This window comes from Acanthisitta chloris, unplaced genomic scaffold, assembly GCF_000695815.1.
Source record: "Acanthisitta chloris isolate BGI_N310 unplaced genomic scaffold, ASM69581v1 scaffold15031, whole genome shotgun sequence".
NCBI lineage: Eukaryota > Metazoa > Chordata > Aves > Passeriformes > Acanthisittidae > Acanthisitta > Acanthisitta chloris.
The window spans coordinates 1-62,166 of record NW_008654461.1 but is presented as its reverse complement, the minus strand read 5'-3'; the positions used below and the strand labels follow the sequence as shown (position 1 = coordinate 62,166).

The 62,166-nt window shown below is 37.8% G+C and overlaps 1 protein-coding gene across 1 annotated transcript; it reads left to right on the top strand.

Moving 5' to 3' along the window:
• The first annotated feature begins 27,078 nt into the window (after positions 1-27,078).
• LOC103810625 (peptidyl-glycine alpha-amidating monooxygenase-like) lies at positions 27,079-61,011 on the top strand. Its single transcript, XM_009083534.1, has 11 exons — positions 27,079-27,167; positions 28,316-28,436; positions 35,418-35,475; positions 42,172-42,259; positions 49,072-49,157; positions 50,511-50,594; positions 58,167-58,215; positions 58,679-58,746; positions 60,351-60,431; positions 60,545-60,621; positions 60,904-61,011. Exons 1-11 carry the CDS (start codon positions 27,079-27,081, stop codon positions 61,009-61,011), a joined length of 909 nt encoding a protein of 302 aa, XP_009081782.1.
• Positions 61,012-62,166: the final 1,155 nt, after the last annotated feature.

Sequence of the window (62,166 nt, the reverse complement as noted above, 5' to 3'; positions counted from 1 at the left end):
GCTTGCCTCCTATCTTTTTTCTTCCCTGTACTGTGTCTGTTAGTGTACATGCACTTCAGCTGGGATGATGATTTAACTCCTATTTCTGGCATCTCACCCTGAGGCTCATCTCTAGGATGTTTGGTTTCTAGCCCTTCCCCTTTCAAACCTAGTTCCTCCTGATCAGCCCTGCTAACTTATTGTCTAGAGTTCTTTTGCCCCTGCTAGAGAGGTGAAGCCCATCTGACTCTAGTAGGCTTGGCAACACAGAATATGCCCCATGGTCAAAAAAGTCAAAATCTGCCTATAGCACCAATTGTTTTGCCACCTATTGATAAGGTGGGTTTTCCTACTGCTCTACTCATCCATCCCTGCTGCTGCAGGAACTGAGGCGAACACCACCACACTCTTGTCCCATTAACCAGTCTGCCCAGTTTATTGAAATACTTTTTAATTACCCTGATGCCTCTTTCATTAATATCATCACTGCCAACCTGGACTACTAGCAGTGGATAGGAATCAGAGGGCTGAGTGAACTCAGGGATTCTCTTGCTGATATCCCTTACCGAAGCCCTGGGTGGGCAGCACTTCCCTGTGGGATGGGTCAAGTCGGCATATAGGACCCTCAGTTCCCTTCAGAAGGGAGTCACCTAATACAACTACCTTTCTTTTTTTCCTTTGTAGCTGTGGTAGTAATGAGTCTTGAAGATGGGGTGCAAGCTGGAGACCCTCCAGATGGATCTTCCTTTTGACTGTCCTCTGCCTGACTCTCTTGAGTCAAAGGCTTCTTCCACATGTTTGTTCATGGGTTTGATTTTTGTTTTTTTCCTACCAGGTCTTTTAAATCTATGGTCTGATTTTGCATTCAAATAGTTCATTACAGAAACAGGGCTTCTGTTTGTTTTTCCACTGTAATCCTGTTAGGTCATTTATAGGGGCGCATGTTTGGGCATTCTATTGCGATCTTCTATTACAGTGGTGTCATTAATCATTGGTGTGTTTTCTCCATTCTGAGCAGAAAACAAGCAGGTTTATAGGGGAATGCTTTAAAGAAAGAAACATACTGGTTTCAAGTAATGCTATAATACTGCCCATGCAGACAGACATCACATAATTAGTGGGAGTTTTAAAAGGATATTGAAGAGAGAGAGAGATAGCTATCTTAAAGTTGGACTGAAGGAGGAGTTCTTAAAAGAGAAAAAAAGATTTGAGCAGGGTAAATTGGAAACTATTTATGTAACGAGAGAACAAGATTCCCTGAGTTAATGCTACTAATTTTTGATGATGTTAAGTCAACTCAATGCTGACAAGAGTAGTCTTGCTCTTGCTTTCCTTGGCCTTGCTCTCCTGGTGTTCTTCTCTCGCAACAGTAGACATAGGTGAGTTTGTTGAGTGGGTTGATGCAACAGAAACCTAGTCTTTAACAAAGCAGAGGGGTTTTTCAGCAAATTAGCAGGATGAACTTACTCCACATCGAGCTACACTAAGTCTGTCACAGCAGAGAAGACAGGATGACCTGCCATGCAGAGCATTAGCTTTGAGCATATTCCTTTATATGAGCTTAGCCATAAAGTGGAACCATACCCTGTAATCATGGTGGGGGTTTAGGGTTTTTTAAATCTATGTTCAAACACAACTGTGAAAGAGAAGAGTCAGTTGGCACAGGAGATTTTAGTTAATTGATTAAAAGGGACAGTTTCTGAATGTTTTACGTAATATTTTGGCAAGTTACTATTCAGATAGAAGTCTTAGATAAGTTTTTGACTTTGAACGAGGGAATTGTGTTCAATGCCTGATGCTTGGAATGTGCTGGTTTTAAATGGTGACCCCCTCCATTCCTCCCTTACCTCCCACCACACCCCATGGCTGGCCATATGTATAATTGTATGTGTTCTTTGTGTACATCTGCTTAGTGGGAATACGTGCTTAATCTTGCTATGGTTGAATGTGGGGGCACAGGGAACTGTGACCTTGCCTTTCTTGGTCTGTGTGATCTGGCCAGATTTTCTCCCAACAGGAAGCTTTAAGCTATTTTGCATAGTTATATGTGTAAAGCATGGAGCTTGCCTTTTTTTGCCACAGAAGTTAATTAGAATGAAGGAAGTGCATAACCTTCTAGAATCAATGAAGTTTACTCAATTGCATCCTATCTCTTATGACATTATTTGTACACATGTGTATGGAATGGGGAGATGAAGGCCGTGGGGTTTGCATTTTAGTCAATAGGAGGAAAATTGTTCCCTAATCTTGCTAAGATTTGCTTATAGAAAAGTACCTAATATTTTTGTTCTTGTCAAAATGAAATTACGTAGAGATAGGCACTAATTTATTTCTGTAAGATTGGGTCATTGAGTGTTACAAATGTAGAAAAATCCGTCAAAAACTATGCAACAGTTGTGTGTCCTTCTTTGTCTCCTTTGCATTATTCCAAAAATCATGTTTCAGCTGTGCACCTGAAAAACAAAACTTCCCCTCTGTAGCTGAATGAAAATGAAGAACAATATGCATAAATTTTATGTCTTTCTTCTAAGTGCTTTTCTTTTGTCTGAAATTGTGCACATATTTGTCTAAATATGTGTAATAATAATAATAAAACAAGCATAACTGGTGCTTAGAACTGGCATTTTCCTGAATGGATTTCTAAAGTTCAGGGATCTTATAAATACTTACAGTGAGTATTGGCTGTTAACCTGTATTCATTGCACTAGTGCATTGATTTCCAAAATTATGTTCTCTTGTTCTAAAAATATTGCCTTCTGATGTTGGGAATATTGTGACAGCCTGTAAATATTATAATTTTGAAATGGTTGGTAGCTTAGATGATCTTTAGGAGGAAAAAACTATTAAGGCAAATATATAACAAAAATAATAGTGTACAAGAAAAACATTTTTTTCTAGAGCTTGTGTTATCCTGAATTGGTTGATTTGTGTCTGTTGTGTTTATGTACAACATTTAATTCTGAAGAATTTTTTAAAAAGCAAAAGAATCCTTTGTCAGTATTTAGCTTGTTCTACATGGAGGAGGAATCGGACTTAACTGAATTTTTTTTGTTGATGTTTTGTTTTGTTTTTTTCTCCCTGGGGTTTTAATTTTGGGCTTCTTCATTTGTTCATGAAGACATGTATGGTTTGTGTTTTGTTTTTCAATTCCATGTCCTCCAAGTTGTAGTATTGTTGGGGTGGGTTTTCGTTCTCCTGAGTAAGGGTCAAAATTATGCAGACGCACAATTATTTTACTTTCTTGCTCTCAGTCTTTGAATGTTTAACCTGCAGTTTATCCTGCAGTTCTATCATGTGTTACCTCAGAGAGGTTATAGGTAAGGCTTTTTTCTTTTTTAAACAGTGCTATTATTTTCCATGAACTAGAATTAGTATCAAAGTATAATAATTTCACTTAAAGGTGCTTCTGGAATCGGAGCTGAAAATAAATTGACTTCAGTGAAAGCTGCATATTATACTGGTTTTCAGTTTTCTAAATGTAGATGTATAAGCTCTTTATGGTGAGAAAGAGTGAGAGTCAGAGGGAGCTTTATGTGCAGAACTGAAACAAACCATCTGTTTTCTACAGGAGTCAAAGTCTTGGAGCCCTCTGCAAGGTTTACATCTCTGACTTCCATTACTTTCTGAGCAGGTTCTGAAGTGTTCTTGTTTGAAGAGGTAGAATTAGGCTGATGAGTCTTTTTACTTGATGTTGTGTAAGGAGTCTCTTACCAGCTGTTTGTGTCCTTGCAAACGAAAAAGCTTTAGTGCATGAGAGACACTGGATCAATCACTGTTATTCCTCAAATGCTTCAGCTGCAGAGAAGTACTGCTAATAGGATAGTGAAGAAGGTCCAGACTCCAACAATGAAAACGGAACTCTTACAGTCAGTGTAATACTTTCAGAGTTTTTTGTGTTTTTTTCTTTAGCTAAAAAATTAGCATAACTTGAAGGTTTTGAGGGCTTTTGCTGTATTGATAAAAACATACATGAAAAGAGGACTGTAGTTTACTCCATAGTGATTTCTTTCAGAAATCCCTTTAGAAAAGTGGCATGTGTATTTGAAGGGCAGGAAAGGAGCAAGTTATTCAGAAAAGTAGTGTCATAGTGTTTATAGTCCATCAGAAGGATGTCACAGTACAAATTTCTTTGAAGTTTTTCTAGGGTACCCTAGGAAATCTAGGTTAGATCTGAAGCATTGTCAGGTACTCCACTTAGTAGTATGCCATCCCTCACTTTGCTGCTTGGAAGGACCCTTACAAGAAAAAGGAATCCTCAGAGGGTTCCCTGGCTCACAGCTCTTGAGTTTGGTCTCACTGCCAGCCCAGAGTAATCACTGCTGTAGGCAGACCTTTTGGATGTGATAACTGTTCAGTGTATGACCAGAGCATCGTCGGGTGCTTTTTTATGCTCCTTCCTAGCCCCCTGCCGTGCAAGTGAATTTACTAAATAATCCTGAAACAATTAAGCAGTTTGGCTGAGGCTAGATTTCCAAAACTCCTGAAAATAGCTGTTTGCTCTTCTACGTTGACCAGTGTTTACAGGGAGATAGAATGCTGATTCAGTTCCATCTTTTGTCTGAAGGTCACCTGCCATCCTCAAAGAAAAGCAGGAGAACCTAAACAGCTAAGCATGTCATCAATTCAGTCACAGACACAAAGGCATAAAGACACTTGGTTCCTAACTTGTCATTTCAGGAAGTCTTGTAAAGAAGACTGTCTGGTTTCATGCACGTTTGTGTCAAATAGAAAATCATGTAATCTGGGAGATGAGAGATGTAAGGTCACCGTGCCTGGGCCAATAAAAGAGTTGGAACCTGTTTCGTTCATCCCAAGAAAGTGATACATAGCAATTCCTTTTGTTTGGAAAACTTGAGTTTGTTTTTATGCAGAACATTTTTTCAATTCATCAGGCTAAAAAAAAAGAAAAATCTTAAAGCAATTCTGGTCATGAGAGCTAAAGAGGCTTTATAAATTATACTCTCAACTGGAATTAAGTATGCAGCATGTGTTTTATTTTATTTGTTGGTTACAGTAGCTCACTGTTAATACAAGTTACCATGTGAACTTTACAGGTGGTAAATGTTGTATTTCTGTTTGTCTCTGCAAGCAGTGCACTGTCACTACTCATGGACAACCTTTAGTTAGAAGAGCTTTTGTCTTTTAATGTTACAAAGCCGTGGAACTATTGGATGTATAATGGGTGGGTTTCCTACAGTACTTCAAACATAGAGCTTGTAAGTGAAGTGTATTTGACGTGGCAGTTAGTGTTACTTGGTGCTGAACATGAGCTACTTACAACCAACCAATCAACCAGCCAACCAACCTCTTCAGTGATTTCAGCTAGCTGTTAGAAAGAAGAAGATATGTTTGTTTTCTTGGAAGTGCCATACACAAACAAGCATTTCATTTGTTGTGGGTGAAGTACAACAGGGTGAGGGGAAAAAGAAATCTGTGATTTCTCATCTTGAATAGCAATAGTTACAGCTATCAGAGAAATACAATTTTGAAAATGTTCTAGTAAGATTGTTTTGAACAAGAAAACCACTTGACCTTACTTGATTATATATTTTTAAAGAGGTCTTTGTGAATCTAGTTTTTTCAAAAGCAAATTGTCAGATTTTAATTTCTTGTTTTATTTTGTGGGCATTGTTATTTGTTTTCTGATTCATAGTACAACATTATGACTGACAAAACTGGAGTTAGGGCTGCTGCTGAATACCTGGATTCCCACTGTGTTTGATAATGGATTTTTAGGACTACTTTGTTTCCTGTCTTTAAAACCAAAAAATGCTTAACAGGAAAGCAGACTTCAGATAAACACTTCATCTATATTCAAAGCAGCATCTTGGGAGAGCAGTTGCACTTGATGTCTTTTTGCTTAACTTTCTGAACCTGGATGGCAGGAAAGCACACAGTATAAATATTCTTCAGGGTCAATCTGTTGTCTGCAGTGCATGAGCAGTAGCTGCTAAAGCCCCCTGGAAAGCTGTCAGGCATTCTGTTTGGTACTGTCAGTGTTGTGGTACAGCTCATATTAACACAGCTTTGTTTTTTGATGCTGTTAGTTTTTTGGTTTTTTCCTTCCCCAGGGGTAGTACAGTGATCATCAAACTAAATTAGGCCTATTGGGTTGCTAGATAACTTAAAATATAAGCAGTTGGGTTTTTTGCAGCTTAATACAGAATCTGTTTTAATTCTCTTTAGCCAAAGTACAGTGCCAGGGCTGATATATAATGGAGCTCTTTTGTCATCTGATATGAAACACCTATGAAAGTACAGGATGAGTAATTAGAGAGTACATGAAATTTCTTGTTCCAAAAAAGGAATGCATAGGAAAATTTAAACATGGAAAAAGCAAGAAACTGTGTTAGAGCAAATTCTGCCTATTTTTACTATAAAATATTTGCAGTGTCCTCTATTCCTGTCTTCCCTTTTAAAACTTCAATGGCAGGTTCTTATGAAGTACTGAAATCTTTAAAGTTGTTTGAAAACAAATTTGAGATGGTAGCGGCTAATCATGATATTTTGGAATGTTCTTGTGTGGTGAGTATGTGCAAGGAAATGAGGGTTGCCTTCTGTCTAGCAGTTACATTAAAAATGTGTGAAAAGCACATGCACCTAAACAGTGTTAGGGTTTTTTCCATACCACCTTTATTCTGCCTATGTACTCTTCCTCTGCACAGGCCATCTCCTTTACTTCTGTAGAACTTAAGCTATGCTTGGAAATGTCTCCTTATTTAACTGCCTTTAAAAGGATCAGGGAGGCTGATTAAGGAATAAAGCAGTCTCTGTGTCAGTTCTGAGCCGTCTTGTTGCAGACATGGCAGCGACGCTGGTGTCTGCTGCTTCAAAACTGCTTCTTTCTGCTTGGTCCAGACAGCTTGCTATACTTCATTGCGTTGCCTGTAGGAATCAATAGCTGTGTGACACATAGTGAGCTTTTGTTGATGTATTTTGTACAGTTACAGCACTAATAAATAAAGCCTTTATCTCTGACTGAAATCCCATGCAACTACAGTGCAACTGTGCATCTCAGGCTCCTGGCAGCCTGTCACATCTGGTCTTGTGGTGCTGGTGGAGCTTCTGTGCGTGCTGCTGTGCAGGTACACAATAAACTTTATCACTCCTGTTGCTTCAGGTAGCTACCTAGAGGAGGCAAGCAGTGCATATGGTCCCAAACTGGGAGTTAAACTTCTGGATGCACTATGATGGGTCGTAGCACGTACTCAGGGTGTAGCACTGTTGAACTGAGTGGTAAGTATGGTTATATTTCTCCATGAGTGAATTTTTCTGCAGACTTCCTCAAGGAATAAATAAGGTGTATAAAATGTAAGGAAGTTCATTTTCCAGCAGGAGCTTTGTTCATTTATGTAGCTGTCTTCAGTCAAGCAATCTCTTCTGTTGCATTACAGAGGAGGGTTTAGGATGGATCTCTGCATAGCTTACCCTCCACCTCAAACTAAAAGCAGCATGTGTTAGGTTGCTCTTTGTAAAGCAATGACCCAGTTGATGCTTGCTTACTATAGATTTTCTTAAAATGCCATTAGATACAACTTTCATGATCTTGCAGTTCAGCTTATTTGTTTGCAGTTTAGGGTACCAAAACTTATCTCTGATGTTGGGGGTTTTGGGTTTTTTTTTCTTTTGTTTTGATTTGATTTGGTTTCGTTGGGGTTTTTTTTTGTTTGTTGGTTGGGGTTTAGGGTGTTTTTTGTTGGTGCTTGATTTTTATTATTATTTTGATTTTTTCCTTTGCTTTTATTGTTGTTTTGTTTTAGTGGCATTTTTTTTGCTAGCTTTTATTTAATATTTTTAAACTGGAAGTTTCAGTTTCGTATTTTTTAAGGAAATTTCACTATTACAACAGAATCCAACTATGTAAAATTCTATGAACTTTATTAATCTTTGTTTAATAGTGACATAATAGCATTTGCAGAATGCAATAAAGCTGGGTGGGAGTGTTGGTCTGCTGGGGGGCAGGAAGGCTCTGCAGAGGAATCTGGACAGGCTGAATAGATGGGCTGAGGCTAATTGGATGAGGTGCAACAAGGCCAAGTGTAGGGTCCTGCTGTTGACTCACAACAACCCCCTGCAGTCTCAGGAAAGAGTAGCTGGAAGGCTGCCCAGTAGAAAGGGACCTGGGGTTGCTGGTCAGTATTGGCTGAACATGAGCCAGCAGGGTGCCCAGATGGCCAAGAAGGCTAAGGGCATCCTGGTTTATATCAGCAATAGCATGGCCTGCAGGACCAGGGTAGTGGTCTTTCCCCTGTTCTTGGTACTGGTAAGGCCACACCTTGAATCCTGTGTCCATTTTTGGGCCTCTCACTACAAGAAAGACATTGAGGTGCTGGAGCGTGTCCAGAGAAGGGCAGCAGAGCTGGGGAAGAGTCTGGAGCACATATCCAATGAGGAGAGGCTGAGGGAGCTGGGCGTGTTGAGCCTGGAGAAGAGGACGCCCAGAGGGAACCTTAACACTCTCTACAACTATGTGGTTGTAGACAGGTGAGGGTTAGCCTCTTCTCCCAAGTAAGAAGTGGTAACACAAGAAGAAATGACCTCAGGTTGCACCTGCCGAGGTTTAGATGAGATTTTAGGAAAATTTCTCTGCCAAAAGGTTGGTCTGTCATTGGAACAGACTGTCCAAGGAAGTGATTGCTTCACTATCCCTGGTAGTACTTAAAAGATGTGCCTAGGGACATGGTTTTAGGTTAACAATTGGAATCAGTGATGTTAAGGCTTCTGTCTGCCACCACCTAGTATTTATGCCTCTCTGATGCCTGCACATGACTCTCTAAAGGAGATGCTGAGGCAATCCATGGGCTCAAGGATGGGCGCCATAATAACTGAGACTTAATGTGGGAAGTAAGAGACACAATAGAGGAGAAAATTACCAGGTCCTTTAGAAGATACTGGCCATTTTTTCACGTTTCCTTCAGTATTATCTTGCTAATGAATTACAGTTTTATTTCATCATGTAAACATCACACACAAACCCCTCCTAAATGTCTCTGTTACATAAGCGCATAAAAGAAGTCTATTATCGAATTTTCTCATGAGATTTCAACCAGTTGCCTCTACTTTCAAGTATTGTCTGAAATGTCAGTGTTAGCAAGTTTCTAATAAAGTGTTGTGGTTAAGTCTCATATCAAGTGGTAGATGTAGGATCGTTATTCATGATATAGCACACCATTTCTCCCTTGAAGGCTTTAGCTAGAAATGGCATTTATTCATGGCAGAGAATCGCTGTTCTCTGTATCCCTCACAAAAAATGTGGCTTTGCATAATTCATTGTATAGCTGTACAGAGGTGATTGTAAAAATTTTACCAGAGGAAAAGAAGTGCTTACTAGGCTGACATGAGTAGCTGTTAGAGTAGTCCAGCTTTGAGAAGAGAAAATTGACGTTGAGTTTTCAAGTCTAATTTTCAGATGAACCTGTATATCTAAAATCAGTACTCTGAGTTTCAGAGTATTTTAACAAACCGTTGGATGTCCGTTTGCAGTGTCAGTGTCCTAATCATTGGATACAAAGCGCAGTTTAGACCATGGAATTTCAGTGGTTAAGTTTCCATGTCCCAGTTTCCAACTTCCCCATCAGTATCTCTGGCTGATATTTGTATTTTCTCATCACAGAGCAATTCCAACTTTATTTTTCTTAGCTTAAAACATCCAAATTTAAGTGTCCTGTGGCGCTGGTGGGTCCTCTAGACAGAGGACAAGAATGTTGACCCTCAATCCCACTGAGGGTGCCACCCTCCTCGACAGGTGCCTTGCCAGCATGCACTGGCACTTTATGGATTGCCATACCAGATTGCGTTTTGATAAAAGGCAGATGTCCCTAATGTTACAAAGAATTTTACAGGGCAGGTGATTTGAAAGGCAGTCTAAAATGCAGGTTTGTCACCTGGATTTTTGTGACAGTAAGTTTTTATGGGTTTGCTTAAAAGCTAGGAAAGATAATTCTGCTTATGATGCAATGTTATAAAATATAACAGTTTTACAGATGCTACCAAAACCCTACCAAAAATGCTCTGAATAAGAGAAGTTTTCATATTATCTTTTCCTGCTGCTAAAGTCTGAATTGAAAGCTAAAAGTCCACTTCTGGAGGATAAGGAAGGACAGAAATACGAAGTTAAAGGATTTGAATGACTGAGGCTATTGTCTTTGATGAGACCAAAAACCATGTTTGGAAAAGAGCTGTATGTCATCAGAGCTACAGCCCTATCTTGTGGAAGAGTTGAAAAATATCCCTGGATAGAGAAGGGCAGCATAGGATGTGATTTGAACCTGAGGAAAAGACAAATCTGTTCTTGCTGGTCTGAAGGTTCTGCTATACGAGTTATGCCCTTGTAGCTAATACCTAAGATGTCTTGATTGTGGCTGAAAAATGCTGTTCCAATTATGCAGTATAATACAGAATTACTGTCCTTTTTTGTTATTTGGTCACCTTTGACTTGGAGCTTGATCTTCATCTCATTATACTATGTTGTTTAGTACCTTAATTTTAAGCTTGTATTTCCAGAAGGCAGTTTAGGTGAAAATGGTAGATTTATGATGTGCTTGTAACTGTGGAAATTAAAAATTTATATTCTAAGAGTTAGGGTAGGGAAGCACTGTACTCCAAGGTGAGTTTGGAGTATATAGTATGTTCCGTGCCAAGGGGTCATACTCTGTCTCTGTACGGACATTAGAGTATCAGAAGTGGAATTAATGTATAAAGCTGAATTCTTCCTTCTCTATCCATGATGGATGGATTTTCTAAAATCATTTTGTTGTAATTACTACCTTATTTTTATGTTGATCTACCTTTTAGTTAGTGAAATAACTTGTCTTATATTAAACTGTCAGTGTAATCCATAGGAAAAACAAGTTTTTCCCCACTTGAGACAGTAATAGCATTAAAAACTTTTAACTGTTATCAACAAATGAAGCAAGTACTGACTTTCTGGTGGTGTTCTTAGTCTGCAGGTAGCTGACTTGCTTCTCCATGATTGTAAACTGGGCAGGATTTGTTGTACAAAATTCTTGTCATATTTTTCACCAAAACACATTTAAAAGTTTGCTTGCCTTCTGTATTTTGTCAATGGTTAAGGAGAACTTATAAGGTGACAATAAAACATTCATGTCAATGATTGTTAATGCTGACCTAAACAAATATTTACCTTTGTTTTGTGGTTAGTTTTTTTGTTTGGTTGGTTTTGGTTCTTTTTCAGTTTGGGGTGTTGGTTTTTTCTTACTTTAATCTCAGATGTCTCTTTCTATCTGATTGCTTTCAATTACTTTCAACTACTGCATCTCTGAAATGTTCTGGGATTTGTTTTTGAGGGCTCAGCTTGTATAATTTATTACTAAGTAAAAATGTGTGCCTGAAACTAGAAGTAACTTACTCTAAAAATCTATATAATGTTTTTCTGAGCACTTGAAGCTGAGGATTTTTGAAAATTCTGTGATTATTTTTATTTTTTTCTTTTCCTGTAAAAAATCACGTTCTTCTCCCAGGAAGAAGAAAATTTAGGAAAACAAAATAACATATTTATAATTTACAGAGTAGCAGCAAAAAAAATTAGCGAGTTCAAAAGTATTTTTGTTCAAAAATCCATTTCGAAATATTTTGGTGCTTTTTCTATACAATATATGAATGACTTTTGTTTTTTCTCTTCTCTACCCACATCCCTCACCTCCTGGTTGCTTTCACCTTCTGTCAGAAAAATCAGTCAGAGTGGGGAGCTGGGAGTGGGAGATTTAGGACTTCTTGATAAAGAAACAGACAGTTTCATCTAGGAGGAACTAAAATTCTACTTTGAAAAGTTTTTTATGCAAGTAGGTGAGAGTTTGTTGTACTAATCATTGCTTTTCTTGAGAGATTCATAAAATACCAGATTGGAAGGGGGCTTCAAGTATCATCTGGTCCAGCCTTTCCTGGCAAGAGCATGGTCCAGACTTGCCCAACACTTTGTCAGTGTGTTCAACATTGAAAAATCCACCGCTTCTCAGGGGTGATTATTCCAAGGGCTAATTGGTCTCATTGTGAAAAATGTTCCACTTCTGTCCAGCTGGAGTCTCCCCAGGAGTAACTTGTACCCATTACCCCATACCTTTTCCTTGTGATTCCTTGTAAAAAGGAAGTCTCCTTCTTTGTAGCCTCCAGAACATGGTAATAAGGTCTCCCCTAAACCTTCTTTTCTCAAGGCTGAACATACTCGGCATCCCTTTGCCCATCCCAGTCCCTATGGTTCCTCCCACTCTGGGAGAATCCTGAAAATATCCTGAAACTATTGTTTCTTGTCTTGCTACTTATATTCTGTATATGCTTATTGACACAAAGGGCAGTCAGATACGTCCAGTTAGAAGAGTGGGCTTTTCTGGAGAAAGGAGAAATAGACAAATGAAGGTGCATCACAAAAATTCACTGTAGCCTGTAAACTGTGCTGTTTAGGCTATTTTTAACTCTGTTTCTTAAAATGAAATCTCTAAACAGAATAATATTAGGGGAACAGTGGTAGGGGTTTTGTTCTGGCCTGAGGTTAAAATGGTCTTTGAAAGGCTTGCTTCCTGCAATGTTCAGCTTCTTGCCATTTTCTGTCAGACTGTCCCATCTCATGCTCCTAATAGTGGAATGATTCCCAAGTCCATCCATTCTGGCTTACTTCGTAAGGAGCTATTACTTAAAAAATGCTTCACAGAGTAGTGTACTGGCATACTGGCAGTGACATGGTGCTTAAGGAAAGACAGTTTTGTCACGACAAGCCACCAATAAAATAGCCTTTTTTAGTTGCTACCTCTTCAGCAAATCAGAATTATCACTTATTAGCAGGTAGTTTAAGGGTTTTATTAGTTGACTAAACTTTGCTTTTAAATACCTGCCTACATATTTACCACTGTTGCATTGAGTGTGGAGAGCTGGAGGAAATCGCTTTCACTACCATTATAGGGTCTGCAAAAGTGTGGGCATAAGCAATCAGACAAATAGTGAGTGGGTCAAAGAACCTGTCCTTTTCCAGCTGTGATTAAACCACAACAAAATTGCAGACATTTTGTTACAGTTCTTGAATTATTTTCCTTTTCCTTCCCTGTAGTGGAATTCAACAGTCCAGAGGTCAGTGAGTTTCACACATACTCAGTTTAGAAAAAGTAATCAAGTTTTTTTCTGTTTGCCAAGGGAGATTTCTGGTACATCTTAAATTTACTCTAATTTTCAGTAAGGAGTAGTTTTAATTTGAAGAGTAAAAAATTCAGATTGGGTCCCAACATGCTCCAATTTCTCTTGCCAGGTATTTGCAGATCTTAGCAAGGTAACTTCTGTAGTAAAATGCAGAGTTTAATTTTTTTTCCTTTTTGATACTCAGGCTCAGAAGGGATTAAACCAGAGTTCTTAGGTTCTGTCCAAACTATATATTCTAGAAATGCTTTCCAGCTAGTTTGTTGAAATTAGTTAAGCTAAGGACTCTCTATATCTTAAGATTTTTCCTCATCTTTAAATGTCAGCCATCATGTAGGAGTCAGAAAATATAAAGATTGAGAATTGTGTAGAGTGGTATAGGAAGGGCAGTATAATGACTTATTTTATATCCACTTCTGTCAGAGTTTTGTGGAAAACAGCAATAAACCAGTATCAAGCAAAGCTATCACCTTTGCTTCTTTTATTATGGTTCTCATACATTCTGTGCAAGATTCTGTTCACAACCCTAAAAGACCTTTACCAGACATAAACTTAAAAAACCTGCAAATAAACTGAATATATATATGTATATAATGTTATATCCCAGCTACGATGTAGGAAGGAGATACTTGATTGAAAAGATGTGAGTGAAATGTACTGATGTGCTAGGGATGAGAACAGGTGATCTTGCAAATCTTTCTAACCAGACCTGGCAGCCCCATACAAGATAGGTCTTATTTTAATGTTTTTTTTAATTTTATTTTTTTGTGGCTTGTAGTTATCTCACAAATACCAAAACAGAATCAAGCTGACCTGAGATCTGGTTCTACCCAGTCCTGAGGATCTTTGTGTAACGGCATTTCATTGTTTTTATTGGTGCAATAAACTTGTGTGTGTGTATATACTAAAGTTGGACTGTAAATATATGTGAAATTAAGTCAGTTTTGAACATTGTTAAGCAGCAATGCACAGCTCTGTCTGTGCAATCTGGATTTGTTCTCCCTGCTTACTACAGTTCTGTACTCTCAAAGGTGTGCAGTTGTCTGTCATACAGCAAGATCTTTTTTCTTAATGTTTGCCCATTAGGAATTGAAATTTCATAGTTACGATAATTTTTTTATGGTTCATAATTTAAATGAATGGATGGGTGTGTGTCAACAGATTTGTTTGGGTTTTCTTTTGTGGTTTTTAGTTTTTGCGATAAGGAAACTATTACAGTTTGAAGGTTTGGAGTATTTTCTTACAGAGAACTTCTACAGTTTTTCTGTCTAATAGGTTTCAGATCTTTAAAAGATGAAATATATCTTTAATTTTGACACTTGCGAAGACCTTCTCTTATAGCACAGAAGATTTACTTTAGTAGTAGCCTCTTATTCCTTCTCTTGTTTTCAAAGGTGTCTAATTTCATTTCATTCAAGGATAGGTCTACTATCTAATCTGCGTGCTGTAATGCGGACAATAATGTGTTGGCTTTAGTTAAGGTAATCTAAAATTAAGGTCATTTGTAATATTTGAAATTACAGGCTCTGGGACATGAAAAAATGCATGACCCATGGCTGTTGACAAAAGTTCTGTTTATTTTTGTTGCTAGACAGCATTTTCAGAATTAATAAAGCCCCAGTGTTACTGACAAACAGAAGTAACTGGTATGTCAGTAACCTTTTAAAATTGCATGTGCTATTGATCTCACAAGTTTGTGATAACTAATCACTTAAATAGTTTAATTGCTTTAATAGTTTTACTATGCTGAGGAAGAAGGTACTGCAGGTTTTGCATACATCTTCCCTGTCTCTCAGACATACTTTTGACTGAACAATTAAAGGAAGTAAAACAAATGTGAAGTAAAGGTGTCCTTCCTCGTAAGTCAAACATTGCTGTTGCATGAGGCAAAACAGACTGCAGAGTTACTGGAAAGTCTTGCATTTAAAGGTTTTTCTGACCCTGCAGTTTGTAGAAAAGTGGGTTAAGCATCATTTGAATTACTTATGTTTTGAAAACAGGTAATTTTATATAAATACAAATTTGCACTTTTAAAAAAAATTCTAATGTCTAGAATGAGTACATTATCTGGCCCAACCTTGCACAGATCCAGTTTTGTATCCTTTTCCTTTACAACTATTATATTTTTGGAAGTAATATCATTTATTTGGGGATTGAATCTAAAATTCAGGGGGAGGATCCTATTATTTTTTATGTATCATCTTTCTAGTCCTGCTAGCATATAGCTGAATACCATTTTTCCAGGGAGGAAAACTTGATTCACTCTGCTTTGCAAATGGAAAAGCCTGGGAGTTGTCCTTCATACTCCAGGAAGCAGGGGTACAGAAGGTGCATTTCTACACAGAAATTTTATCAGAAGCCTGGGGCTAGAGATTGTAGAGGACAGGGAACATGTCCAGAGTAGTTTAAATATTAATCCTGATTGTTCATTTTCCTCTTCATGCTTGCTTCTGCTTTGGTTTGTTTTGCATTATGGAGATAGCAAAAACATCAAAACTAATTGTGGTTTAATGTGCTGGTGGGCAGCTCAGTGCCACCCAGCCCCTCTCTCACAGCTCCCCAGTGGGATGGGGAAGACAATCATAAGAAAATGAGAAAACTCATCCGTTGATATAAAGACAGTTTAATAGGGATAGCAAAAGCTGCATGAACAAGCAAAGCAAAATGAGGAATTGATTTCTTCTGTCGCATTGGCAGATGTTGAGTCACCTGCAGGAAAGCAGGGCTCCCTCATGCGTAATGGTTTCTTGGAAGACAAACACCATCACTGAAAATGCCACAGTCATCCTTTATATGGTATGGGATATCTCTTTGGTCAGTTAGGGTAAGCTGTTCTGTGTTCCCTCCCAGCATGCTCACTGGTGGAGTGGCACAGAAGCAGGGAAGGCCTTGGCTCTGGGTAATCACTGCTCAACAATAGCTGATAATCCCTGTGTTATCAACACTGTTTTGGTTACAAAGCCAAAGCATAGCTCCATGTAAGCTACTATGAAGAAAATTAACCTTATCCCAGCCAAAATCACCACCTCCCACCCCCAGTTCCTAACTGTTTATATCACGCTCAGGTCCCACATTATCAAGTACATCCTCATTATCCACACCCCACACACCCTCTGCTTCCTGTCTTTTGATCAGCATAATCTGTGGACCACCCCTGAAAAATGCTCGCTAATGTCCACTGAGTTCATTCAGTCCGTGGCTTTGGGCTCCATCTGTTATGGTGGTCACTCCAGACAAGATGATATGTTGTGTGGAGTTACTGGGTACCAAAGCCAGCTTCTGCCACTGGTTCAGGTAGTTCCTGTGCAATAGCACTTCCTAGAACAGACACCTCAAATCATGGGTTGCAGCAATTTAAAGGTGTCTCCACTAACAGTCTCCACTCCTTGTCCCGTTTGACCAGGCCGTAGGGTTTAACATTGCAATGCCCCTGTGCCCATGTGGGGTCCCTCTCATGGGACATGGACATAGTCCTTCAAGAAGTGATAGAATGTGAGACCTCTCCTGGGGTATAGTCCACCGGATCAGGCTGTTCCAGTGTGAGTTCCCTCCGGGGCCATGGGTCCTGCTTGGAAACCTGCTCCTACATGGGTGTTGTGAATCGGTGATTTAAGGTTGCTTACTGAACCTCTGTCAATGGTGTTAGCAAAAGTGGTATTAATAAGATGTAAAATCTGACTAGTTTGATAGTGAAGTTCACACTATTACTGTACAGCACAATCATTGGAACAGTAATTCAGTGTTACTATACTGGAAGGCTATGTGTGTTATCAATTGCTTAACAAAGATTTGCTGTTGGTAAAAAGGTCTCTCTGCCTCAAGGAGCAACCTGGAGAGGCAGCCCAGTTCCAGGGGAAATCATCGCCGTGCAGCCGCTCTGCCTAGCAGTGAAAGCTCAAAGGCTCACATAGGCTGTCATCTTTATGGAATAAAGTAGATGGCTCATAGTCAAATTGCATACAATGAGAAAAGTGTGCGTAATGCTCCTTGTGCCCATAACTTTGTTTGTTCCTTGACAAATGAGTCTTGGAAAAGCTGCATGCTGTTCATGTGTTAATTGCATGATCAGTGTTCCAAGTTCGTAAGCATCGATGCTTGCTGGGTCACTCTGCTCCTTTGTGGGTTTCCAGAGAACAGATAAAACTAGTTATTGGCTTGCTAATGGCAAGAACTTTACCTTCTCTGGAACCTGTACCAAGCAATAGCTTGTTTGGCTGAGGGGTTGAGCGCATCCATCACAATGGGTGCCTCTCCACAGGTCACAGCTTCTGCCCTGGTGTGGGCTCTCCACAGGCTATGTCTTCTTTGGAGTATATTCACCTGCTCTGGAGTCCCTTCTACTGACTTCTGCCATGAGGCTGTACATTTTGTGCAAAGTAATGGAGCATATTATGTTCTCAATATTTGTGTCTCGATTGCTTTTGGTTTGGTTTTGGTTTCTGGTTGGTTTTTTTCCTTTTTTCCCCAGTGTGCTTTGTTTTTCTTCCATTTTCTCCAGTGAATTACTCATTTTCCCATGTGTAATCATGCCTTCCCACAAAGAAACTTGGGCTTCTTCTTGGTTATCCGTTTATGTCCTGATATATTTTACTATACCCCACCTATATAGACACTTTATGGGAAAATGTAGTGCCAGTGTAATCACAGCTGTACTTACCTTTTAACTTTTTAACAATTCTACGTAATATAAAGATCTTTTCTGCTGAAATACTCATCTGTTTTATTGTGTTCAATTACCTTAGTATTAGTATTATTATATTTTGTGGTATTGAAAATCTGTGTCTCTAGAGATGCTGGATTTCCACCACTTTGTTGTTTGCTGAATTCCTTCTTTTACTTTCATGGATACTAGTTTTGAAAAAATATATTTAACTAGAAAAAAAATTTGGCAAAAAAAGAACAATATTAGTTGAGGATTCATTTACATGCTTTTAGTATGGATCTTATGTTGCTCAGTAGTTCATTAACACCAAATGGAATTAGATTAATTGACTTGGTTTTCATCTTTCACTCTCCTCATTATCTTTTCCTTAATTAAGAGGTGTTGTTATCCGTGCAATTTGGAACAAGGAAAGACTGCAACATTATTTTTGTAATGAACTCTTAACAAACTTCTGTTGAGTTATTTTCATTAATTGAAGTTTCTTATGATTGTTGTGAAGCCACACGGCGGTAAATCTCAGTTTAACTACATCATTTAGGCTGGATATGTGGGAAGATCTTCCACGTTTTTACCTGGAATGGCTTTTAAGAGGCATACAATTCAAGGGCGGGGAGGGGGGGGGGAGGAAGAGAGGTTTGCTTTTTTCTTTCTAGTAGCCATACCTTTTGCTACTTGGGTTTATTTAGGTGGGTTTTTCTGGGGGATTGGGGTAGCCTTGCACAGTATTTGGATTGACAGGTCATTCTAGCATCCTATTGAACAAACAGGAACTGTGGAAGTAATCACTGCAGCGTACTCGGAAGGATGATGTACCAAGCCAGGAAACATCATTTGCAGAACACCATGCATAAAGGTGCATTACAATTGCATGGCCAAGCAGAGCTAGGAAATTGCTAGCTTTAGAGGTTTTTCCCACCCCTGTTGCTGTCCTCACTCTTAGCTACACACTGCTGTTTCTTTCTTTTTTCCCAGTGCTTAGGTTCATCTAGTACCCTTGGCAACCAGTTTGACTCAGTAATCTGACCAAAACACTAGTCTAGGTTTAACACCTCTGCAGTGACTGTGGACAGGAAAACAGGAGAGAGGAACATCTTCATAAACATGAGGTTTAACAAGGCCAAGTGCTGGTCCTGCACTTTAGCTGTACAATCCCATGCAGCACTACAGGCTGGGGACAGAGTGGCTGGAGAGCAGCCAGGCAGAAAGGGACCTGGGAGTTTGGATAGATAGAAAGCTGAACATGAGCCAGCAGTGTGCTCAGGTGGCCAAGAAGGCCAGTGGCATCCTGGCCTGGATCAGGAACAGTGTGGTCAGCAGGACCAGGGAGGTGATTCTGCTCCTGTGCTGGGTGCTGGTGAGGCCACACCTTGAATCCTGTGCTCAGTTCTGGGCCCCTCAGTTCAGGAGGGATATTGAGGTGCTGGAGCGGGTCCAGAGAAGAGCAGCGAGGCTGGTGAAGGGACTCGAGCACAAGTGCTATGAGGAGAGGCTAAGGGAGTTGGGATTGTTTAGCCTTGAGAAGAGGAGGCTCAGGGGAGACCTTATCACCCTCTGCAACTACCTGACAGGAGGTTGGAGGTCAGGTGGGGGTTGGTCTCTTCTCCCAGGCAACCAGCAGTAGGACAACAGGGCACAGATTCAAGCTCTGCCAGTGCAGGTTTAGGTTAGATATTAGGAAGAGATGTTTTATGGAGAGAGTAGTCAGGCATTGGAATGTGCTGCCCGGGCAGGTGGTGGATTCACCATGCCTAGAGATTTTCAAGATGAGACTGGATGTGGCACTTAGTGCCATGGTCTAGTAATGGCAGTAGAGTTGGACTTGAAGATCTTTGAGGTCTCTTCCAACCTGGTTGATTCTATGATTCTATCCTATTTGGTGACAGTGAGCAACCTCCATGGCTCCACAGTCTCATCAGTGATATAGTAGGGCTGTACTCACAGGTACTCTGAGCAGCAGATGTACTCCATCACCTGTTGTCTGTACTCTTTGAGTTCAGCTCTTCACCTAACCACACCCTAATGGATTTTGGTTAGAATGTACCGGGGGAGGTAATACAAGTCAGGGGTCAGGATAAGGACAGGGAGATTTCTTGACAGCTGCTGTCATGAGCAAAAGATTAGATTTGGGGAAATTGATTTGTCTCAATGACTTTTTATTGGGAATCTGGAGTGGTCCACTCAACTGGAAGATGGCAAACATTGCCCCAGTTTTTAAGGAGGGCAAAAGGGTAACTACAGTCCTATCACTCTCACTTCAAGGACTGGTGACATTATGAAGAAGGTTATTCTGAAAGTTACTGAAAAACACCTGAAGGACAATGCAGTTATAGATCACAGCAAGCACAGCTTCATGAGGGGAAAGTCCTGCTGGACAAACTTGATTTTCTTTTTTGATCAGGTAACCCACCTAGATGATCAAGGGAAGCCACTTGATGTAATCATCTGTTTGGATTTCAGTAAAGCATTCAATACTGTCTCTCCTAGGATCTGTCTGGACAAAGTGTCTAGCACACAGCTGGATAAATACATCGTGTGGTGGCTGAGCAAGCATCAGGCACAGCATCACCAGCTGGTCGAGGGAGGTGACTGTCCCACTCTGCTCTGTGCTGGTGCAGCCTCACCTGAAATATTGTGTGCAGTTTTGGACACCACACAGTACAAGAAGTATATAAAGCCATTAGTTCTGGTGACCAGTGATAGGACTCAAGGAAATGGGATGAAGTTGTATCAGGAGAGCTTTAGGTTAGGTATGAGGAAAAGGTTCTTCACCCAGAGGGTGGCTGGGCACTGAAATAGCTCCCCAGAGAAGTGGTCACAGCACCAAGCCTGACAGAGTTCAAGAAGTGTTTGGACAATGTTCTCAGGCACATGGTGTGATTCTTGAGTGTGCCTTGTGTAAGGTCAGGAGTTGGACTTAATGATCATTTTCTAGCTCAGGATATCCTATTATTAGATTTATTGCCAATTAAACAGAGTAGGATATTTAGAAATAAGAACACATCTACAACCAACTTCCCCCCAGGCTCAGCTTCTCTCTAAACTCTTCTGTCTCTTACCCCTCAGCTCTGCAGGAGGATGGGGAATGGGCATTAGAGTCAGTTCATAATGCTTTCTTCCTGTTCCAGGGTGGAGTTTCTCCTGTGGGAGACAGTCCTTTGTGAGCTACTCCAGCATGGGTCCCCTTCTGGAGCTCAGTTCTTCAGGAACAGACTGCTCTAGTGTGGATCCTCATGGGCTGCAGCTCCTGCCAGTAGCCTGCTCCAGCATGGGCTTTTGGGGAGATGTAGCTTCCTTCAGGCTACATCCACCTGCTCCAGCATGGGGTCCTCCATGGGCTGCAGGTGAATCTCTGCTCCATCATGGACCTCCATGGGTTGCAGGGGCACAGCCTGCCTTACCATGGTTTGCACAGCAGTCTGCAGGGGAATCTCTGCTCCAGCACCTGAAGCACCTCATCCCTCTTCTTTGACCAAGGTGTCTGCACTGTTGTTTCTCTTAGTTATTCTCATTCTTCTCTCTCAGCTGCTGTGCGGTGTGTTTTACCCTTTCTTGAACATGTTATAGAAGGGGCACCACCAGCATTGCTCACTGGCTCAGCTTTGGGCAGCAGCAGGTCCATTTTAGAGCTGGTTGAAACTGGCCATGTCCCACATGGGGCAGTTCCTGGTGTCTTCTCACAGAAGAATTTGAATTCCCTCTTAGCGAAGGAACGTGTAATGAATTTAATTCATAGTTCATATGTAATGTGTAATTGAATTTAAGTACTTGAAATGATCTCTTATCTGCTTTATCCTTGGAGACTAATCCAAACTCTATAAAGCATTCTCCCTTTAATATTTTCTGTTTCTGCATAACAAAGGGAAAACAAAGGGCATTTCGGTGACCTTTTATTCTTATTACATTGTGCTACTGATAGTGATCTGGATATTAAATGAAAGCAGAGGCTTCTTATGTGTTTTCTCTTTTAAGCCAGTAATAAGTTCCATCCAGCTTGCTCATTTTTTCATTATATGAAATTAGCAGTTTGCTAAGATGTTGTCTTTCAATAAAATGTGTTGATCTTCCTTGACAAGAGAATCTTGCCTGTTTTGATACCTGGTCAAAGCAGAAGAATGACAAAGTGATTTATTGTGAATAAAAAGTTTCCAAATACTGTTAAAATGCAGCATGGGAGAACTGACATCTCTGTCTTGTCTTCAGACTTCTGAAAAATGTTTATGACTCCCAAAAGAAGAAGAGGAGGTTTTGCATTATGTTTTAATAGGGCATGTTTCAAGCAATTTCATGAGTTGATGTTTCAGGCTGTAAAATCTAATTTCTCCTAGAAGACTTCTAATGTTTTAGTAATGCAAGCACATTTGTATTAATATGAGCAGGAAATGATTTTGTTTAGTGTCCTGCTTGCATATTTCTGTTCTATCCAAAAAGAACAATTCCTCATTCTTAAGTAAGTTTATAGCTAATAGTTTGCAGTACAGTGACAGAGAAAAAGAGTAAAAATCTTCTCTTGAATTGTATATCTCATTTTGAAAAATCTTAGCTTGGAATTCAGAAATTAAGTTACCAGAATTTCTAAGAACATTGGGGTTTTTTTTATTTTGGTCTGAAACAAACTGGTATATATCTCTAGAGTGCATAGTATTAAATTTCCTTCTTTTTCCGGCTATTTCTTTGTCTCATGCCCTAGTGTGCTTTGTTTTGGGGAGTAGTATTTGTCATATTTACTTTGAGAAAGGGAAGAATGTAGGCTGCAGTCAGTTCATCATTTGTTGTCTCTGCCAGTTTTTCTTCTGCAGGGAGAGGAGTCATTCCCCGACTGCAGCATGGGGTTCCTCCCATGGGAGACAATTGTCCACAGATTTCTCCAATGTGGGTCCTTCCCATGGGCTGCAGTTCTTCACAAAGTGCACTAGCATGGGTCCCTTCCATGGGCTGCAGTCCTTCAGGAACCTACTGCTCCAGTGTCTCCCAGGGGAGACAATTGTCCACAGATTTCTCCAATGTGGGTCCTTCCCATGGGCTGCAGTTCTTCACAAAGTGCACTAGCATGGGTCCCTTCCATGGGCTGCAGTCCTTCAGGAACCTACTGCTCCAGTGTGCGTCCCTCACAGGTCATGAGTCCTGCCAGTAAACCTGCTCCAGCATGGGCCCCTCTCTCCATGGGGCCACAGGTGCTGCCAGGACTCTGCTCCAGTGTTGGCTTTCCACAGGGTCATAGCCTCCTTTGGGCATCCACCTGCTCTGGTGTGCTGTCCTTCCGGGGTGGCGGGTGGATATCTGCTCCATCGTGGGCCTCCATGGTCTGCGAGGACAGCGTGCTTCACCACTGGGTGCAGGGGAATCTTTGCTCTGGAACTTGAAGCACCTCCTCCCACACCTTTCTCTTTGACCTTCGCAGAACTGCTTCTCTCACATATTCTCACTCCGACTCTGGCTGCAATTGGTCTTGTGCAGTAACTTTTTCACCTTCTTAAATCTGTTGTCTCAGAGGTCACACTGTCACTGATGGACTCAGCCTTGGTCAGCAGTGTGTCTGTCTTGAGGCCAGCTGACACTGGCTCTGTTGGACGTGGGGACAGCTTCTGGCAGCTTGTCACAGAAGCCTCCCTGTAGCCCCCATCATACCAAAACCTTGCCATGGAAAACCAAGACGCCTTCTTTGCAGTAAGGGCACACTGCTGGCTCATGTTCATGTTTGTGTCGAAGAGGACTCCCAGGGCCTTTGCTGCTAAGCTGCTTCCCAGCTGGGCAGCCCCAGCCTGTTCCGGTGCCTGTTGTGCTGCCCCAGGTGCAGGACTTTGCACTTCCACTTACTCAGCTTCATGAGGTCCCTGTCAGCCCCTTTATCCAGCCTGTTCAGTCTCTCTGGATGGCAGACACCTCTCTGGTGTCACTTCTCCCAGTCTGGTGTGAGCTGCATTCATTATACATCTCTGTTTCTGACAGTTGGTCTCCCAACCCCTAGATACCTGTTTCGTGAGATGTTTTGTGTTTACCAAAAGGTTGTGTAATTTGACAGCTTGTTACCAAATGTTTTTTTCTGTCCATCTTTGACCAAAGTGTAAGTGGCTATATTTAGTGCATTAATGAATCCCTAAGCTGATTCCACAATATATTTATTATCCTGTGTTATTGGAAGCAAAGTGCTTCAACTTGGAGGCCTAGCTGCACTTCATTTGTTGAGTTGGCTATCATTTGTATGCCCTGTTATTGCCTAAGGTTAAAATTTTGCCTAAGACAAAATGTGGACTTTGCTCTAGCTGAAGACAGAACTCAAGTAATCCTTGCTCCTTTGCATTATTTAAATGCATAAGAAACATGAAAAGAGATTCAACTGTGAGAAGTTTTTATCTGTGATAGACTTGCATATTAATCTCCATGAATTTTGATTGTCTTCTAATTTCTTTTTTCTTTGAGGGTAGTGGTGATTGAAGGTGAGGTTTCTGCTTCTGGCTTGTTCATGTGGTGCTGTATATAAAATGTTCTAGTGACTAAACTGAAAATCAGAAATTACTATAATGTGCCTTATGAACTTGTAGTTAATAGAGAGCTTGCTTTTTCTGTAGTTGATTTTTGAAATTGATCATTTAATTGCTATTACTTTCAAAGGCACACTTTTAACTTGTATAACCTCATATGGATATATTGTTACTCTATTTTGCATTCTATTTTGAATTCCCACTTCTTGGCCACTCCCCCTTTCCCATTCAGTAAGGTGTCTCTGTGCTAGTCACTTTTGCATGGTTTTGTTTTTCTTTACTCCCTTGTTTTGTATAATTGCATTTTGCTATTTCTGGGTGAGGCATGTGGGATTAAATTGCCCGATCTAATTTTCAGCTCCCTTTCTCTCCTTTCACTCTAGTCTTTGTCATTAGTTGTGTCGTTTTTACTTCACTAATTCTATTCCCTTGGGGTCTGTTTCCTCAAATTTAGAGCATAACTGTGGTATCTTGATGTCCACATAATGAACCTAAGTAACTGTGTAATACTATTTTTGACTCTCTCATCCTCATTTTTTTCACTTGTTGTCTCATAGTTTCTGTATTGCATCATGCCTAAAATTACACTGAAATCTCTTCAGGCTAGTGCTGCCCTTTTCTTCCAAATGTAAAATTTGTGTTTGGAGGTATCTAATCTGAAGTACCAGGTGCATTAAGCGTTTAGCCATTTCATACTCATCCAGCTGATAAAACCTAGAAAGCCTTTGGGGATGAAATTGGACCATTTTTAAGTAGCATGAGGAAATCTTAGGCGTATGCTTATTTATTTCACTCCTGATAAAATTTCTTTGCTTTTTTAGACAATTCCAGATTATTACTCTTCCTCCCCCTCTTGTGGTCAGCAGTCTAAAAACCATGACTTGTCACATACGCCTCTAACATTGAGGTGTGTTCTGTTGATTTTTGCTATTACTGTGGTTAACTTTGTAGTGAGAATTGAAAGCTTTGGTAAATAAACCCTCAAATTTCAGATGAGAGGAGACTATTAATATTTGGTTTCTCAGTAGCTTTCCAAAAATCATAAAAGTTAAATTGTATACAAGCTAGATGTTTATAACAAACTTGATATAACCAATCATAGGCTTACTGAAGCTGGCAAAAATTGTTTGGTTTTAATCCTAGTCACTTGAAAATATCTTTCGATACTTCGAAAAAGAATCAGAATGTTGTAATTCTGTGTATGTTAAAACTCAGTGTATTCTTCCTGCCTCTGTTCTTCAGAGTTCTTGTTTGTCAAGTGTATTTGTGGTATGGTCTAGAAAAAAAAAGACAAAATTTCCTGGGTAATACAAATTTAAAAAGGTACTAGAACTTCCAGTCAAATGGTTTACAAAGACACTGCGTAGTTACTGTTGAATAATTATACCTTAAAGAGTAAAAATAATTGAGCCTTCTGGTTTTATAGTTGTCTTAACTTCTGTGAAGCATACCACACTTTTCTTTTTTGTGTGTATTTAGATGATTTTTGGTTGTCATCATAGCAGGGTCCTTTGTATATTGTGCAGCTTTGCATACTTCATTAGTGAAAATGATTGAGATCACAGAAGTGGAGACATGAAAATTTACATTAAAAAAGATTGTATCATTGCTTGCATGAATGGTTTTGGACAGCTTTGTCATATTTTCTGTGAGCTGAAAACTATGGCAAAGTCTATTTTTAGTTGTTTGTGACTGAATCTTTTGTGCCATCCTTCACTGAATAAAATTTGCAAGTTTAATTATGATTAATGTAAATCAGGTTTTTAAATCTTACAAATAGCTCAATGCAAATCTAGTGTAGCTGCCAAACAACAGGCTGTTTAGCCAGCATGGCTTCTTAGTCTGTGCTTAAGTACCTTTGATTTATAAGAAGCCTTTCTGGTACGTGTACCCTGAGATGGGAGTGAGTTTTCATAAAACACATGGATTTTAATTGGTTTCATGTCAGAATCCTTATAGCTTCCAGGGACTGGGAGACTCTTGGGTTTGGGTGGCTTTTTCTTACTAGTATTTGCAGGCCTTGATTCTTGCTATGTCAGTGTTTGTCTTTTTTTTTTTTTTTGATACTTGTAGAACACATTATACTAGTGTTTGTATGTGAAATACTCCATGCTTTGTGTTTTGCATATTGAGGAGGTTTTTACATTTCTTCCTATCATGCAAAATATGTTTGAGAGCACATTTTGTAAATCAGTATAAAATGTGTTGTTTTCTGACCCTGTGTGGAGGGGAAGGGAGGAAAAGGAGGACTCAACAGAACCAGTGCAGTCCTCACTGTGCTGGTCTAAGCATATGAAAGAACGTACTAATGTATTAAAATGCTTCAACAGAGATTTGCTGAGAACTAATGTTGTAATCTATTAGTCATCCTTTATCTGCTTCTATTTTTGCAGGTTCTGAAGGATGACTGACGCTGGTTTCTGTGATGCCGCTTGAAGTGTTTCGCACTGTGGATTGATGAGTAACATGCAGATTTAACTGCACAACCTGTGCCAAAAGCATCAGGAGTGCTGCTTCTTTTCAGCTCCTTAAGTGGACAGAAGTACAGTGTCATCTGTCTACGAGGAGAGATCCTTCAACAGCTTTTTACAGCTAATAATAAAGACAACGTAGCATCATCCACTTTCCTGATTTACAGCGCATCACCTTCCAAGACAGATGGTCTGTCAGAAGCTGGAGGATGCCCGCAGAGCACATAATAATGAAGAAGTGAAATGATACCACTGCTGCTGCCACCTAATTGTCAGGATCACAGCCGGTAGAACTGCACTGCCCTTTTTCTGCTTGCTTAATCAGGCCAGAAACAGCAGGGTGGACATGGCTGGTGTCGTTAACAACCTAATACTGCTTCTTCTTTTTCAAAACATCTGTTTGGGTTTCAGAAGCCCTCTTTCAGTCCTCAAGAGGTGGGTTATCAGGAAAATGTGTGTTGAATGCATGCAGTCACAATATTACAGAAGTATGAAAAAGCATATCCTAGATAAAAATGTGTGTGGTATTTGTTTGATTTTGCTCATCCCTCTGCAAAATTTTAAGTTTACACTCTTGTCATATTGAAGACAGAAATTCATGTTTTATCCATGGGTTGGAGTTTAGGGTGAAAAGGCAGCAATTAATAGAACTTCTTAAGATAACAGCTGTATTTGGGACTACACAAGGACTAAATATATTTCAGATGCTTGAGCTAGCTTGCAATATAAAATTATATTTTAACAAGAAAGCATCAAATAACTTAAAATTGAGCAGTCCTGGCAAAGTTAGGAGTGGTTTGAATGCAAAATCACATAGATAAACTGTCAGAGTTTAAGAGTGGACAAGAGAAGTAACCTCTTAGCTCCTGAAAAAGGTTTTTACTGTTTGTGAGGTATATTGAGCACTGTATTTTTCATGTCACTTCTATATTTATATATACATGAATATGCATATTTAAAATTTATATCAATGTTGCATCATGTTTCTAATGTCTTACCATTTAGTTCTTTACAGTGATCTACATTTTTCCTGCAATTTGTTTATATGTGGCATTCAATACAGACTTTGATATTCATGTGAAGTTGCAAAATTTAGTGTTTCACTTTGCTACTCATAATAGAAGTTGCTATAAACATCATAGTGTTTGAATTAAAAGTTTCCCTTTGCATGTAATTGAAATTTAATCTGTACAGAGTTATAAATAAGGAATGCAATCTTAAAAAAAAATAAAAACCAAAACCCCAAAACTGTTGTGAATTATTAACAGTACTTAACATTTTGTAGGGAATTTATTCTCTATCTGTACATCCCTGTACCTCAGACAATTATTAATGTAAGATGACAGGTAACGTTTTCAGCTGATGTTTTCCATATGAGTCTGTCTGATTGGTCAAAGGAACTACTTCAGTAAGTGCTGGATAGCTAAGATGTTTTCCTCAGCTCTTGAGGGAGTGAATTTTTCAGATTACTTCTGGAACTATTCAGCATTGTCAAACTTCTTTACTAGTTCTCTAGACCCTTCTTTTTAGAAAGGCATAACAGACATCAGTATTTAAAGAAATCTTTCCTTCTTCTTTTTAAGATATAAAGATACTACCAGATCTCTTTCCAGTGAATGCCTTGGAAACGACCAGACAATGATTTCACTTGGTCTGTCAGATTTTGCATTGGACATTCGCATGCCTGGGGTGACACCTAAGCAGGTGAGAGAAATGCAGTTTTTGCCACGTACTCTGTTTTAATAGCTAGGAAAACAAAGCCTTCCCCACAATATTGCTCACATAAAATGACCAATTAAAAAAGCATGGTAACTTTCAAAGGTGTGTATTCAGAAAAAAAGTAGGCAACAGAAATGTAACCTCAAATGAGAAAAAACTCTTTTCATCTGGTGAATTTTATTTGTAACATGTTGGTTTCATAAACTGAATTCCTGAAGTTTATTAAAACAAGGAATATGAGTTTTATGAAGTGAAATATTTTCAGCTGTGGTAGTAAGACATGCTTATCTAGAGTTGCGGTTTGCTTCAAATCTCAGATGAACCCTCAGTGAATTTAGTGACATGAAATTCTACATTGCTGTGACTTTTGCAGGCTGAGAGAAAACAACCAGAAAGCATTTTAGAAGGGGTAACACTTTTGACCCAATATTTTTAAACTTCAAAATACTCCATGAAATCTACTGTATATACACAAGTTATAGTGGTATATTCTTTCAAGTATGAAGTTGATTGTGTTCTACTGAGCTAAGTGAGTAAAATGAAGACACTGATTAAGATTTTTAAAATTAGCATTAGCATTTTTAAGGTTCACATAAAAGTCTGAGATTCCACTGTCATTTTCACATGTAGTTTCATTTAGCAAGTGTTGTGGTTTAACTCCAGGCAGCCACCAAACACCACACAGCCACTCGATCACTCCCCTGTCAGTGGGGTAGGGGAGAGAATCAGAAGGGTAAAAGCTGGAAAAACTCATGGATTGATATAAAGACACTTTGATAGGGAAAGCAAAAGCTCTGTACACAAGCAGAGAAAAATAAGGAATTAATTTACTGCTTCCCACAGACAGGAGGTGTTCAGCCATCTCTGGGAGAGCAGGGCCATCACACGTAACGGTTCCTTGGGAAGAGAAATGGTATCACTCCAGATGTCCCTCCTTCCTCCTTCTTCCTCCCACTGTATGATGTCATATGATACGGAATATCCCTTTGGTCAGTTTGGGTCACCTGTCCCAGCTGTGTCTCCTCCCAGTCTCCCATGCACCCCCAGCATGGCAGTATGGGAAGCAGCAAAGGCATTGGCTCTGTGTAAGCTCTGCTCAGCAATAACATCTCCATATTATTCACTCTGTGTTCAGCACAAATCCTAAACATGGCCTCGTACTGGCCACTTTGAAGAAAGTTATCCCTGCTTCAGCCCAAACCAGCACAGCAAGATAAACAATGATTAATTTTTGGGTTTTCTTTTGCAGTGATCCATACCAGGGAATTATAAACATCTTTAAAAGCTCTATGTGCTTTTTTAGAGGACTGCACATACTTGGAAAGAGCAGTATGTTGTGCTGCAGTGGATGATGACTCATTGTTGCAGATAGCACTTTCAAAAAATACTGAATTAGAAGTGAGGTTTTCAAGTTATTGGGGAGCACCCCTCTGGAATATATGATTTAGACCAAGAGGTGTCATTCTAGCAAGTGCAAAACAGAAATATAATTTCTACCAGATCTTATTTGTCTGCAGCAAAATATTAAACTTCTCTTTCAGAAGTAGTGAAAGGTACTCTGAGTTCATCCAATTACACATTTGTAATTAAGTTTTATTGATTTTGACTGTGGAGCCATTAGCTGAAGAGCTGGGAAACACATATGAAGAGATCAGTCAGTTCAGGTTCCCGAAAAAAAAGGCAAACCCCAACACCAACAAGAAAAAACTGGAATAGACATTAGAAACAACTTAACTTTTCACATTCATGTGTACCTATTGCCTTTATGTACACAGTAAACTGAAATGCCACGTTCTAGTTTTGGAGGAAGTATGAGGGAAGACAGCAATAGAAGGCAACTTGTCAAGCTAATTTTAAAAAAGTAGTGAAAGTAATCAATGGCTAGCCTTATATACTTCTATTTTATTCTCTCAGTCTCACCAGCCCTTCTTCTTTCCCTGATTTCTTCCACAGTGTCCCACACTAACCGTACAGGAAACTTGATTCCCATTTAGAAAAGTTCAGCAGTGATATACTCAGGAAGAATCAGTGGCAGAAAAAGCAATCTTTGTTTTCTTGCATTTCACAGAAGGAGATACCCAACAGCTTTGTAGTTCTGGAAGTAGCTGTTAGTTCTTTTTTGTGGCAGAAAGAACATGGAAGTGAATAATTCTCTTTAGGGAGGAAATCCTTGGGTAGTGACTTCCAAGTGCGATTATAAAATAATGGTGTACATCCAGAAAGGGCTTTTTGGTTATGATTAATTGCAGTTTCTGAATTCTCAAGTATAACAATTTGTGTGGGAAAGACAGGACTAGAACAAAAAGGAGGAGGAGCAGAAATTATTGGGGAAGGTGTGAATGGGTTAAATTCCAGAGAACAGAAGAGTATTTTTAGGGCAACACCAGCATGTTCTGTGCTATCTGTTCTTTGTCATGCATCTTCTGTGAAAAGAAAATCTTGTTTCAATTGGATTGTAATGAATTTTGAATTCACTGTTTGGCCAGAGGTTAATACTTTCTGGAGACTTCACAGACTGAATTCTTTTGTTCTCTCTCTTGCTTGGTGGTGTGCACACATGACAGTCTCATTTCTTACCTAGAGTCACAGCTAGCTAACAGAAAGATGTATAATGGAAGTAACTGGTTCTTTGTTTACAAGTTATGACCAGCGTGACCTGCAGTAGACATACAATCAGAATGTTCATATAACATCAGAATTGTTCTAGTAGGATTGCAGTCACTGGTTGTTTAGTCAAAAGTGTCTCCAAACTGAAAAAAGACAGGGAACTCCTGAAGTTGTACTTCTGCTGAGTTGAGTTCATCCACAGCATCACTGTAGGTAATTGAATGTAATTTTATTTTCAAGGCCCATGATACTTCTGCTTCTCAGATAATTCTTGACAGAAACAGATACTGAAAATTTCTTTCAATTCTAAGAAACTAACCTTCTGCATGCATTCCCTGAAATTAAGATGAATTTTTGGTAGTACCAGTAAGGTCATACCTAGATTATGATCATCTGCATTATTGTTATGCAGTGATTATTGTATGAATTACTGAATTCTCTTGATGTAGGGACATACGGCTAAGATATAGCTTAAGCTCTGTAAAATATGTAGCTCTGTAATTTCAGTTCCTGGGTTAAGTATGTGCACATTTCCAAGAAACTCCAAATGATTTTGTATCATCTGCCCCTTACCATGGTTGTAGTAGTATAATTCTTAGTGAAATGCAAATACCTGGAGCCAAGTTTAACATTTGTCCTTTAGTAGGTTAGTTGCATAAAATTTAATTTATGTATCTCATCTTGTGAAGGCTGGGAAAAAGGTTCCCGAAAATCTTGCATTTTTTTCCAATGAGTTACTGTAGTTGTAGAGGTGGGATAACACAGACCCAGGATTTGTCTTGCATTTTGTAGTTGCAGTTGCTCCATGGGTGCATCAATGGGAAGCAAGCCCTTACCTGACTTAGGAGTGCACTAACTGTACAGATCTGCCCTAAGATGTGTGTTCTTTTGGCACAGGTGCCACACACAAACTTTCATGAACATCTGTTCGGAATGCTCCTTATGAACAGAGGCACTTGAAATGTATATTCAGGCAATACAAATCTGGCCATCAGTGGGGCAGAATACGCCTGCAGCTTGGATAATAAATTCAGTTTACATTTGTGGGTACTTCTGAGCATACCACCTCTCATAAGTGGGGTAAACAGTATCTGTGGTACTTAAGTACTCTGGAGGGGTTGGGGGTTTTTAATAGTTCCAATTGTACAGTAGGGAAAAATAAAACTAACATACCTTGTTAATCCAGTGAAGGGTGGAGGATATCTAAGAGCTATGGAAAGGAAGCCTGAAGGACTTTCTGTGTTCAAGGGAAAAATTCTATAATAATTCTTTGTACTGAAGATAATTACCAGTAAATTAACCCTCTGAACAGTAAATTCATGGCATATTAAGACTTATTAGGCAAACAGGTAGCTGTATGATTTATCTTCCAAGAAGGGATTGGATCCGCTCATTTTGAAATTTCAGATACAAATTTCTAAATTCCAGATAGGAATCCTAATACTGTTAAGCAAATTTAAGACTACTTTGTGAAAGCATTATTAAGAGTTTAGGGTAAGCATATTTAATGTGCTGATACCACAGTTTTGCTTATGTGTATATCTGGGTTTGCTACAAATCAAATAAAAAATAATTATAAAAACCTGTAGTTCAGTTAAGACTATACTTCAGGTAATTTTGCTCATAAATAATTGGGGATTTTAATAAATTATTACTATGCTTGAGGCTGAAGAGATTTTTCATTGGTAAATTAATTTTGGTACGACGTTGGTCGAGTTCTTAAATGCATATTTGAAATTTCATAAATGTTGCTAAAGGCACAAGAAGGAGTTAAAATGTTATTTGATGGGATATTGTTAATGTGAAAAGATTGTGTTTGGAGAGGTTGTTGTCAAATGAATTTTGCTAGGTTTTGGGTTTTCTGTCTTTTTTTAACTGCTTATCTTGAGCTTCTGCCAGTACGTCAGCAGTAACTCACAACTGCATTTGCGATTTTGTACATGTACTTTCTCGGTCTGATCTATTTGGTTAAAATCTATGTTCCAATCTGGAGTTTTCTTCTCTTTAAATTATACCAGATTTTGGAAAAAAATAAAATAATATTGCTCATTCAGATATCCGTAAGTTACTGGCACATCTTTCTTTACTGTAGCTATGACAGCTGAGTTCTTGACCTAAGGATCCCCCAAGACTTGCTCTGACTCTGGAGAAAGTTGTGTGAATTATTTGGTTATTACTTATGATGAAATTTTGGAAGAAGTAGAATTTAGTTACTTGTATGAATCTGTACCTGAGATTTATGAGAAGTGCAGTTTTTATTCAGTTAACAAGCTGTGCAGAGAAGCTGTGGCTGTCCCATCTCTGGAAGTGTTCAAGGCCAGGTAGTATGGGGCTCTAAGCAACCTGGTCTAGTGGAAAGTGTCCCTGCCCCTGGCAGGGAGGTTGAAACTCAGTGATCCCCGAGGACTATTCTGTGATTATCCATTTGACCAAACAATCTCTTCTGTGACTATACCGAATAGGAGTTAGTTATGGAAAGACCATAAGAGGTAGGATGATAGTAATACAAAAACTAGAACATACTCTTCCTGTTTACAGTAATAATAAGAGGTTACTGGCTTGAAGTTTTAGTCCAGACTATTTATCTAATAGATAGTGTAGTTCTTTGTGTCTTGAATTTGTCAAACAAATTTTAACCAATAGATAATATTCAAATTTATTTTTCCTTCCCTTTTAAGAAGTTATTGGCAGCCTTTTGGAAAGGGTTGTGTTTAGGGTATTTTTTCCTGTTTTCTCTGCTTTTGAAAAATGCATTTTAATAGGGAGGAGGAGAAGATTAGTTTTTTTAAAACAATGTGGGTAGTAGTATGGAACAGTAGGTAAGGGATGTGAAACTAAGCTGTGAGTAGTATAAAAGTTTAACAATCCAATGCTTTGCCTGCGCTGATAATCTATGGACTTTTCATGTTAAAGTACTGTAGGCCATGATCTCTCGTTAATGAAGTAGAGTTGCTTCAGATTACCCTGGAGGACAACCTGATGATGGATAATATAAGGCAACACAAGTAATTAACAGACAGGTGCAAAGTAAAAAGCTCTGAATATTCCTTGCTTTGCTTGCCCCCCACCCCACCACGTTTCTTTTCCAAAGCAGTGAGAGAATGACAAAAAACATGCAAGATGTTTAACTGGCACAGTTGCTACTTGCAGATGAGTCAGAGAGGAACGACAGTTCTGCAGCAGCTCAGATAAATGAGCAGCACAGTATCGTTTTAATACAGCTGTAATTTCTAGTTAAGAGTCTTTGATTTTTGCAAAAAGCCAAAAAGATTACTACATCCAGACTTACAACAATCTTTGTAGTTGTATGACACAAGTTATAAAATCTCAACCATTGCATATGTGATGACTCCTAATTCTCTGTTCTTAAGTAATTTAATTGTTAATGGGGGAAATGATAATTTAAAAAAATGCATGTTAATCTCATTTTTAGTCCATACTGTTTCTAATTTCAGTTTTTATTTAAAGACAAAAAATCTGTTTGTTTTCATTTATTTGTACTACAATGTGAAGCATTGCTGCCATTGACTTTCATTTTGGGTAATAAAGTTCTAAATTCTGTTTTGCCTTATTTTTTTTAATCTGCTTCTACCCCAGGTTAAATAAAAAAAGCTAGAATATTTCCTTTTCTGTTTCTTGAAGGCTTTAGTATGTTCATTGTGTAAATGCATGTAACAAGAGTACACAGAGGCATTCACATCAGTTCTATCAGCTGACCTTTGTTCATCCTTCCCATCTTCTAGCAAAAACACCAAAAAATGGTTTCTTATCTGTGCACATCACTGCTCTGTGTAATCACATATTGTTATCACCACTGTACTTATTCTTCTTTCTCAGTTGCATTTAATTGTTTACACCTATTTGCAGTGTCTTCTTTTCAATTAGGTTTGAAGTTTTTCATAGTAGGAATTTTATTTTCATCCATTTAGATGTCATTAAGACAGTTCTGTCAGATTTTCAGTTTACAGGTACAGAGAAATTTCAGAAGCTTACATACTTACTTTCTTAAGCATCCTTAAAAGTTGAAAAAATAGAGGTTTGAAATAGTTAATCGTGTAAATATCAACCTACCAGCCACTTTGATGACCTTATTGCCTAATCTCTGTTACGTGTAAATAAACAACGACAATTAATTTACTTCTTGTAGTGATAATCCAGATAGCATTTTTCATCTTTGGCCAGGTATCTCAATAAAGGAGGTGATGTTTTTTGTAGATGGTCCTTTTGTATATATTGATTTGTCCACTGTTCGCACATTTGTCTTCAGAAAGCGTAGAGAATTTTGATGCTTTGTTTCTATTCTTTTAATTCTAAATGTTACAAATCTAAAGGTATTTTCTGGGTTTTTGTCTTTAATAGTCTGATACGTACCTCTGCATGTCAGTACCCCTGTCAGTGGACGATGAAGCCTATGTGGGTGAGTATTGGTTGACTAACCTAAGCAAGCCATTTTGAAGAACCTCAGTGTTTTCTTTTTTTCTCTTTGACTCATATTGACTTAATCTTTGGCTGTCAGAGTTTCCAAAATGCGTTTGTCATGGCTAATGTGGAAACAAACTAGAGAGAGGCACTTAGAGTCAGAATAACAAACTGTATCTGAAGAGATTCATGAGTAATAGTTAAGGAGCTGCATGCAGATGCCTCTGCCACTCAATACCAAACAGTCCTATTTGTAAAGTATTGGCTTTCTGTCTCTGGACGGATACTTAATTCTGCTCTGCTGAGCAGACTGTTTATTTACCTGCTGGTAAAGGCTTTAAATCCTTTGCACTTACAGTCAGTGTTGGCTGCAGTAAGATTTTACTTAACTAGGGGAAAAAAACAGAACTAACCAAACCCTCTCCTTTCCTTTTTTTATTTTATTTTTTTAATGTCATGGTATGAATAAGATGTCAGACAAATATAAGGAAATATTGTAATAGCTTACAAATGTGATCATTAGATCAGCAGAACAACAGCATCTGTTCGATGTCTGTGAGCTACTTCTGATTTTATTGTGCCTTGCTTCTGAACATGCAGTTGTTCAGGTAGAGGGGATGCTTGTTGGTTTGGCTAGAGATAGTTTCACTATCAGAACATGCTATAAACTGAATTAAGAAAAATGAGAAGTTAAAATATCTCTTTTTCTTTCTTTACTCTTTTGTTTCATTTTAGGATATCTGCACTTTTTATGTGGTGGGAATCCCATGTAGTTTTTGTTGTAGTGTATTATGAGACTGTTGTTCCATGTGAATTTCCTTGTGGAAATCCTTCAGAAATAGAATACTGTGCTTCCATTTTCATGTTATGTTACACTAACTAAAAAAAAAAAATTGAGTAAATTTTCTTCAGTGTTTTCTCTGTAAATCTGTTTTGTACAGAGGTGGGTAGCTGACCTTGCATTTTGATTATGAGATTGACCCTGGAAGGAACAAAAGTCATAAGAGGGAGTGAATATTCAGTCTCTGATAAACTGTGTTTGCTCTGCTGTGTGTACAATAGACTCTTCTGCTTTTGTTTATTCATAGTAAGGAAATAACTTTCTGTTTAAGCATTTTTTATTTAGCACGTCACTGAGTCGAAAATTTGCATAGTTCAACTCACTACTAGATTGCTGCACATCTAGTTCTGTTCTTTGGTGTCTACATGTGTTAAAGCCTCATAAACTTCTTTTAATGGTGTATATGTTTAAAAGTGCCTACTGAAAGAATATGCACAAAAGTGATATCTATGCAAAGTCTCAATGTCACTCATGCAATGCAAACCTTTATTTTTTCTCCTGGAGACTAAGAAGCTTCCCGGTTTTAGGTGTTCATATGTTCTTCACCTGACTTTTATGGAATTTGGTCAACTTTCCTGTGATTAGTGTGCTTGAGGTCATGTCATTACAAAGCAGGATAGGGTCTGGTCAAAGAAACAATCCTAGTTGTCAGGTGGAGTTTTGAAGAGCAAGAGAAACTCAGTAAGCAAATTTTTAAAAATACTCAACTTTTTCTATGAATGTAAAGCATTCCCATGATACTGTTCCTTCCAACCTCTTATATTTGGAAGCTTTAAAACAAAATTAATTGGATTTTTTTTCCTATTTTGTCCACTGCACCAAAATGAATAGGGATATAGTCAGTCTTAAGCATGTGATCAGTTCTATCTTGCTTCAGTAAAATCACTGGAAAGTGCTCTTCATGGAAAAGATTTGTCAGATTGGAGTCTTCACAATCAACAGAAATTACCTAATCATTAGAAAGAGTAGAGTCAGTCATATCCAGTGGTAGAGAATAGGAAGAACACAGGCTGACCTATCTTATAAAATATTGAGATAGGAAATTAGATCTTTTCAGGTAAGAGATTTTTATAATAGCTATCATCACCTAAGAAATGAGATGCTTAGTGGAATTTTTCCTTAAATTCTTCAGAATACTGTTAAGTGTTGTGAAGCTAGCTATTAACTTGCATGTATGTATTTTGTATTGCTTAAGTAAGCATAGAAGGTTACCACAAAGAGAATGAATACTTTTTTAAAAAGGGTAGAGACTGCATCTTTATAGTTTGAGTAGAATCTGCCTTCACAGCATTGCCAATAAATGGTGTAATCAACTTTCCCTAAAACATACTATTTTGCTTTGTGATAAAAGGATATGAAAACTAACATATGAACTGTCACTCTTGGTTGCTGTTTAGTGATGTATTGAGAAGACGGTATGTGTTCTGAAGATGTTCAACATGAGTATGTCTGAATACACATAACTGAAGCAATAACCTGGCTTTCTGACACAGTGTGATGGCAAAACTGAGGCAGAACCTATATGTTCTGCCTTCAGTTCAATTTATTTGCACTTAGTGCTAGATAAGTAAATGCATTCTGAGTTCTTTTTCCCTTTTGCACTTTATAAAGGACACTTTTATGACCATATGTCCTTACTGTTTGACAAAGATGCCGTGTTTTGTTCCTTTATTTTACTTAATTTTCCTCTTTTTACCGCCATTTCTTCCCTTCTCCAAGACACTGGAAAAGGAGGTTCTGTTATGGAACCTGCAGCAGGATATTTCTGTTTTATGTTGATGAACTATAAGGGCCTTGGAAGAGAGAGCTTTTTTTTCAGCATTGTATGTAGGCAGTACTATACTCGCAGGAAATATTTTCTTCAAGTTTCTTTCAATATTTTAATTAAATTTGTATTTGAGGACTTTGAATTCAAACTTCAACTTTGCTATTCCCCAAAGGATTCAAAACCAGTAGACATTCATGCTTACACAGGGACAGTGGATATAACTGTACTGCAAACCTGTAAAGATGCTGTTCCAGATTTTACCGATTTGTTCAGTCAGTTCTTGGATATTAACCAAACTTACTTATGAACTGTTAGAACTAGAAGGAGAAGCAGACCAGGTTTTGCCCTAGAGGCATTTTTCAAGCGTGCATCAGTGTATTTTTGCAAATGCTGTTAGTTTCCTGTATTATGTTCTTCAGTGGAGGGTCAGACAGTCAAGGCTAAGATTTCTGTTTGAACCAGTTTTTATTTTTCCATCCCAAAGGGCTGTAAATGCACACGAATTGGGGTAGGAGGAATGTTTGTGGGGTGACTTGGTGTACATTTAGGTTAATGTTTGGTACATACCTTTTGCCCCTCTGAAATGAAATGGCCATGAGATTAATATGTAAAAGATCTTAGTGAGGTGAATATATAGTATTTCAAGGAAGTATCATTCCATTTACATCTTGAAAATATATTACAGTTTTCTTCTTCTGCATGGTGTTTGTTTAATGTTTATGAGTAAGTCGCCAAACCAGAAACTCGATTGAGTCTTTAATGGTGCAGGCATTGATAAAAATCAATTTTTCACTACTAAGCCATAGAGGTAACTAAAGGGTGCTCTACAGACACTCATGAGAATTGAATCTGACAGCAAGCCACTCAGCCAAGAAACTTGACTGTCATTTTCACCTCCTGACATTGATTCACGTGGGTGACCAGAAAATAAATGTGTCTTTTTCTTACTGACTCATGTAAAGCCCCTATTTGTCAGATTGTGCTGTAGAAGTGAAATGGAGCCTTTTACATCCAGCAAAACAAATTTAAATAATTAGATGGTTTATTGTATTTCATCAGTAAAAGACTTTGGGAAGCTATGGGTTTGTTACTCTAACATGGCATATATAAATTTCTCAATTGCTAAGCAATGATGTCTTCACTGCGTTGAAGGCCTCTAATATCTCCCTAATCTTCCAAACTCTGGACACTGAATTGTTAATAAATTTCTTTAAAGTTAATTCAATTATAGAGAAGACAGCAATATTTAAAAAAATAAAATATCAGCTTTGTATCATTGCATTGTTATTTGTAAAGATGAACTTCTTAGAAATTAGTTGTTTCAATAAATAGCTTTACTATAGACTATTGTGATTAAACTGATATCATGCTCCATTCTTTCTTCTTTCTTCTGGAGTTTGTAATTCTAAGTAGTCTTTGGTCAAAAAAATAAGTCAGACTTTGATTTAGAATATATACCAAAACTTATAATAATAAGTTAAAAAAAAACCCCGGGCTCACAGCCTGACTGGGAGGTTTTTCAACACCTCCTTCAGAAGCAATGATGAGCTGTATCAGCTAAAATGATGTATGCAAGTGTCTAATGTAGAAGTCTGATTTTGCTTTGTTAACTCTGGTGCATTATTTTCTGTTAGTAAAAGAAGCATTTAATAAGCTATTTGTAAAAAGTTTTATAATAGTGCTTAAAGGTCCTGTTGATGGAGTAGAATGTCATTGTAATGGACACTGTATGGAGGAAATAAAAGACTTCCTTACACACCCTAATGTTACAGTAAATGCATATGGTGGAAGAGTGGTAGAGAAATAAAAAGAAACAGTGAGATAGTATTAAACAACAGGACAGGTGGTGGCTTTAGCAGGCAAGAGGTCTTACCTTTTGATAGTAAAGTTAATGAAATTTCACATGTATGAACTGTTTATAAACTCCTTCAGAAATTTAATCTCTCACTTGGTAACAGCAGCTTGAAACACCTGAAAACTAAGGTAGAAAGTCCACATAAAATGACACATTTCTTGTCCCATATGAGAGTTAACCATAATTTCGTTATGTGCTGGTTTGAAAGCAAACCAGTGAGAGACTCCAAGTCAGAAGTACAATTTAATAGGAAAAAAACCCAACAACAAATGCAAGAGTACAAAAAGAAACCTGGTCACCTGACACCCTGTCAGTCAGGGTGTAGTAGTAGTCTGATTAAATGGTGCTGCAGTCCTCCTGCAGTGATGGTTCTGTTGGAGCAGTGATCCCGCAGATCTGGTTCTCTCCCGAAGGTCCAGTGGCAGCTCTTGGACCAGCAAAGGGCTCCCTGTGCTGGTCCAAACCCCAGTTTATATCCCTGTGGGAATGCTTGGCTCCCCACCCCCATGCCGGAATGCTTGGCTCCCCCCTTGTGTGAAGCATCTCACAATGGGATGATGTAATTCTGTGGGTCATACATGGGTCCCAGACAGCCCATTAAACAGAGACAGCCCCTGAGGGAGCCATCAGGGATGAGGAGAGCAATCACTGCCCTCACCTGCTTTAATAGCCTGTGGAGACACCCCATTGGCTGCCCCTACACTGCAACTCAGGACACATTATTGATTGTTACTGATAAAAAAATCAAAGTAAAGGTCTTTCTGTAAAATGGGTTAGGTTTTAAGACATGAAATTAGTAGAATTTGCATGTAGGAAAATTAAGATGTTAGGTGGTCTTTAGTCATGCTGTCAGATTTGGCACTCATGAATTCATATATGCTACCTTCCCAGGGAATGTGGATACATCTCTTGCTTCTGAAACCAAGCCCTTAGCTGTAATATGGTCATTTCCTTACAATCTGACCGCATACCTTATGTCTTGAAGTTGGGATTTGACTTGCATTCCTTAACTTTTGGCTGGTTTTCCTCAGTTTTCTCAACAGATCTCAGCTCCAAAAATTGGGTTAGAAACTATTTGATTAATATTTTTTTCCCTCATGAAACTTGGACAATAATCCTTGTCATCATACACTTCAGGAGCCATGCCTCAGCTGTGTGTTGAAATACTAACTTGAGAGTGCAGTTAAATCCACCAACCTCTGGAGCAGAGTAGTGTTTCAGTGGTTTGCAGCTTTGACATGTCCCCATGTTAAGAGCTAAAAGACGCTTACTTAAAGTCAACTCGGTAGCTATGTACATGTAAGGATAGGAGTGACTTGGTTTTTTGAATTTATGCTGTTGTATAAGGTTAGAAAGCCTCCAAGGTCCTTCTCTGTCTTAGGTGGAGAAAATTTCCATTGCATTCCCTGCATCTGACACATCTTTTCAGTAGTATTAAAGGAATATGGCTTGCTTTATTTTTAGAAATGTGATCACTGTGCATTCATGGTCAATATTACTACAGCGTGATGTTGGTAAACTTTTTCCTATGACAACAGGATCACAAACACTTGAGAAACCAGAATAGTGTTTTTGTTTGTGATATGGGATAAAAAGCAGGCATTACAGGCACATCTAAGTTTCTAATAATTGTTGAATTTAAATAAGTCTTGTTTTCCATTCCAGTGGGTTTGACGTTATTACTGAGAATCAATCAGAATCCCTTCTCGGAACTGTTGTCCCAAGAAGGATGCAGGAAAAATGTAAACTAGGTAGAATACTGGAAGAAGATCATCTAACATCTAGATATTACTAATGCTTAAGATTTTAGTTGCTCTTAACTAACTACTGTGCATTTGTATTTTTTATGAAGAAGTACAAAAGAAGTAGAAGAGTATTAAATTGTAAGTTAGATTGAAATTGGAGTGGTTACAGTAAAATGTTGTGGTCTGGGATACATTGATATGTTAACTATCATATTTAGCTTTTGGAGAAAACAGTAGTTTTGATTTGGAACATGGGATTTCTTTTTCTTAGTGACTGAGGTACAGTGTTATAGCTTGGAAGATAGGCTGTTGAATGGAAATTTAAGGAAGGCTTGTAAGTGGAATGCAGAAGGCAAATAAATGAGTGCGGACATAGATACCTTATTTTTAATATTACAGAGAGAAAATGGCACAAAATGGTCTTGCTTATGTAACTTACAGTGAGAATATGGATAGCTTACTTGTTTTGCCATTTTGTCTTTCAGTTGACTTTAAGCCTCATGCCAGCATGGACACGGTCCATCACATGTTACTCTTTGGATGTAATGAACCGTCTTCTAATGAAAAATACTGGTAAGAGCAGCAATTTGCTTTTGTTATTACCCATCTTTTTTTGTGTGTTGATTGGTTCCACATAAACCTTTTCCAGTGTCAACAATTTCTTGGAAAAGTAGGAAAATTTGGAATGAAGAAGAAATGTATAACAATCTAGTCTTTCCACACTTAAAGTGTTTATTTTTTTAACTAACTTCTCTATAAGGTGGAAAAAAATGTTTTTCTGATTCTTCATGACTAATTGAGTGTCTGCAAGGAGGGGGCGGGAGCTATGGTGAGCATGGTACCATTGGATACCAAGACATCTAAACTTCATGTATAGTTGGCTGCATTTGTATGTGCGAAATATTGTATCAGGTGTCCAGAATGAAACTGTGTGAAGGATAAGCTGAAGATTCTCTTTATCAAGTGGTTTTGTAGTTTACTTGTCCTTCAAAATGCCTAAGCAGTGAGGGCATAGGGAAACTCACAATGCCAATAAAACAAGTGGGGGGGCTGAAGTGGAGAGAATATGAAGATGGGTGGAAATTAGCTGTCTGTCCAGAAATATTGCAAGTTTACTCCATGTTTTCACAAGAGAGCAGATGAGGTATTTTTGCTGATGCTGCAAAGGTTATATGACTTATCCTGAACTGTAGAACAATTTAATATACATTTTCTGATAGAATCGTGTAATCAAAATTAATTTTTAAGTATTTACCAGAAAGGTAGCTAGACCTGTATTTTAGAACTATCAGTATAGTAGTATAAATTTTTTTTAGAAAAATTAGCATTTTGAGGCATCTGTGCATGTTTTGTGCCAGTGATTTGATTAATATTTTAAACATGCAACAAACCTACATCAAAAGTTTTTTCTCCTTTTACCTATTAGCCAACAGTTTTAGTATTGAAAATGTTGTAATTTTGTCTTGAAAGAAAAGCAGATGCTTAAAAAGGTCAGACCAAAGTAAAATGGAAAGCACAGAATTTCTATTAATTTCTATTTCTGCGGACAGCTCTTCTATGTTCTTTTCATTGTATCGTATATGTTAGAATATACTTCTTGAATAATGTGAGTACTTCTTGGGCATAAACTGAAAAATACATCAATTAAAACTGTTTCCATTGTGGCCTTTTAAAAGCAGTTTATCTTGAGTGTCCTGTTTCAAACTGAGTGGATTATACTTGTAGATTATTTGGTTTCGTATGTCCGGAAGTAGTTTTATTACAGTCTTGAAATAATTTGTACATGATAGAACTATATTGTTACAGATTGATCAAGTAATTGAGTTGAAGTTAGATGTTCTGAAGAATGTAGATGAAATGTTTAGCTCCTGAACTTTCACATGTGAAGAGATGCATCAAAAGCCAAAAGACAATGTTCTTAGAAGCTGAATCAGGTGCAAATCTCCATTTTGAGACTAGGGTTCAAGTAGTTTGAGCTCCCATACTGTATGTTCACTCTTCCTGAAGAAGGATGATTGCCCAGAAGAAAACTTGTCAGTGACAGTCTGTGCAGCTGCTTTAGTTCTTGATTGCTGTACTTATCCGCTGCCTGTCAAATGATGCAATACTTAGCTGTAAGTAAGTATGGTATGGCTTGGCTGGATGCCAGGTTTGCACCAAGATGCTCAGTACCTTCCCTCCACAGCTGTTTCCCCCCAAGCTGTTCTATCCCTCCCATCCACAGCAAGACAAGGAGGAGGGAGAAAAGAACTTGTGAGTAAACATAAAGAGAGTTTAGTAAAGCAAAAACAAAGGCTGTGTGCAATAGCAGAGGAAACAAAGTATTTTAGTCTCTTCTTCCCATCACCAATTGGTGCTGGCCACTTCCCAGGAGGCAATGCTTCAGACAAGTAGTGGTTGCTCTGGAAGACAAGTGTTGTAAATAACAAATGCCCCCCACTTCTTCCTCCTTTCTCCTAGCTTTTATTGTTGAGCAGACATATAGTTTAGAGTATCCCTTGGGAGAGGCCGTAGCCAGGACAGCCGACCCAAACTGACCAAAGATATTGCCCACCCCCAGCCTACTGGTGAGGGGGAATGTTGGAGGAACTCCACCATAGCACGACCCAATACATCAGTGATATATTTAATTCTGATATTTCCAAATTTTCATATGCAGGTTTTGATTAAATCTTGCTCTTCTTTTTGTGTGTGGTTTCTCAGGTGTGTTTGCTTTGCCTTCTCAAAATAGAAGCTCTTCAGTGTCCTACCATTTCACATTCCTGTTTATACAACAGTTTGCAGCTTTTCATCTTGCTCTCTGCATGGTATCTGCAAGGCTAGAAAGACAGTCATGTGTGTTCTGCATAAAACAAACTTTAGACATCTACATTTATGCCTTTGACACACTTGCATAAGCTTGCAGAGATGCCTGGTTGCTATGTATCCATATGTGTGTATAATTAATGTAGTATGTTTTTGTATGTGTGTGTAAACATATGCATATTTCTGTAAATGTCTAGGTTGTAAATATGTTCATTTAAACATTGAGATATGTGGAAACTGTTGTACATTTTGCTAAGTCATTGCATTATAGTATATATAATTTAAAAGCAAGTATTTTCCTATTCATTCAAGTTTCCTAGAGGCTTCTAACCTAATTTCGTAAAAGTAATTCTGAGGAGTATGTCTTATTTCTCTTTTTAAATTTTTTTTTTTTTATTTGTTGTTCCTTTTATTTCCCACAGACTAGTTAGTGATGACTTCACTTGGTCTTCCATCTGCTAGGTGAAAGAATGTTTGAGCATACCACTGTAAGATTTGTTTGGCAAGGATCCTTCCCTTTCCTTTTACATGATCAACATTTTTACAGTCAGGTTTTATTCAATTTAGGCATGCCATATAGATGTTTTCTTTATCATAGTTTCTTCATCAAAGTTCTGGGCAGTGTTAATTACACAGTTTGTAAACAGTTGTAAGAACATTAAAACATGTCAAGTCAAGAGCTACTTCTCATACCTTTAGGATGTGGACTAGTTGTATTATGGAAAATGGGCCTTTAGGAGTGTTCAGAATGCAAGGAGAAAATTAATTTCCCTGAGGTGTGAAATTTCTTTCAGGCCAATTTTGAGTGGGGAGGAATGGGAGAGAGGAAGAAGCAGCATCCACATAACTGTATTGGGATTAGCGGCCCTCTAGACACAGCAGTGCTGAGCCAAAATCTGTGATGCCTACCTGGCCTGCTGCCTTTTGTGATGATTTGATGTTATTCATGCAAATGTCCCTGGCCATCTGAAAGGCTGTCAACCAGCATGGGACCTGTGCTGGCTCTGACATTCACTGCAACATCGTAGAATCTTTATCTGAACAAATGTGTACGCAGGTGTTTCTCCATTCTTGAAATACCCAGGCATTTCCACAGAAAAAAGTAGTCTCACAGGGTTCATAGTGCCAGGTGTTGCCTTGTACACCAAAAAAATGGTATAGCTGCTTCTGTTTCTTGATAATAACTGCCCTAAAAACAGTTCAGCCACTATGACAAGAAGGTTTGTCTGAGCTCATGAACTGTGCTGAAATTGAAGTAACATGCCTAAACTGATAGATCAGAAGTTCAGTCTCTCCGTAAATAATCAAGAATATGCTTGAATGATTTAAAAGAAAATGCTGAATTATTCAGAACTTGTGAATCTCCTGGCAAGACAGGTCTTGTGCAACGTCAAACCTAACAGTGAAATGAACTCCCATGAATGACCTTATTCATAGACATAGCCTTTATTTTGAGATCAGGCAGGACAACTTTACGTAGTTATCTAATCTAAACAAATGTATAAGTACAGATCATTGATCACCACCCATTATTTCCTCTGTCAGACTTGCTGTTTCTCTTGAAGGGAGGGGATGATTTTGGAAGCTTTTGACATCAGTAGTTCAGTGGAGGTTGTAAAAGATGTCAAGACTGGTTCAGTGAAGTACTTGTATTTCACTGCATAGGGGACCATGGGGACAATAGAAAGAATTATATTCTGAGTGTAGTTTCTTACCATTGTCACTGCCCCAGAATATTCTGCAACATTCAGCTCAAGAGCTAAAAAGGAGAACTCTTCTTACTCAATCACCTCAATTACCCTTTTTTATAAGTCTTGGTTAGAGTCAATGGTAGACTATAATAGAGAAAGAAATAAAATAAGTTCTTTGTTATCCTAAACAAAATAAATATGCTGAAAGGATAACCAAATACTGGTCTTGCTGACATAGTGAAATATTTTACTTTCAGTCTAGGAAATCAGTCAAAACCCCAGTGCCATAAAAGAAAACAGCTTCTGAGCTTACCCAGGATTGAGAAGAATGCCTTTGGTTTTATTGCAAACCCTCTTAGACTTCCCAAAGATCCAAGAAGCAGTCAGTAAGCTCTATTTTTGTGCCATCCCCTGCCTCTCTCACCCACAAATTTTGATCACAGTCAAAATCAGTTGTTAGTACATTACCGTATAATATGCAGTTACAGCCCATTTTTATGATATTCTGTGTTACTCATTCTGTTTGGAATGTCGTTTTTTGTATGTGAAGAAGCCATGAATTTCAACAATGTGCTACATTCTTTTATTTCTTTGTAAATTAATACTTTTTACTAGGTCCCTGCTTTTAAATCTGTCCATCAGTTATATTACGTCTTCTTTGTAATGTCCTTTAGGCTGTTTTTTTTCTGAAAACTTGATGTTTGAATAACAGTATTGATGGTTAAATGAAAGGATTGACCATGTTTTAAACAGTACAAAAGAGCAGTGCCTGTATTTCATCTTTCCCCTCTGCAGTCTACCCCCTCCATCAGCTCAGGGGGAACGTTTGAGACAGCCCATGCCTGTCTTCTAAAAATGCTGTGATATAAACAAAAGTTGGCTGGCCTGGAGTGTGGTGGTGAAGCTGCAACTGCACTTGTAGTTTCTGCTGGTGTTCCTCCTGACAATATTTTCAACACATTTCCAAACTGCAGCTCAATACCTGGTTAGATCCCTGAAGTCTTTTGTGCATTTTTATGTCGTAGCAGTGCCAAGCCGCATAGTTTTCAGCTGCAGCTGTATCAGTCAAAACTTATCCTGAAAGAAGCTTTGCTTGTCCACTGGGGCATGTCTGAAGGGGGAGATGACCAAACGCTAGTTGCAAAGGTCTAGAAATACATGTTATGAACATAATTAATGAAAAGGAAGAAGTGGAATGTTGCCTTTTCTCTCGATCATCTGATGATTACGGCAATGCATATATACGGCAATATATAGCAGCTAAGTTGCAGCAAGGCTCTCTGGGATCACAGAAATGCATGATGTCCTGTTGAAGGGGTTTAACATATATGGTGGAAGAGCTGGTTATCCCTGAGAGGTGCCTGGAAAGCATCATTGTCATTTGCACATATGACTCAGGTGTCCTCAAACATTACTGAGCCTGCATCCATTGAACGTCCCAGTCTTTTATGCTTTTATACTCTTACTCACACAGTGTGGCACTCTGTTTTCCCCAGAATTTCACGTGACTGAAACCTTGCTTTATGTGTACAAGCATTTTCCCAGGACTCATTTTACCAGCTGCAATAAACAGAAAAGGGGCTGTACCATTTTTGGTTTGGAATGAAACATTGGCATTAATATCAACCTACATCGCACCTGGCTTGCATCTGTTGATATACTCTGAATACCCTGAAATTCAGGGTGAGGTTTTCTAAAATTCATACCTATGTAAGCTGCACCTGTGGAATGACTGTCTGACATTCTGTGCTCAGGGCTGTGGTGCTTTGCCACCGAAGAAGGTACAAATACACCCTCTAAATAAACCCTTTCCCTAATAGAGCGTCAAGAGGGAGCAGCATCTTTTAGGTGGATGTTTGGAAAGCTCCTTAAGGTCCCTTGTTTGATTATCCATTTGTATCGTCATGTAGCCTACACCCACATACAACAGTCACCACCTTGTTGGATGTGGTCCAGGTACATTGTGCTGCCTATACGACTGTGTCTAACTGACCTTTTACAGATTTGGTAGTGTCCATGTCCTAGGTCTACTAGTTCCTGCAGGTTCAAGGTATCTCGAATTTATCAGTCTTTGGGAGTCTTTCATTCTTAGTGTCAGCTGTGAGGTGTAGCTGCAGAGGCTAGGGACAGCTCTATTTCTCACTTATTGTAAGTATTTGTGACTTGTTTGTGGTCCGTAGCTCGACAAACTCTTTTTTTTTCTATTTCTTTTTCCTTGGGCTTTTGTTTTGGCTTTTTTGGATTGGTTTGTTTTTTGGATTTTTTTTCAGTTTATTGTTTTGTGTGTGATTTTTTCTGTTTAACAAGAAATAGCGCAGTGAAATAAAAAATAAGTTAAATCAGTGAACTTGCATTAAGTACAGGGAGGAATATGGGTGCCTCCTACCTGTGGGGTCATATACAGCTTCCTGCCACTTTTTTTGTCAGCAATTTTGAAATTAATTTTAAATAACCAATATTAACTTACAGCTTTGATGTCTTCTGGGTTTTTTTCTGCTTTGCATTAGAGTCCTGTCCCTCTGTGTAAATGTGTCAGCCATTGTAATTCTGTAGCACTTGAGCTAATAGTGCCAGAAATTTTCATGTTGTTCATTCTCACAGAAGTTTCCTTCATTGTTTTGATTACTGGCTACAAGGCTGACAGGGCCTATCAGAACTGTTTATGATTTTGACCCTCTTTGTATAACACTGTCTTAAGGCAGAGGGAGGGGAATAAAAGCAGATGGAGCATTTATGGATATCCGTGATTAAAATAACTGCATTTAATCAACAACATTCAAAAATGTCTTCATAGAACTTCAAATTAGTGGTTTTGTGTGTACTTTCCTGCTGTTTTCTGATTTCAAAATTTAAAAAATAATGTTACCTTTTCTTTCCTCATATTTATAGGGACTGTGATGAAGGAACATGCAAAGATAAATCTAACATTTTGTATGCTTGGGCAAGAAATGCTCCACCCACCAGGCTACCCAAAGGTATTGTCCCTTTAATATGGAGTTCTTGTGTACAGGGGCAAGGGAAAAAAGAGAATGTAGAAGTAAGCATTTGGCATCTCTGGAAGCCTCCTATATTATTTTTATTATGTTTGGCTGGTGGAAACTGTATAAACATCAGCCTCATAAGCTACAAAATTTATTATGCTAGCTAATATACTTGGGGTTTGTTTTGTCATCCTGTTTGCTATAACATTATGGATTTCTGTAGAGGGAAAAAGGCTAAGGGAGAGACAACTGTCGTAACATAATGTTTATTTTTATATAGTATTAAACTTGCATTTGCTTCTGTATGTTACAGGAAGGGTACTATTTATACATCTTCCAGTAGCACACAAACTAAATTAAAATACTTTTGCGTGTTCAGGAAAGCACAAACGTGTTTAGTCTAAACATTGATTTTTTTTTTCCCCTGTGCTTATACTTGACAATTTTATCTCTATTTTAATAATCCATTTACACACTTATCAACATGAATTTGGTTCTCTGAATGTTCCCAGTTAAAAAAATTGTTACCTGGAGGATTCTATGGAATCTTTACTGTTAAAACTCAACTAGTAATAATTTTCTAAGCTGTCCAAAAATCCAGGGTTTGTGGGGAGTATTCATAATGATGCCTCATTTGTGCACCAAGAGGGTGAAATCCCATTTATAAATAGGCTTTCCCAACTACTGTAGGATTCTGTGTCCAGATAGTAAGAAATTGCTTTCTCTGCTTCTTTTGAAAAGTGTTCATGCTAGTATTGGCTTAGAGAATTGGTGATATTTTGCAATTTCATTATTTCAGATTTCTCCATTGTCTTTTGTGTCTGTGCTTGCTTCTGTCAACAAGTAATACAGCTGCATAATTTCCTCAAAATCTTGTATAGATACAATATTAATTTACATCTCTAAATATTTTACTGCAGATCTGTTTATCTTATCATATTCAATGTGTTCTTAGTAAGTGAGTGTTTATCAGTTTTTATCATGCACAGATTGAAGGTTGTACCAAATCCTATGTGGATGACATAGCCTCGTTTTTAATTGGAATATTTTTATATAGTTGTATAGAGATATATAATCTGTATTACAATTCTTCCTTTGAGAGAATTCTCTGTTTAAAACGAATATCTATTCATTGGTAACTAAGTTATGGTCGTAGCTTCTTATTCTGTTTTGTGAAGGTGGTTGTCCTGGTTTTCAGGACACAGTTTTCTTCTCTGATGTGTCAGTGAAATTTTCTGCCCCTTCACTCTTAGCTATTACAGTGATTTCTATTTTTTATGCGATCAGTGGTAGTGAACCATCTGAAATTTTACTGTTTCTGAAAATTATGCATTTTCCATCTTTTAGGTGTTGGATTCAGAGTTGGAGGAGAAATGGGTGGCAGATATTTTGTGCTCCAGGTACACTATGGAGATATTAGTGCATTTAGAGGTATGTATTTTGGAAATTGGTTCCGTAAATTGGATCAGTTACAGCATCAAAAATATTTACATTACTTGTAGAAAGTTATTTTTCTGTTAGTGCAATTCACAAAGATCAATGGGCATATTTGTAATAAAGTTTCTTATTAACTTGACTTTATAAACTTGCTTTATCACTGTAAAAGTTTGAAGGGTGAGCACTTTTTCTTCAAAAATTGTAGAGCAAATGACTTAGAATAATTAAGGAGCACATTAATAATTTCAAGTGTAGGAAGAAACTTGGTTTTTCTATCTATAATTCAGTGTTTTCTTTAATAAAGTTGAAACAAATTGCTGTGAACACCCTTAACCTGTCACCTTACTTGAATAGATAGTGAAAAGATGATACACACTGGCTAGTCAGTCACAGTATCTGTGTTTGGAAAAAAATTTAACTCTTGGAGACAGTGTATTGGGAATTTTTAAAGATTAAACACTCATTTCAGGCATGGCAGTATGTTTATTGAGTGTGTCACAGAATGGTTGAGGTTGGAAGTGACCTTTGGAATTCATTTGGTCGATGCACCCTGTGCTCAAACATGGCCACCTACAGCCTGTTTCTCAGGGCCAGGTGGCATTATGATATCTTCAAGGGTAGAGACACCACAAGCTCTCAGGGCAACCTGTAGCGAGTACTTAGTCACCCTCACTGTGAAAAGGTGTTTGCTCATATTCAGAGGAAACCTCCTGTGTTTCACTGTGTGCCTATCGCCTGTGATCCTGTCACTGGGCACCACTGAAAAGGGCTTGGCTCCCTGTTATTTACATCCTTCTGTCTGAGCCTTGTCTTCTCCAGGCTGAAAAATCCCAGTCCTGTCAGCCATTCCTCATAGAAGAGATGCTTCAGTACCTGTGTCATCTTCATTGCCTTTTGCTGGTCTCTCTCCAGTGTATCCATGTCTCTCTTGTACTCAGGAGTCCAGAACTGGATGCAGTTCCAGGCATGGTCTCATCAACACTGAGTGGAGGGTAAGGGTCGCCTCCACTGACCTGCCAGCAATACTTCGGCAAATGCAGCCCAGGGTAGCATTTGCCTTCTCTGCAGCAAGGACACACTGCTGTCTCATGTTAATTTTGGTGTCCATGAGGATTCCCCAAGGCCTTTTCTGCCAAGCTGCTTCCCAGCTTGGTGTTCCCAGCCTGCACTGGTACCTCCCCAGGTGCAGGATTTTACACTTACTTTTGTTGTGCTTCATGAGGTTCCTATCAACCCCTTTCTCCAGACCCTGTCTAGACCCTCTGGATGGGAGCACAGCCCTCTGGTGTATCAGCCACTGCTCCCAGTCCAGTGTCATCTGCAAATTTGCTGCAGGTGCACCTGCCCCATCATCCAGGTCATTCATGAAGGTATTGAAAAGGACTGGCGTCAATGCTGACTCCTGGGCTACACTGTTAGTTACTATCGTCCAACTAGACAACCTTTCAGCAAGTGTTCAATCCACCTCACTGCTCATCCAGCCCATACACTGTGAGCTGGGATTAATGACATTTGGATTTCATTAATGCATATGGAGATACTCATGATCTGAGATTTTTTACAATTATTTATTTATTTACATTTAATATAGTACTTTGTTCTTTAAACCTGAAGTGCTTTCTTCAGACACCTTTAAGATGCATGTATGCTTACTTTTCCTATGTAAATCACATCCTGTGTGTAGTTTTTGGGTTGGAGCTCTCTGGTCATCAAGAACAAAAACCCTGTGAGTCATCGTTGTCACAAAAACTCTTGTGATACATGACTGTGTGGGATTTATATGAGAATGTGAAGATCCTTGTGGTCTAAGTGATAATGACAATGTTGGACTTGTGACAAGAAAGAGGAAGTAAGCTGAATAGTAGAAAATTAAGGGAGAAATATGCATAGCAACAAAACTCCACTTGCACACTTGGAGAAGCTATAGTGAAATAAATTATCACCTGAAATGAAAATTTAATTTTACAGCCTGAACACAGGTCCCTGCAGTAAGCTTCCTTTTAGTTTAAATCATATAGTTTAAGTGTCCTGAACTTTGATTGTGGTGTTCAGAGGTGTTCAATGTGTAATCTTCAACTGGATTTACAGGTATTTTTAAACTTCAGGAATAACCTAAAATGAGCTTTCTTGGATGAATGAGATGTCTGTTGATAACCACAGCTTGTCTGAGCATAAGAATATCTATCAACTCTTTCTAAAAAATACATTGTTTTATTTCATTAGCCAGATACTAAACTAGTTCTGCTTTCCATACCTTCTTAGCTGTAATGCAGAGCTGATAATTCATACTCAGATATGCACTTTATGCTCAGAAATCAAAATAAAGCTTAGTAGCTTGTCTAAAATAAACATATTAAAAATAAAATGAAAAAAGCAAAAATGCATTCTACAAAACAAGGGGGCATGTCCAAAGAGCCATCTTAGAGAAATAGTAATTGCTCTACTTGACTTGCTTTGCTTTTTGTATTGCAAAAGCAAAAATTATTTTGGTTTGGAGTAGTGGCTGATAGTGGATGCAGTCATGTAACAAGTAAAAAGCTGTCAGAACCTTGTCTGCCTTTTTAATATGTTCATGAGTGTTTAGAACCCAGATTCAAATTAAAGTAAATCTAGCCATCTTTAGGTCTATAAAGAGGCCCAGTCAGCTTTCAGTTTGGGATGTAGGGATATGCAATGTAGTTGTCACCTTGTTCTTTATTTATTCATCTGTGTAAGTGCCTTGAGATCTCAGTTTAAAAAAATGTGTGTTTTTTTCTAATGCCTAGAATCCCTTTTTGTCCTCCATTCATATAACAAAGACTAATGTTATTTCTAACCTGCTGTACTATTATCTTAGTCCTTTCCCACACATGTGAGAATATAATTGTTATCTTCAAGAATCGAAGTGTTTAGAAGTTGTCAATGACTTTTAACATGTTCTGTATGAAAGGTTATCACATTCTATTATTTCTATGTGTGTAACTTGCATTGTTTGAAGCAATTTGTCATTTTTGTCAGTATGCTTGGAGCAAACTTTTGGGGATTTCTTTGATTTTTGTGCAACTTTGGTTCTTTTCTCATACCTTTTCTTGTTATCTTTCTTTTCCTGCACAATGCACAATATTTGCATTCTCAGCTCCTTCTCCTAATCCCCAGTTTTTCACTGAGAAGAAATTTATTTCTCCCTGCTATCATTTCCTACAAAAATTATGTTACCCGTATCATAGATGTACTTCCTTTTGTGAGGGAGGTGTGGAGTTGTTTGCATTGGGTTAGGTTTTGGGTTTTTTGGTTGGGGAGAGTAATTAGTTTTGGCCACACAACTGGTAGATGTTTTTAAAATATCTGTTCCTTTATCAGTCTTTGAGTTGTACGTTGTCGTTTGAGTTCTAGCCTTATTTTGAATGTTGTATTCAGTGGGCATCTCTGATACTATCTTGGTGTCTTGAATAAAGTCAATTTTGCATATTCACAGATACTCATATCTAAGAGATATTATGATATCTTTTAGCAAATCAGTCATCTGTGACCTTTACGTGATATTCGTCTGTTAAAAAATTATGTGGAACCAGGATCAGCAATTGTTCGTCTCCTTTCAGTTTGGAAAGTATGTTGTGAAAATATCACTGGGGAGTCTGTGTTTGCATTTTGTTTTTCACAAATTGAATAAATGTAGAGTTTGATTCCATATGTTACTAGATTTTTAAAGAATTTTGCTGAGTTGATTTTAAATGAGTGAACAGATGGGACAGTGCTAGCACCTTGACTTTCATGAAAAAGCTAAATTGAGCTAGTTTTCTTTTATGTGTCAAGTATTAGATATCAATATTGAGTGCAACATGGTGAATTTGTCTCTTTCTTTACCAAGACTTCTAGTTTATTTTCGTACTGCATGCCTTTGCTTTTCAGATATAACTTCTACAAAGTTACTTCCCCATGGGCAGTACCTTGCTCAGAGGTTGCGCTCAGCTTTGAGGCTACTTCTTATCTTTAATGAGGCAAAGCCAATTCTGAGACTGTATGTGGAGATTCTGGTACAAATCAAAGGGTTGACTTTGAAAGAGAAGAGGTTTGGAGCATTATAAAAAGTGCCACTCTGTTGCAGTGAAAATTTTTAAGTCTTCTAGTAGCCATGTATGAGTGCTATACTGTTCCTGTGAAATGCTAGGAATAGGGCAATGAAGAAGCTGAATAAATTGTTCAAACAATGTGCTCAGTAATTTGTAATCCATATACCCAGAGTGCAAAGAAAATAGGTTTTGAAGACTGATCGTTTTTCTGAGTAAAAGTCTTGTATAATTTTAAGTATGTAAGAAGCCCTTGAATTTTCAACATCTGTGGCAGATCATCGTACATGTAATTAAAGAGTTCAGGATTGTAGATCTGGATGGACAGATTAGCAGAAAGCCTGTCAGACTTATTCTGGGTGTTTTATCAAAATCAGCTTACAGAAAGAGAGTGTTTCTCTTTAGGATAATTTGGCTTCACTTCAGGTGTGAGTATTTCATTTGGCAAACTTAGTATTTCTAGTATTTGATATATTTCTCATAGAAAACATGATGAATAGGAGTAGTGTAGGTGATTCTTTTTAACTAATTTAAGCATTTATTGGCAGTTAAACTTAGAAAGACCATTAAAGTGTTGTCTACAATGTTTAAAAATTATGTATTTTAAATCTGAAGACAGTTTAACATGCATCATTGATTTTGTTTGACATAGGTGAATAAAAACAGGGAACATTTAGTATGTATATTATGTTTGCACACAACACAAAAGGCAGTCATAAGCACAACTTCTGCTTTCATTGGAGTTGGAAACTGCATGGACAATCAGTTTTCATTTGAACCTGTTTCTCAGGTGTATAGAAATGCATTTTCCAGTCTTGCCATGTGGCAAATACTGACTAGTAACTTCTTTGTCCCAGAGCAGTGCATATTTACTGAGTAGCTGAAACAAAGAAATCAAAGTAGTTAGATAAGGTGGACTGACAGACTGCAAAAAAGATGCTAGATTTTGTTTGATTTGTGCATTGTTTAAGGATAATTTTGCTTAGGTCAGACAGTGGAGCTTGAAAAGAATTGGCACAGGGAACTGGTATGACCTCAGTGCAATCAGTGCTCTTGGGTGGAGGATTCCGTGTTTCGAGCATTCCAAGGAGCTGAGCCGTAGGGAAGGAGAAGCAAGGAAAGAGCATTTCCAGCTTACCTCTGTTGTTGTTAGAAAAATGTTTAGCTCAGTTATGGCTAAATTCAACTACAAAGAAAATTATAAAGCACGATATAAATTCCTTAGAAGTCTAGACTAATATATCCATTTTACTCTTTACACAGCACTGTAGCTCAGATACTTGTGCCAGAAGTTGATTTCTGTTTTTCTGATACTGATTTAAGATGTTTGCCTTCTGTAGGAGAAGTAGTTACTTTCCCACTATCTTCAGTTCAATTCAAAATTGCTTAATTTAGATGAACATACTACATAGAAGTTTTTCAAAGCTCTGAAAATATAAATAGTGTGAAAACACTTTACCACTGGAAAAATTAAATATATTAGAGTTGTTTCCCTCCTCCTGCTGTTATAGAAAGAGACACTATGACATAGTAAACATTAAATTTTTCAAACATGACTCATGTTTGGCTCACAACAGGTTTGATTTTATTGTTTTGAGGTAGTTTTGCATCAGTGTTCAAAAGACAGGATGGTGATGTTCTCAACTAAAATTCCAAAACTGAGGGATGCAGAACTACTGATTGCATTTTAAATTTTACTATTAGAAGTAATAATGTTCTGAGATGAAGCGAGCATTTTCCAACATCCACTGAAATTGATGTAGTGTGGACTTTCATATAATGTTAAAAAAGCCAAGTTTTGCGGCATCACCTCTATTATATGAATAGACAAAAAATTAGTCAAAAAATTTAGTTTGAAACAAGGGGCATGGAGCAAAAAATGCTTCACAAAGACCTTTGTGGCACACATAGAGGTATTGAGATTGTAAGCAAAGCTTCGTAAAGTAAAGAGTAGAGGATAAACAGTATATACATGTCTTAACTCTTCCTAAAACAATTGACAAGGAATTTAATTTCTCATTCTCTTGAATGCTTTTCTACCATTCCCTTACTATTTTCATAGTAGCTGAGTCTTTCTGACACATTTGGATTCTTGATTTGGCCATTTGGAAGAAACATTAATTATCTGTGATTGAAAAATAGTGCATGGTATGGCATGACACCTATTCAGTGCAACTAAGGTAGTAGGTAGTCTTGATGAAAGAGCTTCTGTTCTAATTTTTCTTTCCTGTATACAGTGAAGACTTTCCTTTTTTGTTATTTGTAAAGTGAAAACTGTGGTTTACTAATTCAGATTTTAAAATCCAGAAGTGTTTTTTGGGATGCACAGAGATGTAGTAACTAAGAATTCACACATGCCATGATGATGAGCATTTTAAGAACCCAGTGAAATTGTGTTAGTTACTATTTCACTTGCGTAACACGTACTAATTTATACATCTACATTGTGAACATACTGAAAACAAATTCTGGTAAGTTCTATTATCAGTGGTGGTAAAAAACAAACTGAATATTGCCCTGTAATAATGAGATGTGGTGTGAATAAAATAGATACTGTTTGAAAAACTGAACTAATACTTTTTAATCAGTAAAGTCTCCCTCCGTTGTCTCACTCTAGCTATTATCCTTTATTCTGTGCAAATGCACTGCTTTCTTCAGTTTGGAATCTAGCTATTGGTAGGAGGAAAAGCTGTCTGAAGTTCCCACTTCTCAGCGGACCAATAGCCACTCTGATCTCTTTCTTACCTGAAGTGTATACTGTTAGACGATATTATTTCAGAATTTTCTCTTAACTGGCTTTGGAGTTAGATCCGTCTTCTAACTACAGTTTTTCTTGGTACAGACATAAGAAAAAGAAACTTTCTTTAAAAAGTACAAAGGTTGAACTCCCAGATCACCAACTAAAATTGAGTAGCTCTCAAGACAATTGTATCTTTAAATTAAAATGTCAAACATATTAGATAATTATGATACAGTGCATTAACAGATTAATTAGCTATTTTTACTCGCCTTCTGAGTTATCCAGTGTTAAACAGATTCACTGTCTGTATTGAATTCTTAAATTCATTTGTTGACTTTATTACAAGGATTTCTTTCAGCTGCATTATTAATGATTAAAATCATTGCTTTATCACAAATCTTTCATTCTTCTAACATATCAAAATAAAAATTTGTTTGAAGCAAACAAATCTTTTCTGCCATTGCAAAAATTGGTACTGTTTCATCTCTCAGATGCTAGTTCATAGAGTTCTACAATTTCTGGTGCAAAAAAAGCAGTTGGTTTTTCATCTACCAAAGTTTTGATCTACATTAGCATTTTGCTACAAATGCACTACTGTGTTGTTCAGGTTTGTGCAAATTCAAGTAATGTTTCCATAGTTTGAAAGTTTTACTGTAAACAGAAAGATCAAAACTTGTTCTGTCTTATGCTATTTTTTATACAGCAAAAGAATCATATTAGTATGTAATAATTTGCACTGGTTCAGTTGCTAATATTTAAACTCTTTCACAATTTGTGCAGATAAACACAAGGACTGCTCTGGTGTAACTTTACATCTGACACATCAAAAGTGAGTATCTTTAAAAATACTTACCTATGATTATATTTTTTATCAGAACAGAAGGTACAGATTCCTTTGAAAATACATGAAATCAAAATTCTTTATATTGTGAAGTATGTACTATTTTTAAGTTATATGTCATCTGTTGACAAGAAGTTTCCTTTCTGCTATGAAATTTGACAAAGTGGTGCAATCCATTTTAAGAGCTTGATATTTAGAAATCTGGGACAAGAACTGTAATTAGAAAGATGATCATTTTGACCTATTTCACATACTTTGCAGAAAATGATTTAAAAATTGTAGCACTATGAAAATAAGGAAAGAAAGGAAAGTGCTGTCTAACGACTTCTTTCTCAGTAGACCTATTTCGGATGTAATCCAACATTTAGAAATTAGTGGTGTTAAATGGTATTGACTGTCATGTCACTTGCAGTTGGGACTTGTTTACCAGAGCTTGGATTTTGAATTGCAGGCAGCCTTTGATTGCTGGAATGTATCTTATGATGTCTGTGAACACTGTCATACCACCAGGCGAGAAAGGTGAGTCATCATTCTACAAAGCGATTATACAATCTCAACATCTGATATATTTTTACTGCTTATTGCAGAAGAAAATTTAACGGAGACTTGGTGAATTGTAGATGTACAAATTAATTAAATTATGAAAAAAACAGTTATATGTTTAAATTTGTACATTTACCAATGACCACGTCAATAAAGGCAATGTTGTAGAAAATAGTATTGTACAAAACAATAATCTGTGCCACTTTGAAGTTTCTAGGATTCCTAGGAGTATTTCTTTGATTTATTTTTGTCTTAAAACTTCACCAAAAAAGCCCTACCTATTTTCTAATTCCTCCTCTCTCCCTTAAAAAGCTATAAAATGTTTTTGACTCTTCTTCATATGCCTTTGTCAGTCTTGATATTTGTGATTCTACTAAGAGTTCAGTTTTAGTAAATTAATTTCTACCAGTAGAGAGCTACTATTTAAGAATTTTTTTTCTGATGTTCCTAGTTGGTTCAAAGATCAAAATGCTGAACAAAGCATTGTAAAAGAAAATTTCCAAACAGTTTATATTCAGAAGTGGTTTTTTATCTGAAACTCAGTTTGGATAGTCCCTATATCCTTTTAGGCTAGCATGGAATGTTCTGTTTTAAGGAAGCTGACCACTGACTTTACATTTTCCTCTGCTATACCAGAATTTTGAATTAGATAACCAAGAGCACCATTTGTCCCATTTACAGTTAGTTGACTAAATAGGGTGAGGTGGTCAAATGCTCAGCTGCCTCCAGCTGTTTAGTGAATTCACCAACTTAAAACATTTTTTAATTTGAATTGAAACTTAACATATTTTGCTCTTAAATATGAAAACATATCAAATTAATCCTCTGCTATCCGTGAAATATTTGATCAATGCAGGAATTTAATTTTTCATCTGGAGAGGTGAGGGAGAAACGGAGAAAGAATCAATTCTGTGCCTGTTGGTAACTGCTTTCTCATGTTAATTGAATTTACAATTCTTAAGTGGAGCATGAAGTTTGTTATAACAGGGAACATGCAGATACCTCTCAGAGAGGCACCAGCAGCGGGATTTTTCTGCAGCTTTTCCCTTGCTACTGTCACTCCACCTAACACAAGTACTAGCCTGTAGATACTGTACAGCACTTCTCAGCCAAGGTCTGTACCTAACTCTTAGTCTTTAAGCCTGGGCCTAGAGCTGCAAGACTTTAAATTGTGTCAGTTTATAATTATATCAGTTTATTTTAATTTTCCCCTGAGCAGCTATGTCTGTTTTAAGCATCCCTCAACATAGTCTGTACACAAATGTATTATTTTACTTTGTTAAATTACAGTACTGTACATAGGGAAAAACATTACTGGCTTTCAGCCCAATTTTATGTGTACATCATTGCAGAAAGTAATTTTCAAGTGACCTGTACTGTATTTTATTAGTTCTTTGCAGATGTCTTGAGATAGACACTGCGGACATACAAGAATATTATCTGTTATCTTTTGAAATCATCTGTTGTCCAGTGTAGGTGTACTTTTTATAAACCACACTGAATGAATTACAGTAATGTAACTTTTCTATGTTTGATAAATTGCATGTTTTTCATTGTTTTTTGCTGTCTTATTTTAACAGTGGTTAATTCAGACATTGCCTGCCATTACAAAAGATTTCCAATGCACCTTTTTGCCTACAGAGTTCATACACACAGACTAGGTAAGAGTTTTATTGAAACATAGGAATATCAAATACTTAAAAGAAAAATGCTGACATTACAATTGTTTTTTTAAGTTATGTCTTATGTTCACATGCATATTGATATCTTATAGGTAAAGTAGTGAGTGGATACAGAGTGAGAAATGGTCAGTGGACATTGATTGGTAGACAGAGCCCTCAATTACCACAGGTTAGTTTGGGGTTTTTTTTAATTCTAACTGTGGATCTTAATTATCTTTATTTTTAACTTGAGCAGCTGAATTGTAAATCATGTGCCCATAAATTTGCATTGTGGTGTTTCCACTCATACGTGTTGTTGTGCCACTGGAAGTGAATATTCTCAAGTATTACCATGATTAGATTATGATGCAAAAACCATTTCAGATGTATAGCACTGTTGTTCTCCTGTGTATGTTGACGTCAATAATATGAAACACTTTCTCTGATTGTGGTGAATCATCCTCTCTTTCAGGCATTCTACCCAGTAGAACATCCGGTAGATGTTAGCTATGATGATATCCTAGCAGCTAGATGTGTGTTCAGTGGGGAAGGCAGAACTACAGAGACACATATAGGGTAAATTTTATCTGTTTGCTCCATTTCCTAACTTTATTTTCCATGGTATTGGTTATATGTAGAAATGTTTGTTTCATGTCTTCTTTCAAGGTTATTCTAAGAAACAATTTTTGCCAGAGTGTTCTGTTTTGCTGTCTAGTCTGCATAAGATTTAACTCTACATGATGTTTATTTCTGTTACTTATGTGAATGTTCACTTTGCTGGAGTGTTCAGAACATTTCTCACATGAAAAGTATGCTGCCAAACACCTTACTCAGATCTTGGGCTGATCTGCACTTAGAGAAGGATTTGGAATATCAGTTCTAGAAAATGTTTTTTTCCATAAGGTGACATTATTGACTCTTTATAATGAAATAATAAACCCTCACAATTTCTCTGCATTATTTCAGAAAGAAAATGTATAGAAGCTTAAAAAATTCTGATATTTTGACCTATAGAAAAATATAACCTTAAAAATTGAGAATAAAACACCAGTAACCTTTTTTCTATATAAAAATATACAGGCTTTTATGAAAAACAATCAAACAGAAATGGCTAATAATCATAAATAGGAAAATCTGAACTATGTTAGTCAGTGACGCTATTTAGCTGCAGACGACAGACACAACCCTGTAAGATCAAGTTGACAAATACAGCTGTAAAAATAGATCCAATATTAATATTCTCCTGACCAGCTCTGGTTCTTCAAACCATAATTTGCTGCATATGTAGAGATATGCAGATATCCTACAGAAATCTCTCCATTCTGGGTGTATGGGCTGCAGCATCCCAGGGAAAGATTTTTAGTGCACTAGGCACTCTAAGATTGCGTGTCAGTGTGCGTTTAAGGTTTAAACACAGATGTATTGCCCTTCAGTGGGTAGTTAAAATACTGACGAGTAACAGCTGAAGCAAAATTAGTTGATTGAGAAGAAGTTTTCACACAGGTCATAACACTAAAAAATATATCTTATATGTAAAAATACATCTGAAATATATCTCAGTTTAACTTTTGACCTTTTATTCCAAGTTCAAAAAGTTTCTGCCACATTTCTGTAACTTTTGCCAAAGCAATTCCTGTCTGTTGAATAATCCTTAGTTTAAGAAAGTCTTAGGACAATTACGGTATTTTCTTACAATGTACTAGTGTGCTCTCAGTGGAGAATCTCTCTCTCTCTC

Coding starts and splice junctions, on each gene's coding strand:
- LOC103810625 (XM_009083534.1), top strand. CDS start 27,079: ATGGCTGGTGTCGTTAACAACCTAATACTGCTTCTTCTTTTTCAAAAC. Junction 58,747..60,350: donor CATACCACCAGGCGAGAAAG/GTGAGTCATCAT, acceptor TTATTTTAACAG/TGGTTAATTCAGACATTGCC. Junction 60,622..60,903: donor AGAGCCCTCAATTACCACAG/GTTAGTTTGGGG, acceptor CCTCTCTTTCAG/GCATTCTACCCAGTAGAACA.